The sequence below is a fragment of the Staurois parvus genome, unplaced genomic scaffold (assembly GCF_062004578.1).
Source record: "Staurois parvus isolate SC_StPar_1 unplaced genomic scaffold, SC_StPar_1.0 ptg000018l, whole genome shotgun sequence".
NCBI classification, from domain to species: Eukaryota; Metazoa; Chordata; class Amphibia; order Anura; family Ranidae; genus Staurois; species Staurois parvus.
This window is the reverse complement of record NW_028317814.1, coordinates 21,060,497-21,132,585: the sequence shown is the minus strand read 5'-3', so window position 1 is coordinate 21,132,585 and position 72,089 is coordinate 21,060,497. Positions and strand designations below refer to the sequence as shown.

The following is a 72,089-nucleotide window of genomic DNA, read 5'->3' as shown; positions in this document are numbered from 1 at the left end:
ACAATTCTCTGGCACTCAGTAACAATTCTGTCTGTCCCTGAGTATGAATTCTGTGGCCCTGAGTAACAATTCTGTGTCTGTGCGAGTAACAATTCTGTGTCTGTGCAAGTAACAATTTTGTGTCTGTGCGAGTAACAATTCTCTGGCACTCAGTAACAATTCTGTCTGTCCCTGAGTAACAATTCTCTGGCACTCAGTAACAATTCTGTCTGTCCCTGAGTATGAATTCTGTGGCCCTGAGTAACAATTCTGTGTCTGTGCGAGTAACAATTCTGTGTCTGTGCAAGTAACAATTTTGTGTCTGTGCGAGTAACAATTCTCTGGCACTCAGTAACAATTCTGTCTGTCCCTGAGTAACAATTCTCTGGCACTCAGTAACAATTCTGTCTGTCCCTGAGTAACAATTCTCTGGCACTCAGTAACAATTCTGTCTGTCCCTGAGTAACAATTCTCTGGCACTCAGTAACAATTCTGTGTCTGTGCGAGTAACAATTCTGTGTCTGTGCAAGTAACAATTTTGTGTCTGTGCGAGTAACAATTCTCTGGCACTCAGTAACAATTCTGTCTGTCCCTGAGTAACAATTCTCTGGCACTCAGTAACAATTCTGTCTGTCCCTGAGTAACAATTCTCTGGCACTCAGTAACAATTCTGTGTCTGTGCGAGTAACAATTCTGTGTCTGTGCAAGTAACAATTTTGTGTCTGTGCGAGTAACAATTCTCTGGCACTCAGTAACAATTCTGTCTGTCCCTGAGTAACAATTCTCTGGCACTCAGTAACAATTCTGTCTGTCCCTGAGTAACAATTCTCTGGCACTCAGTAACAATTCTGTCTGTCCCTGAGTATGAATTCTGTGGCCCTGAGTAACAATTCTGTGTCTGTGCGAGTAACAATTCTGTGTCTGTGCAAGTAACAATTTTGTGTCTGTGCGAGTAACAATTCTCTGGCACTCAGTAACAATTCTGTTTGTCCCTGAGTAACAATTCTCTGGCACTCAGTAACAATTCTGTCTGTCCCTGAGTAACAATTCTCTGGCACTCAGTAACAATTCTGTCTGTCCCTGAGTATGAATTCTGTGGCCCTGAGTAACAATTCTGTGTCTGTGCGAGTAACAATTCTGTGTCTGTGCAAGTAACAATTTTGTGTCTGTGCGAGTAACAATTCTCTGGCACTCAGTAACAATTCTGTCTGTCCCTGAGTAACAATTCTCTGGCACTCAGTAACAATTCTGTCTGTCCCTGAGTAACAATTCTCTGGCACTCAGTAACAATTCTGTCTGTCCCTGAGTAACAATTCTCTGGCACTCAGTAACAATTCTGTCTGTCCCTGAGTATGAATTCTGTGGCCCTGAGTAACAATTCTGTCTGTGCGAGTAACAATTCTGTGTCTGTGCAAGTAACAATTTTGTGTCTGTGCGAGTAACAATTCTCTGGCACTCAGTAACAATTCTGTCTGTCCCTGAGTAACAATTCTCTGGCACTCAGTAACAATTCTGTCTGTCCCTGAGTAACAATTCTCTGGCACTCAGTAACAATTCTGTGTCTGTGCGAGTAACAATTCTGTGTCTGTGCAAGTAACAATTTTGTGTCTGTGCGAGTAACAATTCTCTGGCACTCAGTAACAATTCTGTCTGTCCCTGAGTAACAATTCTCTGGCACTCAGTAACAATTCTGTCTGTCCCTGAGTAACAATTCTCTGGCACTCAGTAACAATTCTGTGTCTGTGCGAGTAACAATTCTGTGTCTGTGCAAGTAACAATTTTGTGTCTGTGCGAGTAACAATTCTCTGGCACTCAGTAACAATTCTGTCTGTCCCTGAGTAACAATTCTCTGGCACTCAGTAACAATTCTGTCTGTCCCTGAGTAACAATTCTCTGGCACTCAGTAACAATTCTGTCTGTCCCTGAGTATGAATTCTGTGGCCCTGAGTAACAATTCTGTGTCTGTGCGAGTAACAATTCTGTGTCTGTGCAAGTAACAATTTTGTGTCTGTGCGAGTAACAATTCTCTGGCACTCAGTAACAATTCTGTCTGTCCCTGAGTAACAATTCTCTGGCACTCAGTAACAATTCTGTCTGTCCCTGAGTAACAATTCTCTGGCACTCAGTAACAATTCTGTCTGTCCCTGAGTAACAATTCTCTGGCACTCAGTAACAATTCTGTCTGTCCCTGAGTATGAATTCTGTGGCCCTGAGTAACAATTCTGTCTGTGCGAGTAACAATTCTGTGTCTGTGCAAGTAACAATTTTGTGTCTGTGCGAGTAACAATTCTCTGGCACTCAGTAACAATTCTGGCTGTCCCTGAGTAACAATTCTCTGGCACTCAGTAACAATTCTGTCTGTCCCTGAGTAACAATTCTCTGGCACTCAGTAACAATTCTGTCTGTCCCTGAGTAACAATTCTCTGGCACTCAGTAACAATTCTGTCTGTCCCTGAGTATGAATTCTGTGGCCCTGAGTAACAATTCTGTGTCTGTGCGAGTAACAATTCTGTGTCTGTGCAAGTAACAATTTTGTGTCTGTGCGAGTAACAATTCTCTGGCACTCAGTAACAATTCTGTCTGTCCCTGAGTAACAATTCTCTGGCACTCAGTAACAATTCTGTCTGTCCCTGAGTAACAATTCTCTGGCACTCAGTAACAATTCTGTCTGTCCCTGAGTAACAATTCTCTGGCACTCAGTAACAATTCTGTCTGTCCCTGAGTATGAATTCTGTGGCCCTGAGTAACAATTCTGTCTGTGCGAGTAACAATTCTGTGTCTGTGCAAGTAACAATTTTGTGTCTGTGCGAGTAACAATTCTCTGGCACTCAGTAACAATTCTGTCTGTCCCTGAGTAACAATTCTCTGGCACTCAGTAACAATTCTGTCTGTCCCTGAGTAACAATTCTCTGGCACTCAGTAACAATTCTGTCTGTCCCTGAGTAACAATTCTCTGGCACTCAGTAACAATTCTGTCTGTCCCTGAGTAACAATTCTGTCTGTCCCTGAGTATGAATTCTGTGGCCCTGAGTAAGAATTCTCTGGCACTCAGTAACAATTCTGTCTGTCCCTGAGTAACAATTCTCTGGCACTCAGTAACAATTCTGTCTGTCCCTGAGTAAAAATTCTGTGGCCCTAATAACGTTTCTGTGGCCCTAAGTAACAATTCTCTGGCACTGAGTGAAAATTCTGTCTGTCCCTGAGTATGAATTCTGTGGCCCTAACTAGCGTTTCTTTGTCCCTAAATAACGATTCTGTGGCCCTCATTAACAAGTCTGTGTCCCTGAGTAATGGTTCTCTGTCCCTAAGTAACTTCTCTCTGTCCCCAATTCTCGTTTCTGTGGCCCTAACTCTGTCCCTGTCCCTAGTACAGAGCGGTCTGCCTCTGTTCAATGACTGCAGGCAAATGAAGATTTCCAAAATGGCCGCTATATATACCTCGACCATTACACAGTGCTGGCTGGCTGGCTGCTGATTGGCTGATGCGATCACATGTCGTTGAGGAATGCATTATGGGGCAGCGCGCCTTGTCTGCGCGCCTTCCCCGACATCCCCGCTCCGTCGCCGCACATGTCAGCCGCCATTTTCGGAAAAATTTCGATTCGCGCGTCCGAATTAGGCTGTTTTTCGGATTCGGCACGAATCGAAATTTTTCCGATATTCGACTCGAATTCCACTTCGGATACTTCGATTCGCTCATCTCTAGTTATAATGTGTTATTTTGCTTCAGAACGATTCACACTTCAAATGAATATCTGATAACCCGTCTGCGTTACGGGAGAATAGGCCAGATGTATATACGCGGACTGTGCTCCGTATCTGTATATGACCTGATATGCCTTTTACTTCAATAAATACCTTTTGGAATTAAAAAAAAAAAAAAAAGAGGTTATACTTACCTGCTCTGTGCAATATTGTGGCTTTTATTTTAAGGTTTTATTTAAAAGGTCCCTTACCTCCTCTTTGGCAATTCCCTACTGGCACTGTCTGATCCTCCTGCTCCTCCTCTGGGTGCCTCCCCAGCAAGCCGGATGCTAAGAAGGCACCCATGTGTATGCGCTCCCAAGCCGAGTGGTGTGCATGCATAGATACACACAGCGCTGGTAAGCCATGCCCATGCTCCCTCCTTGCAGGAGTTTGACTGGCAGCAGAAGGAGCTCCCTTCTATCTGACACAAAAAATGTTTGCTTTTAGTTATACTTTAATTCCAGAAATAAAGATTGCAGCACTTCGGTACTTAAGAGTATAGTAACAACTTCTGCTTACACCATGTTATCCTGGAGAAAGGGGCCCTAAAACATTTCCCAGTCCTTAGCTGCATAATGATGTGAGGAAGCATAACTTATCAGATAGAGAAGAGTCTGGGCCTTCTTCAATTTAAATTCTCAGACCACTGAGAACCATACAGAAGAAGTTGGACAGTTCCCCAATAACCCTTGAAGTCTTCATCTGTTATATTTCAGTTTCATACATGCGATATCACCTACAAATAATTTGTATTTATTCATTCTATGCAGGCAAAAACTGAAAGGTTATTTGCCCAGCGTAAACCTTGATTGGTATCATATAAAATAAAAATGGTGAAAAATAAGAAAAAAACTTGTACTCTTCAATGGGCTTTTGGCTACTGGCAACCATTAGAATTCATACACAAAGACCATTTTTATTTGTTAGTTGTATAGTTTTTTTATTTTGAATCTTTAGTAAAATCTGCATGGCGGCACCACGTAAGTTCACACGGTAGGTTCTGGCACTGTTCGCTCAGTTGGGCTACTGATGTCAGTGAATCTTGCTTCATTTTGCCTTTCAGTTCTGTATTGACTTTATATCCATGTACCTATGCTGTAAAAAAAAAAAAAAAAAAAAGAGAGAGAAAGTAAAAATATTCAACAGAGAAATACTATTTGCTATTTGTTTTTGCAGCACTACCTGTATATACCCAAGACAATCCAAACTATTGTGTTAGAAATTGTTAACTAAAGCTGACCGTAGACAGTTCCTCCAACTACACAAACGGGTTGGATGGAGGAATCCATCAACCCCTCCTACCCAACTGGGATATTGTATTCTGACAGTGGGGCCCGGCGCTGTCAGAATACACTAATTAGCAGCTGCAGCCAATTGACTGCAGCAGTTGATCATCAAAAGTTTTCCGGCTTGTTCATTTGACAGTCATCAATCTAAGGGAAGGTCTCACACTAATTGAAATTTGTCCGGTCCTTGCTGAACTGGTCAAATTTTGATCCATCTATGGCAAGCTTTAGTCTCCAGACTAAAAAACCCTGTATGATGACTATATAAAGTCTCCTGAGGAAAAGGACATCATGCTTATAAACTGCACATTCAGACCTATTTATCAGATAGGGACACAAAGGAAGAGGGGATATTTGCCTGCAGCCCAGCCTGGTTCATATCTTCTTACTGACATACATATGTATCTGCATCTTTACTGACCTGGGGCCCATTCTGCTTTGCATAGATCTCAGAGGATCCACATAAACCACCAATAGTCTAATGCATTTTATAAAGAAGATGTATACTATGTATGTATGTGTGGTTATATTGGTGCTGATATCACATTTTTATAGGCATTTTTGCACACTACATAAGCACTATTTAAAAGAGACAAAGGGTCAAATTTATATCCATAGGTTGATTGGATGGCTGCATAGAATTTAACAAAACAATACAGTTTTTAGCACAAACAACACTTTCTTTTGATTATATTGTCTTGCAAAAAAATATTTTATTGTCTTTTAAATCCATAGAATATCTATCTATCCATTCAGTTGTATCCGACCCTTGGCAATTGCATGGACCATCACTCGCAAGCGACTTCTTCCATGAATTCTCTTAGCAATTATTGTACAGGGTAGGTTTCCAGGTCTTTCCCCAACCCCTACCATGCAGGAAATCCCGCATGGCCAGGGATAGAATATAAATAAATAAATATATATATATATATATATATATATATATATATAAACTGTTTTGTTTTCTACTTTGAAAAGTATTTTTTTAAAACAACTAGTGTAGTAGATAAAAATGTCTACATTGTTCTTTGATTTGTCCAATTTATAACAACACTAAACTTACAATAATAGAACAAAGCATTGGTGGACCTACTTATAATCAAAATAAAAGTTTTTTTTTTTTTTCATTTGGAGCATTTTTAATGTGATAATAAAATAATTAGGGAAAAAAATTAATTCAATCATTAGAGAAATAGCTAAGGGGGGGGCGCAAGGGCCCAATCACAAGTGTGACCTTTGCGACCTTGGTAGTTCCGCCACTGGTGTCAGTAGTTTTCTTTATTGTTGTTGTTTTATTTTATTTATTATTCTTTTTACCATTTTTAAATTTTTTAAAATTATTTTTTACAATTTTGTTTTTAGGAGCTCTTTGGCTTTGGTGAGATATCAGGGGTCTAAACAGACCTCTGATGTTCCACCTTTGGGACAGAGAAATGAGATTAAGGAGACAGCCCTCAATCTCATTCTCTGCATCCTCAGCTGCACAGAATGAATGGACAGGAATAGGTCTGTACAGATTTCCCTGCCCATTCAAAAACTGAAGCATAGTAAACACAGTTTACTGTGTTTCAGTTATGAATAGATAGAGTCAGTGATTGGTACTGATCACTAACTGTCTGTTGATAAAATGAAGGGGCCGCTAAATGACAAAGCAGAAAGAAGCTGGATAGGAGGAGATAAGGGGGAAGCTGCATATAGAGGAAATGATCTCTCGATTTTCCTCCTGTAACCACTGAATTCCTGCGGTCGAAGCTGCCCTGCCTCTCCTCCTATCCAGGCGTACAATTGACCACATGGGCTCCCTGAAGCATGGGGCCAGGTCTCAGTTGCGACCCCTGTAGGTACACCTCTGGATACAGGCATGCCATAGAGTATAAAAGAGTGCCTGCCTCCCTGCATGTCTGTAGATAGATGGGCATTCCATTATACTCCACAGCAGAGAGTGCAATATTGCAGGAATGCATGCCACATTCAAGGTCCCATTCACAGTGCTGTGTCACATTTGTCACCCATGTTTTTCTGTGCTTTTTCCGCAACAGAATATGGCAGTTTATTCATTTGAATGGGCTGCCCTATGGGGGACAAACGTGCCAAAAGAAGCTCTCGGACGTTTTCGGGCATTAAGTTTCGCACACGTTTTACCATGCCGCAAAACACGTGTTTGCTAGCCATATTTGGGGTACCATTAACAATTAATGGCAAAACAAGTGTGATGTGCATTTTTAACACATTTTTTGAGCATTTCAAGAATGCACATGGAGAGTTTCCGGAATGTGCGCCTTAAAGTGAATGTGCCGCTATAATAAAAAATTCCTGAAATTGGATTCAGTGCCCACTGGATAGGTAAGTACCGTGTTTCCCCGAAAATAAGACATACCCATAAAATAAGCCATAGCAGGATTTCTAAGCATTTGCGCAATATAAGCCATACCCCGAAAATAAGACAGTGATAGGCGTGGCTATGCAGTGTACGGGCGCGGAGCCGGGCAGCCCTTCTCATCTCCCCCATTTTGACAGCTGCTATCTCGGAGGTGAATGGAGAGGTTGCGGGCAGCCCCATGAACAAGGTCGGCTCCCAGTCATTCTGTGCGTGCTGCAAGCCAATTCATAGAGGGAGATGGTGAAGAGGTAGAAAGTGAAAGTAAAAGTCTTCTCAGTGAAGTGAGGATCAGGACGCTCTGCTTTAGGTACCATATTGTGTGGCCTCGGGGAAGAAGTAAAGCTGTGCCTGCTGTTTTACTCGGCACTGTGGGTCTCTCTCCCCCAGCACCAACCAGCAACAGTCTGTGGGTCTCTCTCACCCCCACAAACACCAGTAAAGCTGCTGCTCCCCAGCACTGACCAGCAACAGTCTGTGGGTCTCTCTCACCCCCACAAACACCAGTAAAGCTGCTGCTCCCCAGCACTGACCAGCAACAGTCTGTGGGTCTCTCTCACCCCCACAAACACCAGTAAAGCTGCTGCTCCCCAGCACTGACCAACAACAGTCTGTGGGTCTCTCTCACCTCCCACAAACACCAGTAAAGCTGCTTCTCCCCAGCACCGACCAGCAACAGTGTCGGTCTCTCTCACCCCCACAAACAACAGTAAAGCTGCTGCTCCCCAGCACCGACCAGCAACAGTCTGTGGGTGTCTCTCACCCCCCACAAACCAGTAAAGCTGCTGCTTCCCAGCACCGACCAGCAACAGTCTGTGGGTCTCTCTCACCCCCCACAAACACCAGTAAAGCTGCTGCTCCCCAGCACCGACCAACAGTTTGTGGGTCTCTCTCACCTCCACAAACACCAGTAAAGCTGCTGCTCCCCAGCACCAACCAGCAAAAGTCTGTGGGTCTCTCTCACCCCCCACAAACACCAGTAAAGCTGCTGCTCCCCAGCACCGACCAACAGTTTGTGGGTCTCTCTCACCTCCACAAACACCAGTAAAGCTGTTGCTCCCCAGCACCGACCAGCAACAGTCTGTGGGTCTCTCTCAGCCCCCACAAACACCAGTAAAGCTGCTGCTCCCCAGCACCGACCAGCAACAGTCTGTGGGTCTCTCTCACCTCCACAAACACCAGTAAAGCTGCTGCTCCCCAGCACTGACCAGCAACAGTCTGTGGGTCTCTCTCACCCTCACAAACACCAGTAAAGCTGCTGCTCCCCAGCACCGACCAGCAACAGTCTGTGGGTCTCTCTCAACCCCACAAACACCAGTAAAGCTGCTGCTCCCCAGCACTGACCAGCAACAGTCTGTGGGTCTCTCTCACCCCCACAAACACCAGTAAAGCTGCTGCTCCCCAGCACCGACCAGCAACAGTCTGTGGGTCTCTCTCACCCCCCACAAACACCAGTAAAGCTGCTGCTCCCCAGCACCAACTAGCAACAGTCTGTGGGTCTCTCTCACCCCCCACAAACACCAGGGGATAGGGGAAAAGCTTCAGCTTAAGACAACTTAACTATATTTGAATAAATGTAGATTGCTGTACGATACTTAATAAAAATAAGACATCCCCTTAAAATAAGCCATAGTGTGTCTTCTTGAGGAAAAATAACTATAAGTCGGTGTCTTATTTTCGGGGAAACACAGTATTTAGCTTCTCAGTGTTCTTTCTCTTCCAGAGCTAGTGGCATCACTGTTTTTCAACACTTCCGGGTTTGTAGGTTAGTGTTTTCCCTGCCGTGTTCTGCAGTATCACCTACCTGCTCCTACACTACTTTAAGGTGCTGGAGTGACATAGTGACCAGCAGATGGAACCACAGAGTGCAGTGAGTACACACTATCTGACACACCCAGAAGTGTCAGATAGCAGCAGCACCCTTTAGCTCTGGAATAAAACAAATACTGGACTCTCTGCCCACCGGACAGGAAAGTATTCAGCTCCTTCTTTTACAGAGTACTTTGGGTTTATATCCTGGTATTACAACAGGGTCACTTTAAAGCTTGGAATTGCATTTGCTCTGCAACATATCATATGCACAATATTCTATCATCAGTAAGGGCAGATATGGCTCACAATTATGCCCTTTTGTGGGACATTGTTCTATATCACCAAAGAATACATGGGCAATGAATACACTTACACAGCTGGTTCCTGTTGCTTCTGGCATTCCCTACAGGTGCGCACACAGGACAGTCACGCCGTGTGCAATTCTTCCAATGAGAGATTATCTGCCTGGAGGAAGCGCAGTGGGGAACTAAGGGATGAAAAGGCACAATATTCTGTAAGTGCATACTGTAGGGTAAGATATAAATAAAAACTTTATTTCATTTAATGTGGCCCACCCACTACACGCTGCCTGCAAAATGCAATAGGGGCAGATACAAGACTAGTCACCCTGCACAGGGAGAGAGATTAGCAGTGACCAGTCTTTATTAGGTCTTTATTCATAGCCATGGCTATGAATAATGTTTTTTTACCAAAATGCGTAAGCTGCTGTAACTTGCACACTGTACCCTTTATTAACCATTTCCCGTCCTGCTGTTGTATATAAACGGCTGGACGGTGGCAGTGCAGGGTGGAGTGGCCGTTTATAAACGGCCTCCCCGCACCCTGCTTGTGCGCGCTCCCTGGGAGCACGCAGCACCACGATCTGGAGCCCGCTGTGTCCTCCGGACACAGTGGAACACCGATCGTCAGATGGGACTGTCACGATCGCGGCGTCAGACCCCAGGCCTTCTCACCAAACTTGTGACCGAAGGACTAGCTGATCTAAAACCGCGATGTCACGTGCGTAACAATGCCACACCCAACTGCACCCTGCACAATGATTTTCCAGCTAATTGGACCACAATCGATGTACCGGCAGCCTGAGCGATTGTTACTGGGTCAGGTTAATTACGCAATTAACCCTTCACACTGCCACTACCTCCTTTTTGTACAGAGAAAGAGGAACCTCGGAAATCTCAGCAATAACACTATAATGGTTGAGGTAATCGTCTGCATAACACAGTTATACAGAGGGTTAAACAAACAGCAGCATTTTCTTTAGAGGCAGGAATTCGTAAATTACAATAAAAGCGCTATAGAAACAGTTCAACACTTTCAGAAGGAAAGATTTATTACTAAAAGGTCAAACGGGTGCAATAAAAATATTTACAGAAAAGAGGTAACTAAGATATATATATAAACATACAGAGACCAACAGCACAGCAAAGAGATATCAGAGAGAGGTGAAAGGGTTAAGGTACTTGCCAAAATCCTGGGTTAGCAGATCCAAGTTTCAGAGCAAAAGGGCACGGGTCTCCCCAGGTGGCATTGATGTTAAAATGGGAGACGTCTTCAACTCCCACTCTTAGGCCTGACAGCCTATTTTGTAGTCCCCAGCAGGGGGTGTCTCTGAAGTCAAGGACCAATACCCCGTGTAGGGCGTGGAGGTATGGGTGGATACCTCAACTAGAGCCAAAATCTCCCGTTACTCATATTTTGGCCCTTAACTTTCCATCTGCACAAGTGACATTCCACCCGCAGGTAGATTATTATGCAGACACGTCTGAGGATTGATTAGAGGTGAAATATGTAATTCTATACTGAACGGTTCACGAGATCTACTTTTCTGCTTTCCTGTGTATTCGAGACAAGGCAAGTAATCCAACAAACTGTTCGCCTTTTTGTAGCCAATCTGACGATATGTCAGGTTTTTATGTAAGTCTCTCATATTCCAAGATATGAGACATAGGGGGAAAATGGATTTTAACAATGGTTATCTGATTCTGTCACATACGCTGAGTTAGGTTTATTAGGTCGGAATCTCTTTCAACTCCTGGGAAAGCTTACCTTATCTCTTCTGAGGTGTTACAATTTTCAGGATCTTTGGACAGGGAGGCCCCGGCTCCCTTGGGGGGCTTTATAGCTCCTATGACCCTTCTGTGACACACATACACACTGGCCAAATGTCGCTGGGACTCTCAGAAAGGGAGGGGGGAAGAATGAGGGAGAAATATATTTGTCAGGATGGTTAATCCCTTTGCCAAGATGGAGGTTGAAGCCAAAATGGTTGAACTGCGTCCATTTCTGGGTATACGCTGTTACAGGGACCTCTGTGCGAGGTCCCGATCATGTGATCACTGATTGGCAAGAGTAGTAGGGAAGATGTCACTTCTGACATCACTGCTTGCTACGTGTGAAATCTGTGAATGATCACAGAGGTCACATGGTACAAGGCTATTTACAACAGCTGTGACCAATCACAGCTCACACAGTAGTTCTCAATGGCTGCAAGAATGCAGCTACAGAGACAGAGAAATTATTGCTTTTACAGCCTTTATGGGTGTAAAAGCAATCAGTGTAAAAAAAAAAAAAATCTTCATCACCCCCCACAAGTAGTACAATGTCACCATGGTGACACTGTACTGCTAAGGTGACAGTATGTAAAAAAAACCCATAAAAAAGAATATAAAAAAATAAAAAAAATGTTTAAAAATTATAATTTTGGGTTATAAACTAATTTGGGTTATTTTTATTTTTTTACTAAAAAGATAACGGAATAAATTTTGGCCAAGATTTATGATGAAATACTATTTATTTGCAAAATTTTATAAGAAAAACACTTTTTTTCAAAATTTTTGGACATTTTCATTTACATAGCAAAAAAAAATAAAAATCCCAGTGGTGAATAAATACCACCAAAATAAAGCTTTATCTGTCTCAAAAATATGCTAAAAAATTCATATGGGTAAAGTGTTGCATGACCGCGCAATTGTTATTCAAAGTGTGACAGCACTGAAAGCTGAAAATTGGCCTGGACAGGAAGGGGGTAAAAGTGTGCGGACTGGAAGTGGTTAATAAAGTAGTTTTATCTGGAGAGCGATTGCTGGCTCTTCACCTTATACTCTCATGCTATTTAAAGTGCCAAGAAGACACTGTCCTTTGGAGCACCGTCGGTCTACCTCAAAGGGAGAATTCACTTAGACCTACATCTTCGTTTGTGAATCCCACAGGTTTATTTCAAAAGTTGAAGAAGAAGCCTACAATTCTTTAGACAAAGCTCTGTTATAAAATAAAACACTCTTAAAACATTCAGTTTTAGCCTACCTAAAAGCTTAAAATTGTTTCATCTCAAACGGGCAACCAAATCATAAGCAAGGTGGGCTATTTAATGTAGAATTGAAGAGTCAAATTTGGTTTCCAGCAGCAATTTTATGGAACCAAGAAATATACAGTAAAGACATCGAAAATGATTTAATAGCTGGCTCCTGAACGCTAAGATTTACATATTGGAATCCTATTCACATTCTGCATCTTTTTTCTTTTAATTTCATATTTTACAGGCACTATGATGTCACATTCAGAAGCTACAATGACTGAGCAGCCTGACAGTTTTTGCACTGAAGGCAATGGAAAAAAATATCTAAAAGTAGGGAGTCAAAGGTTGGGAATAGAGATGAGCGAATCGAACCAGGCGAACCGGAATTCGATACGAAAATACGAAAAATTCGATTCGCGGCGAATCCGAATATTTGCCTACTTCGGGTGCGCGAATCGGATTTTTCCCGATCAGCCGGCAAAAGTGTCCCTGCAGAGAGCTCCGCTATTTCTGACATTTCTCTGACAGTTCCTTCACATGTACAGCGGTTGAAACATTGTATCTATTAGTTTCCATTTAGGATACAGATGTTTTTATTCGGAAACAGATGTTTCAACCGCTGTACATGTGAAGGAGCTGTCAGAGAACTGTCAGAAATAGAGGAACTCTGCAGATACACTTTTTGCCGGTTTGGAATTCTTATTTTCATCCTACTTCTTCTTCTTCTTCTTCTTCTTCATCCTCATCCTCAGAAGAAGAAGAAGAGGATGAGGATGAGGATGAAGAAGAAGAAGAAGAAGTAGGATGAAAATAAGAATAATTCCAAGCCGGCAAAAAGTGTATCTGCAGAGCTCCTCTATTCTGCAGATACACTTAGAGGAGCTCTGCAGATACACTTTTTGCCGGCTTGGAATTAATCTTATTTTCATCCTACTTCTTCTTCTTCTTCTTCTTCATCCTCATCCTCAGAAGAAGAAGAAGAGGATGAGGATGAGGATGAAGAAGAAGAAGAAGTAGGATGAAAATAAGAATAATTCCAAGCCGGCAAAAAGTGTATCTGCAGAGCTCTTCTAAGTATATCTGCAGAATAGAGGAGCTCTGCAGATACACGTTTTGCCGGCTTGGAATTCTTCTTATTTTCATCCTACTTCTTCTTCTTCCTCTTCATCCTCATCCTCATCCTCTTCTTCTTCTTCTGAGGATGAGGATGAAGAAGAAGAAGAAGTAGGATGAAAATAAGAATAATTCCAAGCCGGCAAAAAGTGTATCTGCAGAGCTCCTCTATTCTGCAGATACACTTAGAGGAGCTCTGCAGATACACTTTTTGCCGGCTTGGAATTATTCTTATTTTCATCCTACTTCTTCTTCTTCTTCTTCTTCATCCTCAGAAGAAGAAGAAGAGGATGAGGGTGAGGATGAAGAAGAAGAAGAAGAAGTAGGATGAAAATAAGAATAATTCCAAGCCGGCAAAAAGTGTATCTGCAGAGCTCCTCTATTCTGCAGATACACTTAGAGGAGCTCTGCAGATACACTTTTTGCCGGCTTGAAATTAATCTTATTTTCATCCTACTTCTTCTTCTTCTTCATCCTCATCCTCAGAAGAAGAAGAGGATGAGGATGAAGAAGAAGAAGAAGAAGTAGGATGAAAATAAGAATAATTCCAAGCCGGCAAAAAGTGTATCTGCAGAGCTCCTCTAAGTGTATCTGCAGAATGTCATTTATGGAAACAAATAGATACAATGTTTCAACCGCTGTATGGAGTGAATGTCCCAGAACTGTCAGAAATAGGCTATTTCTGACAGTTCTGGGACATTCACTCCATACAGCGGTTGAAACATTGTATCTATTTGTTTCCATAAATGGATTCATTTATGGAAACAAATAGATACAATGTTTCAACCGCTGTATGGAGTGAATGTCCCAGAACTGTCAGAAATAGACAGAAACTGTCACAGAACTGTCCTTCTTCTCATCCTTCTCCTTCTTCTCATCCTTCTTCTCATCCTTCTTCTCATCCTTCTCCTTCTTCTCATCCTTCTCCTTCTTCTCATCCTTCTCCTTCTCCTTCTTCTCATCCTTCTCCTTCTTCTCATCCTTCTTCTCATCCTTCTCCTTCTCATCCTTCTTCTCATCCTTCTTCTCATCCTTCTTCTCATCCTTCTCCTTCTTCTCATCCTTCTCCTTCTTCTCATCCTTCTCCTTCTTCTCATCCTTCTCCTTCTTCTCATCCTTCTCCTTCTCCTTCTTCTCATCCTTCTCCTTCTCCATCTTCTCATCCTTCTCCTTCTCCTTCTTCTCATCCTTCTCCTTCTCCTTCTTCTCATCCTTCTCCTTCTTCTCATCCTTCTCCTTCTCCTTCTTCTCATCCTTCTCCTTCTCCTTCTTCTCATCCTTCTCCTTCTCCTTCTCCTTCCTCATCTCCAAGGGCATTTAAATTAAAGGTACAGTGTTCTGCACTAATTTAAAGGCTCTCTGAAGCCTAGAAACCCTTTTTATAAGTTAACTTCATAGCGAATAAATTCGCATCGAATCGAATTTCTTCCTGAAATTCGCCGAATCAGCCGAATCAAATTTTTGAATAATTCGCTCATCTCTAGTTGGGAACATGGTACAGTGAATACGGAGCAGCAGTAAAGGTTATTTTAACAACTTGGTACATTTGATAACAGCTTACCCTGGCAGGTTCTCCCAGCTTTACAATGTGGCATGTGATTCAGAACATTCTTCATGGTAAGACAATGGGGAAGACTGCATACATGCATGACACCACTGCCTTTCTGCTGTCGTTGACACTTGTGTGCATGTAGCAATAACACCAACTGCTGCTGGATAAGCTTGCGACGTTCTAGGCCAGTAAAGGTTCTGGTTCCCATTGAGGAAAGTGTACCTGTGCTGGTTTCAGTGGTAGGAGTTGTGGCTACCGGGTGAACCCAAGCCTGTAAAGGGGACTGGAGAATGGAAAGAAGACATCCAAACACTGTAAAGTACATACGCTAAAAATAAAGCATACTTTATTCAATCAATAAAGTGTATAAGCAATAAAGACATGGGGCAGACATAGAGAGAGCTGACAAAAACTTACCCACTTCAATCAAAAATTAATAAGTGCAGTCAGAAAAAACAAAAAACCTACAACAAAGTGTTAGCTTTATGCTCCAAGCATTGCCTTGAATCTGTTGGGGAAGGCTCTTGATTTAACTTAAATACAAAACAGTCTTCAATCATATCAAAGCAAACCAAGCCCTAGCAACCTGAAGGTTGCAGACTGATAGTGCTAAGCCACTATCTTCCAATTGACAGTGGCATTGTCAGTCTGCTGTGCAAGTTGCCTTAGTTGTCCATTTGGCTGCCTCTCTGACAAATCTGATAGGCAGCCCTATGGCCAACTGAACGAATTCACTCATCAGACTGGAAATGGTAACTGGAAACACAAGGGAAATGTGAAAAATATTCTGAGAATTACATGGGACGAAAGTGATCAAAAGGTGAAGATTAGGTGGCCAAAGGAATATTGTACAAGTAGGAAAGATGACAAGGTGAGTTATATGGGGTCATTGAAGGTTTATGAGGAGTTACCTGGAAATAGTGAGTGAGGTGTGGTCAGGCAACAAAGGGTTCATGAAATGGTGTTGGTCAATGTGATTTAGGTGTGGACAGCCAGCACAGGTTTCATGGAGAAGTTCTGTATCAGAAATAGAGGAGTGATGTGTAGTAAGGTAGTAAAGGGTTCATGGAAAGGTGTAGGACAGAGGTAAGCAAGGTGTGGTTGGGCAACAAAGGATTCCTGGAATAGAAACGGAGAGGTGAGTGACGTGGGGACACGAATCAGAGGGTTCACAAAGAGGTGTCGGGAAGAGGAGAGTAAGTTGTAGGCAGGCAGCGGAATGTTCACAGAGAACAGACAGGTAGAGATGAGTGAGGTGAGTGATGTGTGGACACAAAAATAAGAGTTCATGAAGAGGTGTCAGGTTGAGGTAAGCAAGGTGTGGGCAGGTAGGAAGAGGGCTCCTGAGAAATGTGAACGAGAAGTGGGCAAGCAATAGATTGAGATTAGAGAAGGAGAGTGGATGGCAAAAATGGAAACATGAGCAGAATGCTCTTAAAGTAAAAAATATAGGACATATAGGAAATTAATAAGGTGTAGTCAGGCAGCAGGGGTTCATGGAGAGGTGTTAGGGAGAAGTGGGTCAGTTGTGGTCAGGCAGCAGAGGGTTTATGGAGAAATGCAAGTGAGATGTGGACAAGGCATAAAATAGCTAGTATTGGGAGGTGTGGACAAGCAGCAAAGGGTTCATAGAAAGGAAACAAAGAGATGTGAGTGAGGTGTAGATGGCAAGCAAAGGGTTCATGAAGAGGTGTCAGGCAGAGGTAAGTAAGGTGTGGGCAGGCAGAGGGTTCATGGAGAGGAAACAGGGAGAGGTGAATGAAGTGTGGGCAGGAAGAAAGCGGGTGGGAGAGGTGAGAGGTGGGAACAAGTTGGAGAGGGTTCATAGGGAGATGTTGAGAAGAGGTGAGCGAGGTGGGGACAGGTAGCAGAGCACTGATTGAGATTACAGAAGGAGAGTGGAGGGCAAAAATGGAAACACAGGCAGAATACCCTTATGACAAATATATACAGAACAGAATTGGTAGCAGGGGTTCATGGAGAGGTGTTGGGCATTGGTAGATTACGTGTGGTCAGGGAGCAGAGGGTGTATGGAGAAGGGTTGTGTAGAGATGAACAAGTTGTGGACAGGAAACAGAGAATTCATGGATAGATGCAGGTGAGTTGCGAACAAGGTGTGGTATGCCAGAAATACAATCTAAGAAACAACAAGAAGCTATTTAAATTGGCCAGTGAGCTCCTAAATCACCAGCCTGGCATGTCCTCTTCATACATTGTGGGGGACATTTAACAATTTTATTGCACAGCAAGGTAGTGCTAAATAGGGATGAACTCTGGTGTGTTTGGATCCTAGTCTAAACTCTACTACTTACTCCGCATTATATTCACATCATCCTCTGCCTCGGAGCCTCTATACTGGAACACAAGACTAAGATTCCAATACTAGAATCTACTTATCTGAGACCAGGGTTCAGAATGAGAGCCCTGCTTAAAGTGGTTGTGGGGTTGCTAAAGCTGGAGAAACACTCCCTGAGCACAAAAGACAATAAAGACTTCCATGTGATCTCATACCAACAGACTTAAGGATACAAACACGGGAACAGAAAATGAAATAGAATACATACATGATACCCCGGTTTTCTCCTGTTCTCTCTGCATTGATCTGAAGTATTCCACTATATTACGTAGCTTCCTGTTCTTCTTCAGACAAGTCCTCTTTGGGTACTTTCCTCTGCATTCAGGACAGGTATAAGATCTACCCCCTTCCTGGGTGTCTAGTGCCTTCACTATGCAGTCATGGCAGAAGTAGTGACCACATCTCAATGATACGGGATCCATGTAAATTTCCAGACAGATACCACAAGTCAGTTCTTCTCTCATAGCAGCAGATGCCATACTAAACAGAGCAAAATGAAAGTGAAAGAAATCTCAGGAATAGGTGACTTCTCAAGGACTCCAGATGGTGTCAATACTGAGCCACTGGCCTGAAATAAGCAGAGAGGTAGAAAAAATGACAGCACCTGATCCGCATTCTTGTCTTGGGTTGGTGATTCTTTACTTCTGACCTTCAGCCAGCAGTAAACTTGTACAAATACGGGTAGATAAGCGTTGCCTTATTGGATATTCAAACGCATAAGTGCAACACAACGTGTAAACAAATATCACTATAAAAAGTCCATCATATCAAAAGTACATTAATATCAGTGCCAGTGTGCTGTTCTCCATACAATTAGTGGCAAATTCACATGCTGTGCTCCCCACCAATGATCCCACTCACTCACCGACTTCAGCGGACTCTTAGACTTGGACTCTAAAGCACTTAGTGGGAAATTCTGGCTCTGCTGGGGCTTGTAGTGCTCCTTGATTCAGACGATATCTTAGAATGTAAGCTCCAAGGAGCAGGGCCCCCCTAACCCTCTTGTATTGAACTGTATTGTTGCTGTATTGTCTCCCGTTATATTGTAAAGCGCTGAGCAAACTGTTGGCTATATAATAATAATAATATAATCTCCACATATTTATTTATTTCAGGTACTTATACAGCACCATCAATTTACACAGCACTTTACATATATATTGTACATTCACATCAGTCGCTAACCCTCAAGGGGCGTACAATCTAAGGTCCCTAACTCACATTCATACATACACACACTAGGGCCAATTTAGACAGGAACCAATTAACCTACCAGCATGAGTGGCGGACCAATGGACTGTAGAGCCTGTGCAAGAGTTTGGAGTGGAGAACTAAGAGAGGAGAAGGAATAAGGAGTTTGCCAGGAGGGATATACCACTGAGGTGGAAACAGCTCTGCGGCCCTGTGAGGGTCAAGGAGGGGAGGTGAGCAGGCATTGCTGCCATTTGGAGGATTCATTTTACACCTAGAAGTGGAGAACACGAGTGGTTTTAAAAGCACAGAGTCACATGCATGGACATTTCATCACCTATGATGTATATATAATGTGTGTAAATTAGGCACGATATTTTAGTGGTTAATTGATATATTATATGAGTTTTTATTCACTTGTATATTCACTCTTAATTTGATTTGTGGAGTCCTTTTGATTATATGCCCTGCAAAATAGTATCTTTCACAGTGTGTGTTAATTCACCAATTTAATAAGTTTGGTTGCACCATTTTTCTTCCTCCACTAGAGGGAGATATTAGCGTATATTATAAAGAGTTGTCACATATTATTATATTTATTATCATTTTTGAAGGCACTTTTTATTTTATATTAATTTTTATGTAATGTAAGCGCTTCACTATTTTTCTTTATTTATTGTTGCTGTATTGTCTCCCGTTATATTGTAAAGCGCTGAGCAAACTGTTGGCGCTATATAAATCCTGTATAATAATAATAATATAATCTCCACATATTTATTTATTCCAGGTATTTATATAGTGCCATCAATTTACACAGCGCTTTACATATATATTGTACATTCACATCAGTCGCTAACCCTCAAGGGGCGTACAATCTAAGGTCCCTAACTCACATTCATACATACACATACTAGGGACAATTTAGTCAGGAGCCAATTAACCTACCAGCATGTCTTTGGAGTGTGGGAGGAAACCGGAGTACCCGGAGGAAACCCAAGCAGGCACAGGGAGAACATGCAAACTAGAGGCAAGTGGTGCTGTGGTTTGGATTTGAACCAACGACCCTGTACTGCCAGGTGGAAGTGCTAACATTTTAGCCACTGTGCTGCCCAACATATACCAGGATGTCCCGGTTTGCACAATCACAGGTAATGGATGCTCATGTATGGAAAATAAAGGATGGGGGCCATGTAGTGTAATTTATGAAAAGCGACATGTTTACTTACTTTCCCTCACCCCACCCACCTTGCTTAAAGTGGAACTCCACTTTCTCAACATTGATTATTTTAATTTTTTTGCTGCCAGCAAATGAGGTCATACATCCCAGGAGTCTTCGGGAGGGGAGGAGGGGTTTTCTCAGCTAAGCACACCTTCCTGCCTGTATTCCTGAGCTAAGGGCAGATAAATTCCAGGAAGTGAATGTTACATGAATCATCTGCCCTTACTCAAGATGGCAGCAGCCAGAAACGCTAGGGAGTTGTTTTTCAAAGTGATTTATAAAAGGACAATAAACCATGGAGACATGGCTTGATGGGGGAGTTTGCTTTGCATATTAAAAATGAATTAAATAGCGATCTTGGTTTGTGGTGCTCAAATGCAGTGTAGTTCCACTTTAACTTAAAGGAATATTTTACTGAAATGAAACAGAATATAGACAGATAGCTAACACTTTGTCTGAGCCTACCTTGAAGAAGAATTTCATTAAAGTGCTTCTAAACGCAAAACCTTTTTTACCATTAAAGTTAAAAAAGTACTGCAATACCTGTCCTAGCCCCCCTGCCCCTAAACATCTAGCTGGCTCATCTCACCAATCCCGTGCTGTCTTGGCTGCAGCACTGCCCCTCCACTTCCTGGGTTCAAAGGCTCCTACTGCTGTCATCAAACTTCTGAGGAGGGAGCACAGATGTGGCTTACCAGTGCTGTGTGTGTCTATGGATGCATACAGCCTTGCTCGGAACCGCTGCTGCACGGGTGCCCCCTTAGCACACGGCTTACTGAAGGGGCACCCAGAGGAAAGGGGAGCAGACAGCACTGGCAGGGGACCCCAAAAGAGGAGTTAAGGAGCCGCTCTGTGCAATATCACAGAATATCCTTCTACAGAGCAGGGAAGTATAACATCTTTTTTTATTTTAAAGCAAAAAAAGTATCCTTTAGTATTGGTTTAAAATAGTTACAAACTACACAGCAATGAGCAACTTTTGAGAAAATAAACACTTTATGCATAATTACTGTATGTAAAACATAACATAGCATATCAGGTCTATGTGACGCTCTAAACCAGTGGTTCTCAACCTGTGGGTCGCGCCCCCTTTGGGGGTCAAACGACCCTTTCACAGGGGTCCCCTAAGACCATCAGAAAACACATATTTCCGATGTGTAAAGAGCAGCTACTGTGTAGAAAGCAGCTGCTGTGTTGAAAGCAGCAGTATTGGAGGTAAAACGACACTCATGAATTATAATTACTGGATAAATAATTTTATGGTTGGGGGTCAACACAACATGAGGAACTGTATTAAAGGGTCACGGCATTAGGAAGGTTGAGAACCACTGCTCTAAACCGTATATAGAGCATAGCGGTCAGGACTATGCAATGTACATAGCAGTGCTGGAGAATGTACTTACATTTCTGGTCAATGGCAGAACAAATACCCCAGCATCAGTGGAAGGAAGAAGCCTCAGCAGCAGTGGTCAGTAGGGGAAAATGCCTTAGCTTCAGTGGTTAGAAACAAATACTTGTGGTTAGTGGGAGGCTGAATATCTGGCATCATTGTCTGGTGGAAGAAGAATGCCCTGACTTTGGTGGTCAGTAGGAAGAAGATTGCCCTGGCGAACATGAGCAAATTAGTTTTTTTTTCAAAGTGTAAAATCTTCAGATCCCCCTTTACATTGGTGGTCAGTATGAGGGCTTTCTACCCCGACCACCAATGTAATCTGAGCATTACAATGACCACCAATATAATGGAACATTTACATTAACCACCAATGTAATGGAGCAATTACGCTGACCACAGAAAAAAAATGGAGAGTTCTACATTGACTTAAAATTTAAAGACGATCCTACACTGCCCCGACCTCCTTTCATCCACTGATCACCTCTGCACCCCCTCCACCTGCTGGTCAATTCTTCCCCCACCTCCATCCTCTGGTTACCTCTCCACCTCTTTCCTTAATCCACTGGTCACCTCTTTACCCACCTCCCATCATCTACTGGTCACCTCTGCACCCCCTCCATCCACTGGTCATCTCTGCACCCTCTCCATCCGCTGGTCACTGCTGTACCTCCTTCCTTCTCTGCTTACCTTTGCACCCCTTTTCCATCCATTGGTCACCTCTACCCCCACCTCCATTCACCAGCAATCTCTGCATCCCTTACCTTCATACGTTGGTCATCTCTGCAACCCCCCCCCCCTCTTCTATCCACTGGTCACCTCTGCATCCTTCCTCTATTGGTCATTTCTGTACCACCCTCCATCCACTGGTCACCACTGCACCCCCCATATCACCTCCATTGCTCACCTCTGCAGCCACTCCCTTCCTCTGTTCACCTCTACACCCCTCCCTCCATACACACTATATTGCCAAAAGTATTGAGACACCCCTCCAAATCATTGGATTTAGCTGTTCCAATAATTTCCATGGCCATAGGTGTATAAAATCAAGCACCTAGGCATGCAGACTGCTTCTACAAACATTTGTGAAAGAATGGGTCGCTCTCAGGAACTCAGTGAATTCAAGTGTGGTACCGTGATAGGTTGCCACCCGTGCAATAAGTCCATCCGTGACATTTCCTTGCTACTAAATATTCCACGGTCAACTGTTAGTGGTATTGTAACAAAGTGGTAACAACAGCAATTAAGCCATGTAAAATCACAGAGCGGGGTCAGTGCATGCTGAAGCGCACAGTGCGCAAAGTCACCAACTGTCTGCAGAGTCAATAGCTAAAGGCTGCCTTCATATTAGTTCAACAACAGTGTGTAGAGAGCTTCATGGAATGGGTTTCCATGGCTGAGCAGCTGCATCCAAGCTTTACATCACTAAGCGCAATGCAAAGCATCGGATACAGTGGTGTAAAGCATGCCGCCACTGAACTCTAGAGAAGTGAAGATGTGTTCTCTGGAGTGACCAATCACGCTTCTCTGTCTGGCAATCCGATGGGTTTGGCGGTTGCCATGAGACTGGTATTTGGCAAACTGCATTGTGCCAAGTGTAAAGTTTGGTGGAGGGGGGATTATGGTGTGAGGTTGTTTTTCACGGGTTTGGCTTGGCCCCTTAATTCCAGTGAAGGGAACTCTTAAGGCGTCAGCATACCAAGACATTTTGGACAATTTCCTGCTCCCAACTTTGTGGGAACAGTTTGTGGATGACCCCTTCCTGTTCCAACATGACTGCGCACCAGTGCACAAAGCAAGGTCCATAAAGACATGGATGAGTGAGTTTGGGGTGGAAGGTATTGACTGGCCTGCACAGAGTCCTGACCTTAACCCGGTAGAACACCTTTGGGATGAATTAGAGCGGAGACTGTGAGCCAGGCCTTCTCGTTCGACATCAGTGCCTGATCTCACAAATGTGCTTCTGGAAGAATGGTCAAACATTCCCATAGACACCCTCCTAAATCTCGTGGACAGCAGAAGAGTTGAAGCTGTAAAGGTCGGGGCCAACTAAATATTGAACCCTATGGACTAAGACTGGGATGCCATTAAAGTTCATGTGCGTGTAAAGGCAGGCCGAACAATACTTTTGACAATATAGTGTATATGGGAGTGGCCTCATAATTATTTTGAGGGGTATTTTATGTGGTGGAGGGGAGGGAGGAGAGTGGACACACGTCCACTCTCCTCCCCTTCTTGCTGTGACCCAGAAAACTATGTGTATGACATCTTTTCCAGGTCACTTGTCACTTTCGTTGGCTAGCAGAGTCGGGAAGGAATGTATTGCAGTGCGATTTGCATTGCAGTACACTCAGTGAAGTACAGAGGAGACATCTTTTAGACTGAGAACCTGTCACCTAAAAATCATCAGCAGGTAAGTAACTTCAGTGCAGAAGAGACAAAGCATGTCTTTTCTGCATTAAACTTCCTGCCTGTTTGCCCATTTTTATTATTTTAGCTAAAGTACCACTTTATTGACTGTAGGCATGTGGCCCTTTCATATATGATGTGTGGCCCTCAGACCTTAGTGGTCTATAGTGGAAACATCGATTGGGGCAATAGAATTGATGTTTACTAGTTTCATGTAACGTGTTCCCTGTTTTCTATTGTCTTCAAAAGCACACCCCCAGCCCAAAATGTGGCACGTCTACACTCTCTAGCCCTCATTTTCATCTATTAAAGTCTGAAGTCTCCGACAGTCCACTCAAGCATTATATATATTGAACAGTATGTGTGGTCCTTTGGTAATGTCAGGGGCCACATTTGATGCCCCCTTTATCTCATACGTTGACAACCACTGATCTAAAGTGACTATAGATCTTTCCATAGGGTGCGAATGAGCCAGTCATTAAAACACACAGGCACATTTTCCTTACTGCAATGATTGGAAACATATTTTTATTATAAATACTTTACTGCCAAATAACAGTACAAAAGCACCAGTGATTATGTACTAGGAATTTAAGTCCAATACCAGTTCTGGATTGGTTGAGGTCATGAACAGCCAGATGCGTCGTGACAAATCAGGACCAATGCGCCTCTCTCTTGTCTGGTCTTGGTCATTAGACTGTGTGACATCTTCATCTGGATACTCCATATCGTCTGTGGCACCTCCAGCACGTGGTACCCTCAGGTTACTGAGGAGAGATAGTCTCTCTTTATCAGTATTACATGCCACGTATGCCTGGATAGAGAGAAAAGATACAGAATTTACTTTCTTTGAATAACATCAGCTTTATACACCGACTACTAGAATTAATACGGAACAGATGAAATGCGTACATGTGAGCTTATTTACCTGCTAAAGGATTTGTGTTTCTGTCCATCCGGTCTTACCATTTACACAGCTCTGCCTCACAGCACATCCCTGCCTGGAAGGGGAGGGGACTTGATTTGTCTCTGCTGTGGATTCATTTTTACTTACAGATCTATTTTCCACCCCACCCTGTGTCAGGGCAATGAAAGGAGAAGCAGCACACTGCGCTCATCCCTTCATCACTGCTCTTTTATCAGCATGCTCCTTTTGCACTGCAGCAACACCTGGCTGATTGTGCTTCCTCCTTTCTGAGCTCTGCTGTACAGGGGAATGCAGGCTGATACCAAGCCAAACATGGTGCTTACACTGCTGACACTGAAAAAAATACATTAATATGATGTAATAATGATTACAGAACAGCATCAATGTATGTTTCTATTAAACTAGTAAGGTAAAGTCTAAGAAATACTTGAAGCACTTACCTTTTAATACCTTCCAGACTAATATGGTAAAGTCTAAGAAATACTTGAAGCACTTACCTTTTAATACCTTCCAGACTAGTATGGTAAAGTCTAAGAAATACTTGAAGCACTTACCTTTTAATACCTTCCAGACTAGTATGGTAAAGTCTAAGAAATACTTGAAGCACTTTCCTTTTAATACCTTCCAGATCCACCAGAGATCCCCATATTCTGGGGTGCTCGAATATGCAAATATTGCCTTAAAAGAGTAATGGTGAGGGTTGACACCCCCTCCCCCTCTCCTGGCTCCTGTGCCTCCCTATTGGCCACTGAGCTTACCTGTCAGTGGGGAATAGTAGATGAGAGGGGCTTTGGGAAAGATTGTAAAATTTCAAAACCATCTTATACAAGCAATTAAAAAACAAGGTCTATTTTTATATATACTGTACATCAGCTTGATGTAGCTAAGTAAATGTCTTACTTCCAGTCAATTTCAGATATGTGCTTTTCTACGGCATGCCTTAGAACAGTGGTCTCCAAACTGTGGCCCGGGGACCAGATGCGGCCCTTTACTTGCTTTTATCTGGCCCTTGGGGAACTATTTCATCCAATGATACCAACAATGGGGCATAATTACCCTCACTGACACCAATGATGGGGCACTATTCCTGCCAATGACACCAAGGATGGGACACAATTTCTCCCAATGACACTAACAATAGGGCCATATGACATTAATGATGGGGTACAATTCATCTCAATGACACCAACGATGAGGCACAATTCCTCCCAATGACACCAAAGATGGGACAGAATTTATCTCACTGATACCAATGATGAGGCAAATTTCCTCCCAATGACACCAAAGATGGCGTCAATGACTTTTCCCCACTAACATCAGGGACTTTTTTTACTCCTAATCCAGCCCCCAGAAAGTCTAAAGGACATTACCCCTTGGCACCGGCGCCTCCTGGCCCTTTAAGGGTTTCAGAAGTCGGGAGGCGGGGCAGGGTTTAGCGTCATGTGACCGCCGTGACACACTGTCACATGATCGGGAAAGGTCGCGATCGAAAGAGGAGATTGGGACCTTTCCATGAGTACTGGACATGTGTGCTGGGAGTGCGCAGGCGTGTGCTCTCAGCACATATGTTTTTTTAATAGAACGCAAATGTGCGGCCGCTCAGCGTCTAGGCCCAGACACCGGGAGGCCGCACATTTGCATGTGTCAAGAGGTTAAACTGGCCCTTTGTTTGGAAAGTTTGGAGACCCTGCCTTAGAAGATGGTCCATTGTTTTGATAGGAGTGACCAATGATCCCTATGGCTATACACTCCTCTGTCTAATATCTGCAGATGCTCAAGCTTTCCCTTTAGTGTGAAAAATAGTGGGGGAGATTTGCTAAAACTGGTGCACACAGAATCTGGTGCAGTTGTGCATGGTAGCCAATCAGCTTCTAGGTTTTATTGTCAAAGGATAACTGAACAAGCTGAAGATTGAAACTGATTGGTTACTATGCACAGCTGCACCAGCTTTAGTAAATCTCCCCCATTGCATGTGGATCCTGGGCAGAAAACACATTACACAAAGACACTGACCTGCATAAGGAGTTGTGGAGAAGGATAGGCCTCTGTTATAGTTGCAGCCATTGCTGGACTGACTCTATTAAACTGCTGAATCTGTCTCTTCCAGGCCAATGGTAAGCCAGTGAGCGATCCTTTGGGTCCCCACCCTCGCCAGGTGCCTGCTGAGGTGCAGAAGGAGTAGCTCTGAGCCTCCCAGTGCAACCTGCAGACAGAGAGAGAACGTTGTTTACCACGGTCCACCTTGCTGCACCATCACTTATAGGTCATCTGACCTCAATGTTTGCTGCAAAGAAAAGAAAAATTTGGGGCATGCATGCGTGTGCCCACTGCCGACCCCCACTGAGACTGGACACTGTGCAATTTTGTCAGCAGGTTTCATCCAATGATTTATGGCTGACACCTGCTGATTGGCTGTATCCATTCACAGCACACAGCCCTGTGTTTACAAACACACAGGACTCTGTACACAGAACAGCGATCTGTCTGTTTCTTCTCCCTGAAAAGCAGGGAAAAAAAACAGCCAGATCTCTTGGGCCCCTTTCACATAGACGTTCTGATCGGGTCCATCTGCCCGTTTTTCAGGTGGACCCATTGAAACCTCTATTCTCCTCTATGGAGCGGCGGGTGTAAATGGACATGTGTCTGTTTACACCCAACGACATCCAATCCGATTTGATCCGTCGAAAAGAGATGGATGGGGATCCATTCCCCTTCTGTCCACCGGATCGGATGGGATGGCAGTTGGATGGAAACACACAGGCGGTTGTTTTCCATTCGACCGCTCATAGAAGACAGTTGATCCGCTGACTGGTCCACCCCGTCTGAAAGGGGCCTTAGTAAAAGCAGCACATATTACACATACAACACTTGTTAGGCACACAGTTAACCCCTTGACTGCCCCTTGATGTGAACCCTTTCCAAGCCAGTGTAATTAGTACAGGGACAGTGTAAAGTATTATATCTGATCACTGTATTAGTGATGTCAGTGTCATTTAATTTACCTCCCAGTGACGGTCTGTTAGCACTAGATTGCCCACCACACTATCACAGTCCAACTGTAAGTCACTGATCACCAGCACAGCGTTAAAGCTGCGTAAATTCCAGTATATATACACCATAGTTTTTAGATGCTATAACTTTCAAACAAACCAATTATTATACACTTAGTGGGATTTTTCCTTTACCAAAGACATGTAGCAGCATTTTGGCCTAAATTTATGAAGAAATTAGATTTTTTACATTTCTTTATTTTTTGTAACAGAAAGTAGAAAATATTGTGTTTTATTTCCCCAAACTTTTTTGGGGTTTTTTTTTGTTTATATAATAAAAAATAACACCAAAAGAAGACTCAAATTTCACTTGGGTACAGTGTTGTATGACTGAGCAATTGCCAGTTAAAGTAGCACAGTGGTGAATATAAAAAAAATTCCCTGGTCATGAAGGGGGTAAAACCTTCGAGAGGTCAAATGATTAAACAGAGGCTAAGAAAATAGCTTCCTTGGCTGTAAAGGGCAAGAGGGTTTAGCTCTGCTCTAAGTGTATGTTATTTCAAGATGTTGCAGTTTGGTTATTGGCGTACACCTAAAACGGAAATAATTTAGTAGGCATTCAGTGGATTCAAAATAGACAATTCATTTTAAATGTAAATTCTTTTTCCTTTATACCACCTGAAAATGCTGATTTGCTGAAAAACAGAAATCTAAATAATCCATTAAAGCAGGGCAATGATTATAAGGCTGCTCATGTCACTTGTATAACCTTTCACTCACAAGGAATTTACATTGTCCAGTCACTTTTTTGTGAACTCACCGGAACGGGCGCTGAGCTATACTCTTGGTCACAGCACACACATGTTGCCCCAGTTCTCTCCATGTATCCAAGAATAAGACTTCGGTCTCATGGTACAGCTGTAGAAAGATAAGTGCCTACCTCCACAGAGGAGGATAACAGTTATCAAAGAAGGTGACATCACAGAGAAAACTTTATTAGAATATACATAATGCTTTCACATTAAAATTTAGATTTGACAGCATGCCTAACAGTGATAATAAACTAGAGAAAAATCAGAGTTAAAGGGCAACTCCATCTTTTTGCACCATGTTACGCCCATATTTAGGTGCTGCCCCAATCTAAAAGGATCTTGTAAAGAGATGCAAAGGTCGCTCCTTTTCTTACAAAATAATTTTACATTCATGACTACAAAAAGTAAAAAAAAAAACAAAAGAAAAAAAAACACCTAAGCCGGGGCCACTGATGCAGAGAAGGTCTGAGATTCTTATTACAGCTCTGAAACTGATCAGAAAGAGGGCTGATCTTGCCACTTGGCAGTCAGTTTGCAAAAAGTTTTGACAATAACTCAGTTTCTACTGTAAATTACACAGGAAGGTTAAATAAAGTGACAAATCTTTAGTAAATTCTCCCCAGAAGCTAGTTTGAAAAATATATTATGGCTTCAACATAAAAGCCTCATTGCTCACTGGGTGTTTAGCCCCCCGTGCCTGAAATCCTGGCATTTTGGTGCAAATGAAAAGTTCACCATCCAGCCCCACTGCTGACAGTCTGAAAAAATCTATGAGAGGCTGAAAGCTGCTGCGGATGGATGGGACTGGATGGTGCGCAGAGTGGTACTAACATTTAGGGCACTATGTTCCCAGGAACGAATACCCAGAATACATGCAGTGTGCACTCCCAGCATTCATCCTTGGCCACATACTGCCCAGGGGCGGACTGACCATTTGGAAACTCGGGCACTGCCTGAGGGCCCGGGGTCAGTAGGGGGCCCCATGAGATGCCCCTGGTACCTTTTTCATAGGCTTTTTTGAGTTTGGACAAGGACACAGGGGCCCCATAATCCCCTATTGCCCGGGGGCCCCATGAGTTGTCAGTCCACCCCTGATACTGCCACAAACATTAGGAACACTCAGTGCAACATCCAGGCCTGTCCAGCCGCAGCAGCTTTCAGCCTCTCATAGAGTTTTACAAGTTGCCGACAGTGAGGCTGGATGGTGCAACCTTTGCCTTCCGCCCGCATCAAGATGCTGGGATCTCATGCTTCGTTGCTAAATGTCTAGTGTGCATGGGACCTGAGGTGTCTGGAACATGTAAACTTAAAGTGGAACTAAATGTAAAATAGAAACATTTGTGAACAGGCAGTCTTTTTATTGCAGAAAAAAAATGCAATGTTACACTTTCCTGCCTATTTGCAGTCCTCTGTAGAATGTACACTGAACTGCACAAACTGGCAAACTCCCAGCGTGCCCGGATGACTGCACTCCTGCACATGTATGGGAGTGATGTCATCCCACATCAGCCAATCAAAACAAACAAAAACCAGGGTCCAAAAGAACCCAGGGAGAAGAGAACAGCGCCGAGCAGGGACTTTATGGGTGTCAGATTGTTGGAACTAGAACTAAGGTAAGTACGTGTGCCTTTAGTTCCACTTTAAGACAAAAATGTATTGCATAAGCTCACTGGGCCACATAGTCCCCCCCCCCCCTTTAGGACACAATGCAGCAAAGTAAAAGAACTATGTAGCAAAACAAAATTCATTTTAGGCTCTTGCTTAAAACAAAAAATTGTATTCAAAATTTAGTTTCCAAAACTAATCCTAGAAGATGATACTAAAGATGATGTATGGAGAAGTCTTTAACCGAGGACTGGTATTTAAATGTAGATTAGCTACCAACCTCATCTATATGTCGCCTGGTCACTTGGCTTTCTGGCTGTTCATCATAGCAAAGGCTTGGCTCTAGAGAGTGTCTCTCCATCTTACGCGACAGTCTTTGACATCTGGTGGTCAAAAAAACATTTACTATTAAAGCTCAGTCAGTTCACTTATACCATCTCAGTGTTTTCCGTCTTCAAGCATAAAAAGAGAACCCCAAATAAATAAATAAAAAAGTGAGTGCTTTCAACGTCAGCAGCTATGCACTAAAGGTAACCAAATAAAACTTCAGTCAAAACAGTAAGTAAAGTGCAGCGCTATAAATAATTAAATAAATGATAATAATGTCCGTATAAATGAATATTCTTATGGTGACAATCCGTGTGTAGAGTGTCCACTATGGCGGTACTTCAGTGCTTGTGTTTTTAAAAGTGGGGTAAGAATACGCACTCACCAGATGTGTAAAGAAATTACGCATTTAAATCAATCATCAGAGGTCCCCTTTAAGGAAGCGGATTAAGCCATGTATAGAGATATCCTCCCTCTGTATGGGTGGTATGTCAGGCACTTCTGGGTGGTATATGGATCCAGTAAACCAGAGGTCCCCTTTAAGGGATGAGTGGTTGTAGCAACCTGTGTAGCAGGAACTCCCTCCTCTGTGTAATAAGGTAGATCTTGATTCAGGGGTGAGCTCTAGGAAATCAATGACTCCACTTCATTAAAGGGGACCTCCGATCATTGATCTATATGCGTAATTTCTTTACGCATCTGGTGAGTGCGTATTCTTACCCCACTTTTAAAAGCACAAGCACTGAAGTACCGCCATAGTGGGTACTCTACACACGGATTGTCACCATAAGAATATTCATTTATACGGACATTATTATAATTTATTTACTTATTTATAGTGCTGCACTTTACTTACTATAAAAAGAGAACCCACCTCTTTGTTACGTTAGCTTTTGGAACCAGAAGTCTGGTGTTGTTAGTGCACGGTTTTTAGCAAAAAACTGAGGACTTGGGGTAAATAATGCAGGTGCCTGTGAACTACACCCACTATGCACTGATTACACTTGCAATGCTCTGCAGGACTGAATGCATATATTTAAAAGAGAAGCATTGCCAATCGTCTCCTATGGATCATAGGTGTGCAGCTTGTTCTGCACTCCTGTGATCCATTTTCTGACCTCACAGAGCCAGTCCAGGCTCCGAAAGATCCTAACCACATGGTTGGAATCCACCCAGAATCCTGGACCGGCAACTGACTCAGCTTCTCAGCAATCCACTGATATCCTGAGCCAGCCACTCCCACCCCCGCCTATCACTCCAGTGAGTGCTGGAGGGGCAGAGCAGAGAGCCAGTCACTGACAATCACTGCTCCCTTCTCAGAGTGGAGGGGAGAACTGAGCGATCAGCAGTGTCTGATCACTTAATTCTCAGTGGATAGCCGGTGGGGGACAGATGCAGCATCAGATTGATGCTGCATCAACCTAGGTGAGTAGAAGATTTTCTCTTTGTATAGCCCATACTTCTCTTTTAATAAATGCACATTTTTGATTTTATTAATGTGTGTGCAACCTCACCTTCAACACTTAACCTTTAAGCAGAAATCGGGGCAAAATGTTTTTTGAACCATTCAGTGGTGCTGTGCCCATACTGCACGGGCCATCTGCTCGTTTTTGTCTAGGGGTCATAAGAGTGAAAATATACTTACCGAATCAGATGATCCTCAGAGCGCAACACTGGTCCTTGCCGCTTCCCCCCCCCCCCCGCATACTAGCGGTCTTGTCAATGGACTGTTCCTGACGTCATCATGCCAACAGACCGTCTCAGAGCCTGAGGATGGCAGGAACAGTCCACCGCTGGACTTGGGGGAGCGTGGTTTTCCGGAGGATCGGAGGACGGGATATATATAGCTTTTCCACTAAACCCCTGGACAAAACGAGCAGTTTTCCCATGCAACGCACAGCCCCACTGCATGGGAAAGTAAAATTTTACATGGAGTTCTGCTTTAAATTTCAATCTGTAAACCAGACTTGCATCTTAAAATCAGACTGACTATTGAACACTGTAGCTTTGAACAGAAAGTTTTTTGGACAAAAAAATGTAAATAAAAATGTTTAACTTGAATCAGACTAATGGTATTATTTCAAAAGTGAAAGGTCCTCTTTAATGAAAGTTGCAGTCTGTAATCCAACTTACCTTCTATAATCATGTAGCCCCAAAACAGCCAAGGTGATCTTCTTTCCAGAACACTTCCTATCTATTCCAAACACAGAGGTCGGAGTCATGGCGTTTTCAGGAGCCAGGAATGGAGAGGGATCAGCTACTTTAGATCTTACAAGGCTGTTATTAACTTTTTCACTGCTGGGCCCGATGTCCATTTTTTCACCTCACATACCCAGACCACTTTGGCAATGTTTTCACTGGTTATGATCGGCAGCTGCTGATTGTGGCCCTTCATGAATTAGGAGAGTCTCAGGTACCACTCTGCCATAAGTTCATGATCAGCGTAGTGGCTATTAGCTTATAGACTAAGGCAGTGGTCTCCAAACTGTGTCCCGGGGGCCAGATGCAGGCCTTTGCTTGTTTTTTCCAGCCCTTAGGGCACTATTTCTTCCACTGATACCAACCATACCTCCCCCCATCACTGATCCCAATGAAGGGACACAACTCCCTTTAATGACATCAACAATTGACACCAATGATGGAGCACAATTCCTCCCACTGACACCAAAAATGGGGCATTGCGTTTTCCCACTCATGTTAGGACCTTTCTACTCCCAAGGGCCACAATCCGGCTCCCCAAAAGTCTGAAGCACAGTAATGGCTCTTTGTTTAGGAAGTTTGGAGACCCTTGGCTTAAGGGAATGCAACTGCAAAAAGGATTACTGACATGGCCTACTGCAAGCAGTTCTGCCCTTACGTCAGTGCCAGTGAAAGGATTAAACACAACCTCCACCCCGATCATGCCATGCTTTTAATACCAATGAAAGCGGATCTATCATTACAAATTAGAAAGCACATGAATCAATATGGGAACATTTTACCATGACATTCTTTTGAGTAAAAAAAGTACCTTTTTGTTGTTATTAAAAAAAATGGCTGCTCAGGTGATCTAAAGCCTGAGTGGAAGAAAATGTGGGTTCAGTTCGCATCACTCCCTTGTTTTCCCCTTTGTTCTATCTGTATACTTCATATCTTTTCTATATCCATCTACAGTACATGCCTTTTCTTACATATTCCTTTGTAATTAAACTACTTCCACGTATAATCTCCCAAAATGAAAACAACTGAAATATACATAGACATTTAGCAACATTTTACTACTTCAAGTCTCTCTAAGGTAAGATTCACACTACTGTTGGCTGTGAACAAAATTGTGCGCTTTCCTGACGCAAAACATCCTGTACAACAAACACTTTACTCCTGCGCTAGGAAAGGACTCAGTAGACCTAATAAGAATGTTCTGGAATTTTCTGGAATATGCACTGCTTGCTGCCCTCAACAGACCGGGGTGGTCCGAATACACTGGATACAAATGGAGAAACAGAAAAAGGGCGCACCGACCTAGTGCATTATCGTTTAAAATAATGTATTAAAGAAACAAAAATAGGTATCATACTCACAATGGACATAATAACACAGGTATGTCAAACTGAACAAGGTGTATGATCCAAACAACATCTGAGTCCATACGATGGAACCCTGGATGACCAACTGGCTAACGCGTTTCGAGGACACAACCTCTTCTTCAGAGCCAACACTACAGGAGTCTGTACTTCTCTTTATATAAGTTACTAAATGGTAACAAAAGGGCTGTCCTTTGGCAGACACGTGGCAGTGCCAATATTTCTGAATTAATTAATTATTATTATTAGTAGTAGTAGTATTTATCAACTCCTAATGGCACTCCCATGCGTCTGTTTTCACACATACTGAAATGCAGGGTACGTTTTGATGCGGCATAATTTTTAACAGGGGTCAGGGGCTTCTTTACCATGATTCCTACATGTAGGGAAGCCCACTGAAATTAATAAACTGATCCACACATAACTCACAGGAACTTGATAAAAACGCAGTTAAACGCACAGATGTAAACTGAGCCTTAAGGCGGAGCTCCTCCCAAAAGGTGAAGTTCCGCTTTAAGGACTGCTCCCCCGCTCCCCATTAAGGACTGGCACCTTTGGGTGCCCAAATTTGACAGGTACCTGCTCCCATTTCCGGTCTGATTGCCTAGGCGATTGGAAACAGAAGTTGTCCTCCCTCCCTCTCTGTAGTCTTTTGGGACACGTGACAGGTCCCAGAAGACTACAGGACCATTCAGGAAGTGCAGCACTACTCGCGCATGTGCAGTGGGTACCCGGCTGTGAAGCCGCAAGCTATCACAGCTGGGTGCCCACACTGAAGATGCCGGCCTCCTGGAATACATGACGGCCTGCTGGCCTCCTGGAATCCAGGACGGCCGGTGAAACGGGCTGCGGGAGACACACCACAGGACCGAGGGACAGGTAAATGGCTGTTTTTTAAAAGTCAGCAGTTTTTTTAGCTAATGAGTTATTTTTTGACAAGTGAGTAGAACTCCACTTTAAAGTGTTACTAAACCCTGGACCCTGCATTAACTATATCTGGCCTCCCACAGTACATAGAACATGGAAATATAATTATTTTAGTAAATATAAACTGCTAAGTACCTTTTATTTTATCAGCGGGTAGAGCAGTCTTGAGACTTCTATCAATGTCCAGCAGAGTACTGGATAAAGATGGTAGGAGGAGTTTTCATTCTCCCGACTGACTTATGAGGCTGCATGACCCCTAAACCTCTGTCTGGACAGTGCTTATTGACCCTGTGCTGGATATATGCACTCTCCCAAGAAAATAAAAAGAGGTCTCTAGCAATACACACCAAACTGTGCATGTGCAGCTTGTCTCCAAGGCTCTGTTCTATCAGCAGATGGATTGGGGACAGCAGTAGAAGGGGAGGATCAGAGAAGTCTGGATCAAACATAATTTTTACACAGTGCAGAGGATTAACCCCTTAGGTTCCACAGTGAGTATAACAAGCATGATTTACTGCATATACAGACTGATTTTACTGTTGTGGGTTTAGTAACACTTTAAGCACAAAAAAATAAAAAATCTAGGACACATACTGTAAACCTTTTTTTACATCTATTATAATTGACCTCAGCAAATGCAATTATTGTACATATGGCACATGGATATTGAGCTATATGCCCCATGGGTCCCTATATTATTATTAGTATATTATTATACAGGATTTATATAGCGCCAACAGTTTGCTCAGCGTTTTACAATATAACGGGAGACAATACAGCAACAATACAAGAGGGATAGGAGGGCCTTGCTCCTTGGAGCTTACAATCTAAGAGGGAGGGGCTAGTGGTTCAAAAGTTAGTAACTGTGGGGGATGGACTGGTAGGAGGAGTAGAAGATTCCATTATTAGCTGAGGGCAGGATAGGCTTTCCTGAAGAGATAGGTTTTCAGAGATCACCTAAAAGTGAGCAGAGTAGGCGATATTCTGATAAATTGGGGTAGAGAGTTCCAGAGCATGGGGGAAGCTCTGGAGAAGTCCTGGAGATGAGCATGGGAGGAGGAGACAAGGGAGCTAGAGAGTAGAAGGTCGTGCAAGGAGCGGAGAGTACGGTTTGGATGATATTTGGAGACAAGATTGGTGATGTAATTTGGGGCAGAGTTATAAATGGCTTTATATGTTATTGTTAATGTTTTGAATTTTATCCGTTGGGCAATGGGAAGCCAGTGGAGGGATTGGCAGAGAGGGGTGGCAGATACAGAATATATATAAATCTGCATGTTCTTCACCTTTCCAAATTTTACCTGAATGTAATAGAAGACACTCTTGAGAAATTCTCTAGGCTCCACCAGAATCAGCATTTGCTCTTCTTTCCCTTTACATAGATCCAGACCATCCTGGAATATAAAAACAGCGATTGGAAAATCCAGAAATATTTTTGTGTTAGCTGAATGAAAAGAGTTCGGAACTTAATTTCTGTGTTTCTCGTGTGTAGAGCAGTCCATGGAAATGAACAGGCTGCCATTCATGCCACACATGGAAATGCACCTGCATTTGGTTGCATCTGCAGGTGTGAACCAAATCTAAGAGGAAGAGAGGACACCCCAAGATAGCAGCTCTCAATAGCTGGCATTATATCACCATTCTGAGTAAATATTTGTAGTAGGTCTTATGTGCACTCCTTATCCCCCCCCCCCCACACACACACACACATACTTCTTTTTGCCTCATAACATATTATTATTACAGTGCTAGTGTTACTGTTTGTGTTCTTGTTGTATAATTTTGCTGTTGTTTTGGTAAAAATTCTCTTCTTTGGTCCCGGTAGAGTAACAATTTTCTTACTTAATCCCCCAATACCAGAGTGGATTTGATTTAAATCAAACTGATTTAAATTACGATTTAAATCACTAGTCAGTAAGGCTTGATTTAAATCAGAGTTTTCTACATAAAGACTAATTCTTGCTGGTATAACTTTAATATGCAAGTAGATGAAGATTTTTAGAATAACAACTTTTCATATTAGTTTTTTTATCCCCAGTTTAATAGGTTAATCATTCATATTTGGACAACTTTTCTGTTGTACTTAGGAAGGAGAAAAATAATCATTACCTTAATAATAACAATTTAAATAGATTTATTCAACTGAAACAATAACATTCCAGCATATGTTATTTGCTTAAACAAACATCCATGTTTATTTACTAATTTGGCTAAACAAAATATATATATTTTAAGAAACTTAGACTGTCAGCCCCTTCCTCCTCACACTTAGTTTCACTTTTTTCTTGTGCAGATCTATTCCACTCCAAACAATCAGAAAAATATTGTTTCTATTCTATTCACTGAACTTCTTGAAACTTAGCAGTGAAGGGGTTGATTCTGTATTCATAGGTTTGTAGAAGTTAGGATGAAGGTCTTTTTCTTAACTCTGTTCATGTTAAAACATTTTTGCTGTGAAGAAGAGGCATGTGATCTCCGCTGAGTCAAATTCAGTTTTGAGAACTGCAAAAGTAAACCAAGCATCTGTGATAATATCTTGTAGGCAGAGAAACTGCCCAATAATCTTACAAAAACCTCTGGAAGAGCATGACATTGTGAATGGATTCATGGAATTTATTTACCCAAAAAATTAAACATATACAGCCTTATTCTACATAATTAAAAAACTAATCTTTATTTCATGATGGAATAACCTTTGGATGGTAATATATTTTCCTCAAAAAGCATTTTATTAAAAAAAAATCCGATTTAAATAAAAAAATCAGATTTTTTAAAAAAAGCATTGATTTTTATCCACCCTGCCCAATACTGATGATCTCATCCCTCTGATTCCCACCCTTGGAGGCTGCTCCCAGTGTTAGCCATGATAAGCTCAGAATACCTCTCTCAGTCTTAGTGCCCCCTGTGCAGGCTGATATCAAGTCAGAGGATTTTCAAAGTCCCCCCAAAAAATTAAAAGTCAGCAGCTACAAATACTGTAGCTACTGACTTTCATTATAAGGATATTTAGATATCCATGGATCAAGTGCCGCCCTCACCTGGGCTGGTTACTCACTGGTCTTTGGCAGCCCGGTGCAAGCATGTTTATTAATTGAAGTGCGCAGTGAGCCCTAACAGCTTCACAGCCAGCTACCTACTGCGCATGCACAAGTTGAGCTGCACTTTGTGAATAGTCTTGCAGCTTTCTGGGACTTGTGATGTGTCCCAAAATGTTGCGGGTTAAGAGGGGGGTGGGGGTGAAGTTTCTCTTGGATCGCCTGGGCGAAGTTTCACTCGGATTGCCTAAGCGATCCAAGTGGAAGTGGGAGCAGATACCTGTCAAAACTAGATACCCGCTCGACCCCCCCCCCCCCCAGTATGACCGTAACGTAACAACGTATGACCAAACATGTTGGGGGGTGAGTTGGCGGCAAAAAAAAAGAACTCCCTCTTTTGTGTGAAATTCCACTTTAACACTGTATGCTAGTTTTATGATACATTGATTATAGTTTACTGAATACTTACCAGATTACATGATGACATTATATACATGCTTAGCATTTGGCATTCAGGTTTAAAAAATGTATTCTGCATATAGGTAAAAGGAATTACAGAAAACAGTGTGTGAGAATTACATTGTGTGCAGTGGCTTGCTGTTTGTGCACAAAGGTGGTGCCATAAAAAGAATACAATGGAAACCTTTTCTCATAAAATATGAATTATTAGAATGTATTATTCTCTTTTTAACATAATAACATAAAGGAAACCAGTACTGACACAGCCTGGATGCCTTCATTACTGACCTTCCCCTGAAAATGTTTGTTGTTTGGCTATTTTTGGCATCAATAAATTCAGAGCTTCCAACTAGAGATGAGCGAATTATTCAAAAATTCAATTCGGCTGATTCGCCGAATTTGCGGGAGAAATTTGATTCAATGCGAATTTATTCGCTGCGAATTTAACTTATTAAAAGGGTTTCTAGGCTTCAGAGAGCCTTTATATTAGTGCAGAACACTGTACCTTTAATTTAAATGCCCTTGGAGTCTGCTGGGGAAGAGAAATAATACTGTCAGTCAGTATGACATGCAGATGAGTGCCGTCGATCTTAGAATCACCGCACACTTCACTCATTTGGGCAGTCACAGGGCACAACGAAGAAGAAGAAGAATGAAAAGAAGAAGAATGAAAAGAAGAAGAAGAAGAATGAAAAGAAGAATGAAAAGAAGAATGAGAAGAATGAAAAGAAGAAGAAGAAGAATGAAAAGAAGAATGAAAAGAAGAAGAAGAAGAATGAAAAGAAGAAGAAGAAGAATGAAAAGAAGAATGAAAAGAAGAAGAAGAAGAATGAAAAGAAGAAGAAGAAGAATGAAAAGAAGAATGAAAAGAAGAAGAAGAAGAATGAAAAGAAGAAGAACAAGAATGAAAAGAAGAAGAAGAAGAAGAATGAAAAGAAGAAGAAGAAGAATGAAAAGAAGAAGAAGAAGAATGAAAAGAAGAATGAAAAGAAGAATGAGAAGAATGAAAAGAAGAAGAAGAAGAATGAAAAGAAGAAGAATGAAAAGAAGAAGAAGAAGAAGAATGAAAAGAAGAATGAAAAGAAGAATGAGAAGAATGAAAAGAAGAATGAAAAGAAGAAGAATGAAAAGAAGAATGAGAAGAAGAATGAAAAGAAGAATGAAAAGAAGAATGAGAAGAATGAAAAGAAGAATGAAAAGAAGAAGTATTCCAGTACAGCAAAAAGTGTATCTGCAGAGAGCTCCGCTATTTCTGACAGTTCTCTGACAGTTCCTTCACATTTACAGCGGTTGAAACATTGTATCTGTTTCCGAATAAAAACATCTGTATCCTAAATGGAAACAAATAGATACAATGTTTCAACCGCTGTAAATGTGAAGGAACTGTCAGAGAACTGTCAGAAATAGTGGAGCTCTCTGCAGGGACACTTTTTGCCGGCTGATCGGGAAAAATTCGATTTGTGCATCCGAAGTTGGCTAATATTCGGATTCGGCACGAATCGAATTTTTCCTGAAATTCGAAACGAATTCCACTTCGCCTGGTTCGATTCGCTCATCTCTACTTCCAACCTAGGGCAAGAATTTAGCTAATGAACCCAGAGAAAAATCAGAACGGCTCATCTAATCTGAGTTATTGACTCAAAGTACTGAAAGCCTTTGGGTTAGCATAATAGTCCAGCAGCTAGAATTTCCAAAAGAGACTTTAGTACTGACAGCTCCTATTTGCTCTTACCAATTGTTCAGTGTCTGCCACCCCTCTCTGCCAATCCCTCCACTGGCCTCCATTCAGTGTCCTCCACCCCTCTCTGCCAATCCCTCTACTGGCCTCCATTCAGTGTCCTCCACCCCTCTCTGCCAATCCCTCCACTGGCTTCCATTCAGTGTCCTCCACCCCTCTCTGCCAATCCCTCCACTGGCCTCCATTCAGTGTCCTCCACCCCTCTCTGCCAATCCCTCTACTGGCCTCCATTCAGTGTCCTCCACCCCTCTCTGCCAATCCCTCCACTGGCTTCCATTCAGTGTCCTCCACCCCTCTCTGCCAATCCCTCCACTGGCTTCCATTCAGTGTCCTCCACCCCTCTCTGCCAATCCCTCCACTGGCATCCATTCAGTGTTCTCCATCCCTCTCTGCCAATCCCTCCACTGGCTTCCATTCAGTGTTCTCCACCCCTCTCTGCCAATCCCTCCACTGGCTTCCATTCAGTGTCCTCCACCCCTCTCTGCCAATCCCTCCACTGACTTCCATTCAGTGTCCTCCACCGCTCTCTGCCAATCCCTCCACTGGCCCCCATTCAGTGTCCTCCACCCCTCTCTGCCAATCCCTCCACTGGCTTCCATTCAGTGTCCTCCACCCCTCTCTGCCAATCCCTCCACTGGCTTCCATTCAGTGTCCTCCACCCCTCTCTGACAATCCCTCTACTGGCTTCCATTCAGTGTCCTCCACCCCTCTCTGACAATACCTCCACTGGCTTCCGCTTACTCAACTAATTAAATTCAAGGTACTTACAACAACTTCTAAAGCCATCCACAACTCAGCCCCCAGCTACATCACTAACCTAGTCTCAAAATTCCAGTCTTCCAGTTCTTTTCCTTCCTCCCAAGACGTCCTGCTCTCCAGCTCCTTTGTTACCTCCTCTTATTCTTGCCTTCAGTACTTTTCCAAAGGTACTCCCATCCTCTGAAACTCCCTTCCCCAATGTGTCCGACTATCTCCTACCCTGTCCACTTTTAGACAATCCCTAAAAACCTCATCTCTTAAGAGAGGCTTATCCTGCCCCCTCCTAGCAACGGTACATGTATTTTTCTCTATCAGCCCATCCCCCGCAGTTATTACTTTTTGTATCAATTGACCCTCCCTCTTAGATTGTAAGCTCTACTGAGCAGGGCCCTCTGATCCCTCCTGTATTAATTTGTATTGTAACTGTACTGTCATCCTTTGTGCAAACTGCTGGCGCTATATAAATCCTGCATGATAATAATAGTACAGATTTCCTCAAATAGGACTAACCCTCTCAGATGGATATTTTATTGCAGGTGACGTCTGGCAGACTGAGACTGCCCCAGGTTTCTTTCTTAGATCTTGATTGCTCTTACAGGGAGATCTTCCTGCTATAATCCATGACTGTTCCTGGCCACCTTTGCTCTGGCTATGTTTTCCGCAGTCTAGAATAAATATGAAAACCCAATAGAGAGAATGGGACATCTCATAATGGCCACATCAGTTGTGAAAACCTGTGATGCTCAACAAAGATCTCAATAAGAGAATCCCCAGGAGATATAAAGAACTAACAGGCATTTTATCTCAGCAGCACCTACAAAGAACTAAAATATCAGTTTGGAGTTGACTGATCCTTCCACTTTAAATATAAGCGGCTCTAATACAAAAACGTGTTGTCTGTTCCAATCACAACTTACTACACATGTCCAGTCAGCAGGCATCTCTCTTCTCCAGGTAATGCTCCATGGCACAGAGTGTGGCTCTAAGGAGTAAGTATACCCAGCTGAACTCAGAGCTTCCAGCATACCTTCTGACCCTGCATCTTGGAGAAGACCTGCGCAATAAGAGATCAATCAACAACGCAATGTAGACATATATGTGTGATTTGCAATGATGCAAAAAGTTGATCTGTAATGTTAGCAAGCACCAAAAGACAATTTATATAGTGCCAACTCTCAATGAGTCAAATTTGCTTGTAAACTCTACATGTAAGAACACAAGGCCTAACCTTGCAGATACCCTCTTCTGGTCCTCCAAAAAAGCTGCCAAACACTAATCTGAAATGGTAGCTTGCGCCAAAAGACTATATATATATATATATATATATATATATATATATATATATATATATATATATAGCCAGTTCTCAATGTGCCCCATTTGTTTGTAAACCCTGCATGTAAGAACATAGAGGTGACCAAGAAGTCCTGGCTGGAGCAATTCGATGAGCCTTGCTACTGGAATATTACTAAGGTCAAAGTGGATTACAGAGCTGAGGTGAGGGAGAGTTCAGAAGATCATGACCGCCGTCCTGCAAAATTGAGAGGGTAGAAAGTGGCGCTGACAATCTTAGCCAGAATACACACCATGGTATTTAAGCTCATCAGACTCTAAGGACTGATTCACACTTCATACTTTTGTACCATGCAATGTGGTGTGGGCCAATGCACTGTGTTTACTGTGTCAGTAATATTGCACTGACACCCACTGCAGGTCGCAAGGGCAGCGCATTCAGAATGCGGTGCACGAAACCCGCGCAGCATTCTAGTGTGAATCAGCCCTTAAGGATACTGCACACATGGACATGGTAGACAAGACAGCACACTTGCTTGCCTGCCTCTTACGTCTTCTGCATGTTGTGTTCATTTTTGTGGGCTAGAAGCCAAGGTGGGGTCATGTGTAATATGGGGCTGTGGTGATGCCATGGGAACCTCATTTCATTTTTTTTTCCCTCCTGGTGCATCAAGGGAGGGAGGCCTTGGGGTACTTTACAATGCCACGTCATCAGGGGGCTTGCTGAGGCTCTGGTTCTTGCAGCCAGCCCCCTGATGAAGTGAAACATGCATGCCATCATGAGGCCAGCTACAAGAACCCAAAATAGATAGTTCCCCCCTGATGTTGTAAGTAAATGAGATGGTGGAGCAAGACCTGGAATGCTGCAGTGGATCGGTGGTTTGACCCAGGACAACACTATATCAGCTGGATGTGTAAGTATGTATTTTGAAGGTAACCCTGCTAACAAGATAGGAGGGGAACAAAAATAGAACACAGGGATGGTAAAGGGTCATTGAGGTTGCTCTTTTAATAATACATAGAACCTTCCTAGATCTATTGCCATAATTTTCCCTACAGTTCTACATATCACTATTCTTATAGTAAATTATTTATTGTATGGTGACATAGGTTCAGATGTAACAAATACTCCAGTACAGGGTGGATTTGATTTAAATCAAACTGAGTTAAATCACAATTTAAATCACTAGTCAGTAAGGCTTGATTTAAATCCTAGTTTTCTACATAAAGACTGATTCTTGCTGGTATATCTTTAATATGCAAGTAGATGAAGATTTTTAGAATAACAACTTTTCATATTAGTTTTTTTATCCCCAGTTTAATAGGTTAATCATTCATATTTGGACAACTTTTCTGTTGTACTTAGGAAGGAGAAAAATAATCATTACCTTAATAATAACAATTTAAATAGATTTATTCAACTGAAACAATAACATTCCAGCATATGTGATTTCCTTAAACAAACATCCATGTTTGGTAACTAATTTGGCTAAACAAAATATATATATTTTAAGAAACTTAGACTGTCAGCCCCTTCCTCCTCACACTTAGTTTCACTTTCTTCTTGTGCAGATCTATTCCACTCCAAACAATCAGAAAAATATTGTTTCTATTCTATTCACTGAACTTCTTGAAACTTAGCAGTGAAGGGGTTGATTCTGTATTCATAGGTTTGTAGAAGTTAGGATTAAGGTCTTTTTCTTAACTCTGTTCATGTTATAACATTTTTGCTGTGAAGAAGAGGCATGTGATCTCCGCTGAGTAAAATTCAGTTTTGAGAACTGCAAAAGTAAACCAAGCATCTGTGATAATATCTTGTAGGCAGAGAAACTGCCCAATAATCTTACAAAAACCTCTGGAAGAGCATGACATTGTGAATGTAGTCATGGAATTTATTTACCAAAAAAAATTAAACATATACAGCCTTATTCTACATAATTAAAAAACTAATCTTTATTTCATGATGGAATAACCTTTGGATGGTAATATATTTTTCTCAAAAAGCATTTTATTCAAAAAAATCCGATTTTAAATAAAAAAAATCAGATTTAAATAAAAACAAATCAGATTTTTTTTTAAAAAATCATTGATTTTTATCCACCCTGCTCCAGTATATACACTATATTGCCAAAAGTATTGGGACACCCCTCTAAATCATTGGATTCAGGGGTTCCAATCATTTTCATGGCCACAGGTGTATAAAATCATCACCTAGGCATGCAGACTCCTTCTACAAACATTTGTGAAAGAATGGGTCACTCTCAGGAGCTCAGTGTATTGAAGTGTGGTCCTGTGATAGGTTGCCACCTGTGCAGTAAGTCCATCCGTGACATTTCCTTACTACTAAATATTCCATGGTCAACTGTTAGTGGTATTATAACAAACTGGGAAGAACAGCAACTCAGCCACAAAGTGGTAGGCCACGTAAAATGACAGAGTGGGGTCAGCGAATGCTGAATCGCACAGTGTACAGATGTCGCCAACTGTCTGCAGAGTAAGTAGCTAAAGGCCTCCATACTTTGTGTGGCCTTTAGATTAGCACAACAACAGTGTGTAGAGAGCTTCATGGAATGGGTTTCCATGGCCAAGCAGCTGCATCCGGGCATTACATCACCAAGTACAATCCAAAGCATTGAATGCAGTAGTGTAAAGCATGCCACCACTGGACTCTAGAGCAGTGGAGATGTTTCTCTGTCTGGTAATCCAGTGGATGTGTCTGGGTTTGGCGGTTGCCAGTAAAACGGTACTTGCCTGACTGCATTGTGCCAAGTGTAAAGTTTGGTGGAGGGGGGATTACGGTGTGGGGTTGTTTTTCAGGGGTTGGGCTTGGCTCCTTAGTTCCAGTGAAGGGAACTCTTAAGGCATCAGCATACCAAGATATTTTGGACAATTTCATGCTCCCAACTTTGTGGGAACAGTTTGGGTATGTTCCCTTCTTGTTCCAACATGATTGTGCACCAGTGCACAAAAGAAGGTCCATAAAGACATGGATGATTGAGTTTGGGGTGGAGGAACTTGACTGGCCTGCACAGAGTCCTGACCTCAACCCCATAGAACACCTTTGGGATGAACTAGAGCGGAGACTGTGAGCCAGGCCTTCTCATCCAACATTCGTGCCTGACCTGACAAATGTGCTTCTGGAAGAATGATCAAACCTTCCCATAGACATCCTCCTAAACCTTGTGGACGGCCTTCCCAGAAGAGTTGAAGCTGTTATAGCTGCAAAGGGCGGGGCCAACTCAATATTGAACCCTACGGACTAAGACTGAGATGCTATTAAAGTTCATGTGTGTGTAAAGGCAGGTGTCCCAATACTTTTGGCAATATAGTGTATGTTTAGATAGCACAAACTGAGAGCTGTTGATTTCATGATAGATGTACCAGCTACATCTTGCAGAACTTTAGTTAAACCTCCAGTGTATACTTATGATAGGGACAGATTATAATTTAGAGTTGTTATTGAAAGACTGTCAGCTAAGAGCACGCACACATAAAGAGGTTTAAGGGGTGTTTTCTTTGATGTACTCCAGTGAAGATAGCTGCAGGATTCTAGAATACCACTGAAGAACTCTGAAGACCTAAGGTGACCGAAGGAGGATGGATAAATTTGAAAGGTTATGTTTGCCAACTTGCTTGATTTTCCTAAATAATATATGAAACTAGCTAGGTTTTGTTAACAGTGTGCTCATTCTTTAATCTTAATTTACATATTTTAACTTGTGTTTGTGTCTTCCAGAACATGGACCATGGGCAAGCCTGGGGTTATTTAACATATCGCGGTAGGTCCTGGTACATTAAATGTCATTACAAATTTAAAAAAAAAGCAACAGACCAAAAACATACTGTAAAAAGTTTAATAGAAATCCATGTTAATATTTTAGTTCAACGAAATTATTAAGGGAAAGTTAATGTGTATTAAGGTAAAAAAAAACCTTCTGCATGTAGCTTCCCCTTGTACTCACCTGAGCCCAATCTCAATCCAGCAGTGTGCACAGGAGCAGCCGTTCTCTTGGCTCTCTCCCTCCTCATTGGTTCCCACTGCTGTCAATCAGAGCCAGGGAGGAGCCGCGCTCTGTGCGTCTATGGACACACAGAGCCAGCTCGGAAGCAAGCATGCTTGCTATGAGGGCACTCGGTGGGGGCAAAGAGCCAGGAGTGCCAGCAGGGGAACTCACGGAGAGGAGAATTGGGGCTGCTCTGTGCAAAACCATTGCACACAGCAGTTAAGTATAACATGTTTGTTATTTAACCACTTCAAGTCCGGACACTTTTACCCCCTTCCTGTCCAGGCCAATTTTCAGCTTTCAGTGCTATCACACTTTGAATGACAATTGCGCGGTCATGCATCACTGTACCCATATGAATTTTTTAGCATTTTTTTTAAACAGATAAAGCTTTATTTTGGTGGTATTTATTCACCACTGAGATTTTTTTTTGCTATGTAAATGAAAAAGTCCCAAAATTTTGAAAAAAAGTGTTTTTCTTACAAAAGTTTGCAAATAATATTTCATCGTAAATCTTGGCCAAAATTTATTCCGTTTATCTTTTTAGTAAAAAAAATAAATAAATAACCCAAATTAGTTTATAACCAAAATTATAATTTTTAAACATTTGTTTGTACATTTTTATTTTATTTTTTTATTATTTTTATTATTATTATGTTAACATACTGTCGCCCTAGCAGTACAGTGTCACCATGGTGACACTACTACTTGTGGGGGGTGATGAAGATTTTTTTTTTTTTTTTTACACTGATTGCTTTTACACCCATAAAGGCTATAAAAGCAATCATTGCTCCTTCTCTCTGGCTGCATTCTTGTAGCCATTGAGAACTACTGTGTGAGCTGTGATTGGTCACAGCTTGTCACATGGTACAAGGCTGTTGTGAATAGCTTTGTACCATGTGACCTCTGTGATCATTCACAGATTTCACACGTAGTAAGCAATGATGTCAGAAGTAACATCTTGCTTAATACTCTGCATGTGATCACTGATTGGCCAATCAGTGATTACATGATCGGTACCTTGCACAGAGGTCCCATACGACGATCGGTGTTCCACTGTGTCCGGAGGACACAGCGGGCACTAGATCACAGTGCTCCCAGGGAGTGCGCACAAGCAGGGGGCGGGGAGGCTGTTTATAAATGTTTACCCGACCCTGTACTGCCACCGTCTGGCCGTTTATATACAACAGCTGGACAGGAAGTGGTTAAAAAAAAATAAAAAGCAATCCTTTACAATTAGTTTAATAATTAAGGTTGGTGGTAAAAATGTCTGGATGACATCTAAAATACTGTTTTCTATAAAGGAAGGGGTGTGGGAGTTTGCTTAAAACCGTGTGTACATGCTCTCTGATGATCCCGTCCAGCTAGTCTTGAGGGAACATATCAACGTAGAGGAATCTTGTGGATGCATTTTGTTATATAATTCTGTTTTCATAGATCCTGTTGTCTGCAGATGACTTTATTGAAGAAAAAAAAAAAAAGCAAGTCTTTCTGGCAGGACTGCTTAGAACCCAGTGCAGCCTTCAAATGATAGCATCTGAAAGGGAGTATGCCATAAAATTTGATTGCAACATCCGACCTTTTACTCATAGGCAAGCAACACAAACTGAAGCCACAGCAAATGAGGGGTTATGAAATGTGAAAAAAAAAAATAATTGGCCAAACTAACTCATTATATTAATTTTCCAAATTCTAGTATAAATTCTTACACATATACATAGGAATAGATTTACTAAAACTGGAGCGTTCAGGATCTGGTGCAGCTGTGCATGGTAGCCAATCAGCTTCTAACTTCAGCTTGTTCAATTAAGCTTTGACAAAACCTGGAAGCTGATTGGTTTCTATGCAGAGCTGCACCAGCTTTTGCACCCTCCAGTTTAAGTAGATAACCCCTATTGTTTCCTTTTAATTCTTTGTAGAGTTTGCAGTGAATAGTTTGGTAAACAGTGTAGAAAAGTAATTGATGAACTAAGCTGTTTAACCACTTGCCTACCAGGCACTTATACCCCCTTATTTACCAGGCCAATTTTCAGCTTTCAGCGCTGCCGCACTTTGATTGACAATTGCACGGTCATGCAACATTGAACCCATATGAAATTTTGATAATTTTTTTCTCACAAATAGAGCTTTCTTTTGGTGGTATTTAATCGCCACTGGGCGCTTTACTTTTTGCGCTATAAATAAAAAAGTGCAAAAAATTTGAAAAAAAAAAAAGTTTCTTTGTTTCTATTATAACATTTTTCAAACAGGCATTTTTTTCTCCTTCACTGATGTGCGTTAATGAGGCAGCACTGATGGGCACTGATAGGCGGCCCTGATGGGCACTGATAGGCAGCACTAAAGGGCACTGATAGGCAGTACTAATGAGGTGGCACGGATAGGCGGCACTGATAGACAGCACTAATGAGGTGTCACGGATAGGCGGCACTAATATGCAGCACTGATAGGTGGCACTGATAGGTGACACTGATGATGGGTACTGATAGACGGCACTGACTGGCATCACTGCTGGGCACTGACTGGCAGCACTGACTGGCACAACCCCTGGGCACTGACTGGTGGCACTGACTGGCAGCACTGCTGGGCTGCACTGGTGGGTGGCACTGGTGGGCAGCACTGGTGGGTGGGCACAGGTGGGTGGCACTGGTGGGCACAGGTGGGTGGGCACAGGTGGGTGGCACTGTTGGGCACATGTAGGTGGCACTTCTGGGCACAGGTAGGTGGCACTGCAGAGTGGCACAGGTGGATGCACTGCTGGGCACAGGTGGGTGATCTGCTGGGCACAGGTGGGCGGAGCTAGTGGGCGCACTGCTGGGCACAGGTGGGCGGAACTTGCGGGTGGCACTGCTGGGCACCGATCATCAGGGCACTGATCATCAGTGCCCTGATGATCGGTGCCGATCCCCGCTCTGACAACTGCAGGTTCTTGGCAGTACTTTCCTCACGATCTGACAGCGTGAGGAAAGTGCAGCCGAGAACCGGCACTTGCATTTCCCTCTGATCAGCGTGTCATTGGACACCGCTGATCAGGTGGTAAAAGGCGCTGTGATTGGCCTTTTACCACATCACGTGATCAGCTGTGTCTGTAGGACACAGCGATCACGGAGATCGCCGGGTGCGCGCCCCCTGGGGCGCGCAGGAGAGCGCGTTCTGGGGGGACGTCATATGACGTCCACTCAGAACTGGCCGGCCACAGTGAAGCCGTCATTCGGCTATCTGTGGTCGGCAGGTAGTTAAGAAAGAGAGTGAAGTACACTATATGGTTAACGATTTGCGGACATTTATTGACCATCAAACCCATATGAGTTTGTTGGACATCTCAGGTTAATTAAGGGTATTCGTATTGAACAATTGCCACCAGATTGTAATTGTCTGAATGTCTTTAGGAACAATCGAGTATTGTCCATGATACTTTTTTTATTTGCACTAAAGCCTGGTACACACTGAATGAGAAAAAAAACGGACAGCTCAGGAGGAGCCACTGTACTAATTATTATTGTTATATAGGATTTTTATAGCGCCAATGGTTTGCTCAGCGCTTTACATTATAGTGGGAGACAATACAGTAACAATACAGTTCAATACAAGAGGGAATTGAGGGCCCTGATCCTTGGAGCTTACAATCTAGGAGGGAGGGGTGAGTGGTACAATAGGTAAAACTGTGGGGGATGGAGTGGTTGGAAGCATAGAGGATTCCAGTATTAGCAGAGGGCGGGATAGGCTTCCCTGAAGAGAGAGATTTTAATGATCGCCTAAAGGTAAGTAGAGTAGGTGATAGTCTGATAGATTTGGGTAGGGAGTTCCAGAGAATGGGTGATGCCTTGGAGAAGTCTTGGAGATGAGCATGGGAGGAGGAGATAAGGGAGCTAGAGAGTAGGAGGTCTTGCGAGGAGCAAAGAGTACGGTTTGGGTGATAGAGATAAGATCAGATATGTAAATTGGGGCAGTGTTGTGGATGGCTTTGTATGTCATAGTATACTAATGATCCGATATTGGTACAGCGAGCTCCCCTGCTGTGCTATTGGGTTCTGACAGGGATGCCCCCCATCAGAACACTTCGGTCAACACTGTCAGCCATTGGCTGAGAGCACTGATCAGGAGCTGATCAGCAGACCTTCTTCAATCATGCCTCTTTGACAGAAGCCGACCGAACGTCTGGCTTCTGACAGACCGGCTACCACATCGGGCCAAATATCCAATAAAAATTGGAAGATGCCAAAATACCGCTCGACATTTGGCCCGTGTGTAGTAGGCTTGACATCCAAATCTAAATGTCTTTGTATGCTAGAGAATTGTAGAATGAACAGTACCCTTCACTAAAACACATTCACTCAATTATTTGGAGTGGGGTCCTTGTAGCTTTGGCCATATAGCGTATTTCTCATCCAGGATCATAAGCAGAGCCTATCTTAGGTAGAGTGACTTGATGATCTTATATTGATGGTCATCTTCTTCATTCACCCAGGTAAAACCGTGCCTGAAGAGCAGGAGATCAGCAAAGTCATGTACCATGACTGGCGTCTTATACCACGGCATGAAGAAGAGAACTTCAAGCAATTTATCCCTCTGCCGGAGCCAGAACCTGTCCGCTATGTGCCATACCCACCACTACTGAGGGCTATTGCTCTGGCTCAGTTGCAGAAAGAAGGAAAGCCTTTAACAGAGCCCATGCTGGACATTGGGAGATTACGGGAATCTGATCATGAGCTCCAAAAGGAGCTTAAAGTGAGGAGAGCCAAAACAGGGACACCAGTGTGATAAGGCCATGGACTTCTGCTACTTCCTAGAAACATGGATTCATGTACAGTTTATTGTCAGCAGCGTGACCTTCAAACCAAAATGGCAACAAAGTGCCATGGTAATTGGGGTTGTGGGCTCTGCTCTTTGTTGAGGGTTGTTTTCAGTTATAGACCATACTGAGTAAAGACTACACAACACCTTCCGTAATTGAAAATTGTCATTTTTACTCAATGACACCATAAGTAACTGTTGGACTTTCCTATTTGATGTTTACTGGGCTGTAATAAAACTGTAATAAAACTTTATATAAAATCACACCATTATGTGCTACTGAGAATTTAAAGGCATTCCATATATGCAGTGCTCAGCATAAATGAGTACACCCCTTTTGAAAAGTAAGATTTTATTCAACATCTCAACACAAGAACAATTTCCAAAATGTTGGCAAAACTGAGTTTTATGTAACATTTGTTTTGCTCATTACATGAAAGTAAGGTTAATAGTATAACGTAGATTACAAAATCTTCAGTTTTACTCCAATTAGTTGATGCAAAAATGAATACACCCCACAACAAAAACTACTATATCTAGTATTTTGTATGACCTCCATGATTTGTAAGGACAGCACCAAGTCTTCTAAGCTTGGAATGAACAAGTTGGCAACATTGCAACATCTACATTTTTCCATTCTTCAAGAACAACCTCTTAGAGCCTGGATGCTGGATGGAAAGTGATGCTCAACTTGTCTTTTAAGATTTCCCCATAGGTGTTCGATTGGGTTCAGATCAGGAGACATACTTGGCCACTGAATCACTTTCACCTTGTTCTTCAGAAATGCAACAGTGGCCTTAGATGTGTGTTTTGGATCATTGTCATGTTGGAAAAGTGCACAACTTCTCTTTCAATACAGAGCAGTACATCAGTGAATTCATGATACCATGAATTAAATTCAGCTCCCCGACACCAGCAGCACTCATGCGGCAGCACAGAAGGACATTGCCACCACTATGTTTCACTGTAGGCACCATGCATTTTTCTTTGTACTCCTCACCTTTGCAACACCGTACAGTTTTGAAGCCATCAGTTCCAAAAACATTTATCTTGGTCTCATCACTCCAGAGTACAGAGTCCCAGTAGTCTTCTTTTTGAGTATGCTCCCTGGCAAATTCTAGGCAGGATTTTTTGTGCATGGGAGAGGTTTCCTATGTGGATGACACCCATGCATGCCATTCCTATGCATGCCATTGCAGTATACGCCATATTGCGTCATAGGAAACAATTGCCCCAGTTTTTGCTTTCTATTTTAGACAACTGCAATGAACTTGCATGGAGATTTTCTTTAACCCCTCTCATCAGAAGACGCTCTTGTCGAGGTGTCAACTTCCGTGGACAGCCTGGAAGTCTCTGTGAGATGGTTGCAGTTCCATATTTTTTAAATTTTTGTATCACTTTTGATACAGAATTCTGACTGATAAGTAAAGTGTTGCTGATCTTCTTGTAGCCTTCACCTTTCTTGTGTAAAGAAATTATTTTCTTTCTCAGGCCTTGTGACATTTCTCTTCCATGTGGTGCCATTGCTGACAGCATGAAATGGGAGGGGTTTTCTTTGTTAAGTAATGCCCTTTTATAATCAACTGCTGTACACCTGTTTAATGAATATTTAGACTCACCTGTAGTTGAATTCTTGTTAATTAGGATTTTATTGTCTAAAACTTAGCTTTGCGTCTAAGACTTTCATTGAGGTGTATTCATTTTTGCAATATGGTCTTGAATGAATTTGTTAGGAAAAATATTTTCTTGAATATTACTGAATAAGTTTAAACTAGGTGGAAACTGAACCCACATCAGAGGGAAGCAACTCTGCCCATGGTATCGCAGGACACTAGCACATCGAGGGGAGGGGATATATGAGCCGTGGCATATAGTGTGGCCCCTCTCGGAAGCCACGTAGGCCGTGAACCTCCAGCTCTACGGATGGGGGTCAAACAGAACCCGATTCCCCGCTCCAGGCAGCGGAGCAGGTCTACAGGGATCCCCAATGTCGGCAGGATCCCATTATCCCCAGGATGGAGACAGATGCTGTAAGGTGCTTTTTATGGTGGTATTTATTCACCACTGAGTTTTTTTTGCTAAATAAACAAAAAAACACAAACTTTTGAAAAAAAAACCACGCATTTTTCTTTGTTTCTGTTATAAAATGTTTTAAATAAATAACCTTTTTTCACAAATTCAGGTCAAAATGTATTCTGCTACATTTCTTTAGTGAAAATAACCCAAATTATTGTATATTATTAGTCTGTAGGAAAGTTATAGAGTCCACAAACCATGGTATATACAGTGGGGATCGAAAGTTTGGGCACCCCAGCTAAATATTTGTATTAATGTGCATAAAGAAGCCAAGGAAAGATGGAAAAATCTCCAAAAGGCATCAAATTACAGATTAGACATTCTTATAATATGTCAACAAAAGTTAGATTTTATTTCCATCATTTACACTTTCAAAATAACAGAAAACAAAAAAATGGCATCTGCAAAAGTTTGGGCACCCTGCAGAGTTAATATCTTGTACTGCCCCCTTTGGCAAGTATCACAGCTTGTAAACGCTTTTTGTAGCTGAAAGGAATTGACTCTCGTTCCTCTCGAGCCACTGACCCCCGTCAGTCCCTGGCCTTGATCAGTGTCTGTCCTCAGGCCCGGAGCCCCCTCTGAGACACAGGAAATGCACACAGACACAAGGTGGTATCTCAGAAGGAACTGAATTTATTCTTCCGTGTTTAAACTTATATATGAAACTTAAAACAATGCATGGAAATAGAAGAACCAATCAATTGTCAGATATGCATAAACCAATCAGAATATTACATACGTCAGTCATGCCCAATCATTTGGCATTTATGTAAATTATTATTAAGTGCGTCAAACATGAAATTTTGCTCAGTATAGAAAGTAGACAATTTCCCTATTTAACATTGGCTATAATTATTAATAATCTTGCAACAGGATATATCCAACCGCAGACTTTCAGTCTTGTGCTAGCTAAAAGAAAAAGGGAAGTTACACCTGAAGGGAAAAGAGGAACCTTAGGCTCTTATCGAAAGTAAAAAACAGTCTTAAAACACAAATTCATCTTTAAGTACTGACTAAGTTTTAAAATGGATACTTATCTTAAAATGGCAGAGCTTAGGCTAAGAGACAAAATGGCGGTATGGTAATGCTGAGAGGCTGATTCCTTCAAACCCCCTCTTAGGTCACGCACGTGACCTTACACCTTTTTTACAGGTTGGTACCTGGGGCCCTTAGTAGGTCCTTTATCAAGATACTGATTCCACATGGTTCTAGTAATGGTGGCGTCAATAAGTTTCTGCATTAAACCTCGGATGCAGGGGATACAATAGCAACCACACAGAGTTAATACTGCAGCAGCCATTACTATGGAAATCAGCATAGTTTTCATCAGGGTTCCCCATTTACCAAACCAATTTTCAAATAAACCAGCTAGTGGATTTTCTACTCCTGAGTTTTCAGCCAATTCTTCAGACAACATTTGGAGGCCTTGAAGGGCTCTAGTAATGCTTCCATCAGGAGCGGTGTTATTGGGGATAAAAGTACAGCAGTAGGAACCAAACATTTTACATACCCCTCCTTTCTCAGCTAATAACATATCAAGAGCAATGCGGTTTTGCCAAGCAGTAAGGGATGTTGCATCAAGTTGGGCAGAGACCCCCTTTAGAGCATCTCTAGTATAGTTAACAAACCTTTGTTGATTATAATAAATGTAAATAATCCAATCCACATTTTTGTTAGGCTGTACCCATATAGCAATAGAGGCAAACCCTGCAGCAATCTGGTCCTGAGCTTTAAATTCATCAGGGACTCCTCTTGGTACACCTATAGCATCTATGTAAACTCTATTGTCAAAGGAACCACTGGGTGCATTTCTTTTATACCTTCTAGATCTGGATTTTTCCAAGATGGGCAAGCTTCTTATCCCATCTTCTACTTTGATCATAAAGAAAGGCATGAGAAGATGGGTCAGAGCGCAGCTTCCCTTCCATCTGCTGGGGAGTCTGGCTCTGAGTCTCATATCTCCACACAGCCACCACACATCTGACAGTTGCTGCCGGTGGTCCTGAAACCATTCCTTCCGGTAGCCTTCTGCGGAGGTGCGGTTGGTCTTAATACAGTAATTAGGTGGAAATGTACCTAAATCTTTACCCTTAGCATCATCATGTTCAAAGCAGGTGAAATTTCCTGGTACCGGTTTAGAGGCCAAAGGTAAATTTCGTAATCCGGTAACAGGGAACTTCTTAACAAAATCAGAACATTCCTTCTCAGTGATGTTATCTTTATACATTCTAATTAGGCAGGACATATTAGTTTCTTCTTCTAACAAAGGAACTGTGGCAAGTAGGGGGCGGGGATTGGCACATGAAACACAGTCTCCCTGTCCCTTGCTCTTAGTGGTCCATCTCACCCATTCAATCCATTCATTTTTGTCAGAGTAACCAGTTTCAATGCTTAATCTGTCTTCTGATTGCATCACTACTCCTGTCACCTCATTATCCAGTCGATCCCTAACTTTGGGGAATGAATTGTCTATGGTATTGACATGGACTCTTGGGGAGGGTTTTACCTGTAATATGAGGTTGGCCCAGGGGTCTGTTCCTGACACAGTTATTCCCAACCTATATTCCCCACTATCTCTGACCTGTGGGTTCCTTATTGTGAAAATGATATTCCCTTGGCCTTTTGCTATAGAGATTCTTTGATAGGTGCCTATGTCCTCTAGGGGAATTCTAGCTGATTGGGTCTCCCATTTATGAGGGTCTGTTGTCCACCATATATTCTCCCAGTAACCACAGGGCTTATTCCTCCCACACATGTACACATTATAAGGTCCAATATCATAAGTAACTTTAGTCGGGTCAAACACCTGGTTTTTAGTCAGAGTAAACACTATGGTCTGATTTACATCCTCAGTAGTCAAGACTGGTGTTTCCTGTAACCCCCATCCCTTATCTTGTATTGACATTCTTCTCATCCTTCTCTTAGTGCGGGTTAGACCTCGTTTCTTTCTGACACTAGAATGTTGTGTACTATGGTTTTGTGTGTGCACTGGTTCTGCATTATCTGGGTCATTAGCTTGGATGGGGGTATTACATATACTCTTAATCACTCCATAATCATCTGGGTGATAAATACAGTTAGTTATTGTCCATACTGGGAGGAACACAGTCAGGGTTGCTAGTATGAGGAAGCAAAATGTCTGCCCAGAGTTCTGTGAGAGCATCAGAAAGGTCATCTTCTTCAAAGACTTTTACACCGGCTTCACTTCCTTTTTCTTCTTCTCTATCTGTGTCTTTGTCTTGCTTCTTAGGGGCTTGGTTCACCCTTTTTACACGACTGGCATGGATCCAGGCCTTGGAATCCTCAGTCAGGACAGCGGTCCTGGTGACAGCGATCACAGAAGTAGGGGGCCCAAAGGGATACTCTTGCTTCCGATTCCTATGGAGGGCTTGTATCACCACACGGTCCCCGACTTGGAAAGAGTGAGTTGGTTCCTGTGAAGAAAGAGGAAAGGTGCGAGCAACATTTCTTTCAACCTTGTCCAAAGTTTCAATACGTTTTCTCACATATTCCTCCTGAATCAATTCCAAATCCCCTCTTTCTACCATGAGTGGCTGTCTGGCCCAGGGAGTGGGACATTCCTGACATACCTTGGCCACAAATGCTGGACCGTTGTCAGAATTAATCTGGAGTGGACATCCCCACCTGGGAATAATTTCCCGTGTGAGGATCCTCACTACAGTTTGGGCATCTTCTTTTGTGGTTACAAAGTTTTCTACCCAGCGGCTAAACATGTCCACAATTACCAAAAGATATTCTTGTCTTTTTTGCTACCTTTGGCATGTGTGTAAAGTCTACTTGTAGGTGGGTAAAAGGTGTTGATGGGTATGTCAGGTGTTCATGTCTTGCCTTGTGACTTGTGAGGATTGTTTGGGTTATTCCTTATGCATGTAATGCATCTAGACACATAAGATTTTACCAAAGAGGGAAGTTTACATGTAACCTGCCATCCCTTGTGACCTACTCCATGATACTGTGAGATGAACAGAGGTGCACTAGCCTTTGGAATGCATGGTCTCCCCTCTGTGACACAAAGTCCAGTTTATGGATCTTTGGTCACACCAGCTGCATTCCACTGCTTAATATCTTCTGAGGTAGCATATGTCTGTAAATCCTGCAATGTTTGATCCAACAGTGGCATTTCAGGGGTGAGCATTGGCATCTGGATCATGGCAGGCTGGGTAAGGGCCGCCTCTTTTGCTACTTTGTCAGCTAGAGCATTTCCCTTTGCAATATCAGTTTGTTCATTTGTGTGTGCCCTACAGTGTAGGATAGCAAGGGATCTTGGCAGTTGTATGGCTTTGAGTAAAGCCTTCACCAGAGATGAATGTGAGATGGATTTTCCTCTCTTTTCCCAAATTATTCCAAAATCGTGGCACACGCCAAACGCATATCTGGAATCTGTGTAAATATTTACATCCTGTCCCTCAAAAAGCTGACATGCTCTTGTAAGGGCTATCAGCTCAGCGGCCTGAGCTGACTGGTATGGGATGGGTTTTGCTTCAAGTACTTTATCTGGCAACTGCGCCACCGCATATCCTGCATGGTAAACAGTATCAGTGGGTCTCGAGCAAGAGCCATCTACAAAAACATTCTGTGCCTCTGGAAGAGCCACAGAAGACATATCCTGTCTTGGGGAGGTGTCCTGATGAATCAATTCCAGGCAATCATGCTGTGGAACAACTTCATCCTGCTCTCCCTTTAAGCCTAATAAGGCATTCAAAATTGGAGCTGGACCTGAAGTGGGAGAGGTATATTTTATTCTCAACTTAGGGTTTGACAACAGTATAACCTCATATCCACTAAGTCTCTGGGCTGACATGTGTTGGGTATGTATATTCTTGAGTAGAATAGACACATTGTGGGTGGTATGTAAGGTGGTCTCATGTCCCAGAGTGAGTGACGTAGCCATTTGGACCACCATAGCGCATGATGCTAGTGCTCTGAGACACGCAGGCATGCCTTGGACCTGTACTGGAACCATTTTTGAGAAAAAAGCAACAGGGCGGAGTTTTCCTCCATGCTCCTGGGCCAGGATCCCTGCCATAGTTTTACAATTTTCCCTAGCATACAGATGAAACATTTGATCATATGCGGGCAGACCAAGACCAGGGGCTATTACCATAGCATTTTTCAGATACACAAAAGCATTGCACATATCATCTGACCATTTCACAAGATCTGACATTTCTGAACCTGTGGCTTGTCTCAAAATGTTGTCATAGTAGGAACAGTCAGGTATCCATTGGCGGCAGTAACCAATCATACCAAGAAAGGTGAGCATGTCTTTCTTGGTCAATGGGCGGGGCAGACCCATAAGAGCCGCAGCTCTTTTGTGGCTGACTTTCCTTTCACCTTTTGTGAGAACAAAACCAAGGTATTCAACAGTTTTCTGACACCATTGTAGCTTTTTCTTAGACACTTTATGACCACATTCATATAACCAGTTCATGAGATCTACACTATCCCCCTGGCTGGCTGCCCGATTAACACTACAGAGAAGCAAATCATCTGCGTATTGAACCAAAACTGAACCATGGCGAGGAGTCCATGGCTTTAAGGTAGCCTGGAGGACGACAGAGTAGACCACAGGCAAATCTACATACCCTTGCGGTAACTTACACCAAGCAAGGGTCTTTCTCCTGTAATGAAACGCAAAAATTGGGCGTGTCTCCTTGGCAACAGGGATTGAAAAAAATGCATTTGTCAGATCAATCACTGTGAAAAACTCAGCATCAGCTGGGATGGAGGAAATGAGTGTTGGTACATCAGGCACTATTGGGGCAATGGGAATCACAAGATCATTAATGGCCCTCAGGTCCTGCACAAATCTGTAAGAGCCGTCCGGCTTCTTAACTGGATTTATTGGGCTGTTGTATGGTGAAATCACCTCTTCAAGAACTCCTTCCTTGAGAAAGTGTTCCACCATGGGCGTTATTCCTTCCTCCTTTTCTTTTGACAAAGGGTATTGTTTGTGAAACACAGGTTGAGCCCATGGTTTCAGTGTGGCCTTATATGGAGTGCAGGAAATGGATCCCACATCCAAGGCACTTTTTGCCCAAACTTTGTCATTAATTATTCCAGCAGGAAATGAGGGGTCTTCTTTAGTAATCATTGTCATGGCAGGGATGATTGGCATTTTGGCAGAGTGAGCCACAATACCACCTCTCTTTGTGGATTTCAAGCTGATGTTCAACTCTCCCAGGAGGTCTCTCCCTAACAAATTAACTGTACAATTGGGTATGATTCTGAATGAGTGATCTAGCAGAGTGATTCCCTGTATGGGGTCAAAAATTGGAAGAGGCGGTGTTTTATAAGTCTTGGTCAGTATCCCATTTATTCCCATGGAAGGTTCAGCATTCATTACCTCTCCCTTATAATAATCCTCACTCAGACTCGAACGAGTGGCCCCGGAGTCCAACAAAAATGGGATTAATTTGCCCTGTATATGTAAGGATACAAGGGGTTGTTCCTTATAAGAATGAGAGGCAAGCGGGAATGCTGGGATACCACCTTCTGGGCACCTTCATTTATTTTGTGATTGTGTCTGCCAAGAGATAGGAAACCTCACATTCTGCTGTGGGAGGTCCCTTTGTGGTTGGCCTGGGGAGGGGCTATGCTGGGCGTGGTCCTGAGTTTCATATGGACATTGATTTCTCCAATGATCCTCAGCCCCACAGTTGAAACAACCCGTGTCCCGTCCCCTATTATTCCTCCCTCTTCCCCTAAACCGGCCTCTGCCTCGGTTATTGAAACCCCCCCTTCTCTTGTACGGCGGGTTTGTGTGGGGAAAAGGATCTTCCTGAAAATGAGTGGCCACCGCCTTGGGTATCTCTAGACATCCGGCAGCATCTTTCTCAGTCAATTTTAATTGAAATTGTTCTCTGGTACAAGTGGGCCATTCAGAAATCATCTGTTTTACAGTTAACATGACACTGGGTTTTAGATTGGACAGGAAAGTCTGAATCAGTAGACTATGCATGGTGTCTTGCAATGTCAATCCTGCCTCTTGTGTCCATGTCTCATTAAATCTTTTCCAAAAATCTAACACAGTTTCTCCTGACTTTTGCTTGCAGGCTACTGCGGTAGGGAGGGAGGATCTAGATTGGAAAGCTCATTCCATTTCTTCTGAGACCTCTCTCCACATATTGTCCCTATCATCTTCTGTGTTTAATTTATAATTTGTGGCAGTAATGTTGCCTGCTTCTAAGATGGATATGGTCCCAACATTACCCCAATTCCAAGGGGATGTTTGTCCCAATATTCCATCGAGGATAAGGCGCATATCCTCTTGTGTGTAATTTCTACCTTTACATGCTTTCTTCAAATAGCTCACAGTAGCCATTGAAGAAACAGTGGGTCTTGGACAATGTTTGACAATCCTATTTATGTCTTCTATCTCAATGGATCTTTAATAGATTGTCTCCTATTGTCATGAAGGGCATCTGTTGTGTATTGGAATCAATACCATATTGGGTATTATGGCGTGTGTGTGATGGACTTAGCATGTCCACTATACCTAGACTATTAGCTGCTCTGAACAGCAGAGAGCCTGAACTAGCGGAATCATCAACAAGTGAGTCAACTGCTTCAGTAGTTGAAGAAACAGCTATTACCCCTGTCACTCCCTGTGTGGTAGGAATTTGAACCACACCCTGGGAGTGCGCGGGAGTTTGAACTGTACTAGGCTGTGTGGTACAAATGTAAACAGCACTAGGTATTTGAGGGGTCTGTGGAAGTGTTGGTGCTGGAGGTGCAGTGGGGTGCTGGACTGCATAATGTCTGGCTAAAAAATCAATATCTTCTTAGAGATGGATAAAGTTTTGTGGGCTGTGGGACAGGTGGGACATATGGGGGAGGGAATGGCATGAGAGGGTGTGTGGGTCTGTCTATTTCTGACTCTAATGCATGTCTTTTAGTGGCATCTACATTTCTAGCTTTGGCTTTATTTTGTTTCCCAGTTTGTCTATGAAACCAGAGAGGGGCAAATTCTAACCAATTTTGTCCTCCTCTGGCCATATATTTCTGATCCCACGCAGGATCTCCCTCATACCATGGAAAAGCCTGTTTATCCCCCAGACAGAGACCCCTAATCATATCCATATGAAAAGTATCATTACTCCCATCACGGGGAAACGGGTCAACACTTCCCATGAATTCACTCCAGTCTGCTAATTTATCCACCCAGGGGTTAACTAGATAGTAATCTGTCCCACAGATACGGGCTACATAATCTTTACATATCTCACCAACATTTGGGGGGGGGAGTTTATCCTTACTTCGACCACTTCCCATTTTTTACACTTACAAAGGTCTGTGTTACAAATCTGTCCTATAGGCTGTCCCAAAAGACAGGGGTCAACTTCCAAATGGCAATTTACTTTATAAAAATGTCTGGACTTAAGATATTGATTGGGTCTTTCTCTAGTGGTTGACCAAAAGTGGAGATTATAACCTGGATATACAATACTTCTAATAATATCCTGACTCTGACTACCTCCCACTTTTTCTAACAATAAGCCTACAACACAATTTGAACAAGACATATACATAGGCACCCAACTCAGTGTTGCCACGCAATCACCCCATCCAGATCATCAACCAATAAGGTTTAGCTGAAGGGGTGGGGCATGTCACACTGAAATTGACAATACCTTCAGTAACCGCTGGTCCATACACTTACCACCTGGACACTTGTGTCACACAAACAAATTATCTTATACTTCTATGCGATAGGAAGAAAAGCAAAGAGTTGCAGGACAGAACTGATCAACCCCGGACTTTTTCTGGTTTCTTCTCAAAGAAACTCTTTTCAGTCCCTTCTCTTAAGAGACTTGCAGTTCCCAAAACTGCTCCGGTCTTTCCAGAGTGCTTCCCACAGCACTCTGCGCCTGGCCACTGGCGTCTTATGACGTGAGGTCCAGTGCTACAATAGGGCATGAAATTTTTATCAGAGCCTTAACGGCAAGAGACTTATTTGGCAGAATGACAAAAAATCTTACTTACCGAAGGGTGATTATCTCATCCCGGACACGAGCCCCCAATTGAAAGGAATTGACTGTCGTTCCTCTCGAGCCACTGACCCCCATCAGTCCCTGGCCTTGATCAGTGTCTGTCCTCAGGCCTGGAGCCCCCTCTGAGACACAGGAAATGCACACAGACACAAGGTGGTATCTCAGAAGGAACTGAATTTATTCTTCCGTGTTTAAACTTATATATGAAACTTAAAACAATGCATGGAAATAGAAGAACCAATCAATTGTCAGATATGCATAAACCAATCAGAATATTACATACGTCAGTCATGCCCAATCATTTGGCATTTATGTAAATTATTATTAAGTGCGTCAAACATGACCTTTTGTTCAGTATAGAAAGTAGACAATTTCCCTATTTAACATTGGCTATAATTATTAATAATCTTGCAACAGGATATATCCAACCGCAGACTTTCAGTCTTGTGCTAGCTAAAAGAAAAAGGGAAGTTATACCTGAAGGGAAAAGAGGAACCTTAGGCTCTTATCGAAAGTAAAAAACAGTCTTAAAACACAAATTCATCTTTAAGTACTAAGTTTTAAAATGGATACTTATCTTAAAATGGCAGAGCTTAGGCTAAGAGACAAAATGGCGGTATGGTAATGCTGAAAGGCTGATTCCTTCAGTAGCCAGCCAAGAGTCTTTCAATTCTTGTTTGAGGTATCTTTGCCCATTCTTCCTTACAAAAGTCTTCCAGTTCTTTGAGATTTCTGGGCTGTCTGTCACGCACTGCTCTTTTAAGGTCTATCCATAGATTTTCAATTATGTTGAGGTCAGGAGATTGTGAAGGCCATGGCAAAACCTTCCGTTTACGCCTCTTGATGTAATCCCCCATGGATTTTGAGGTGTGTTTAGGATCATTATCCATTTGTAGAAGCCATCCTCTCTTTAACTTCAGCTTTTTCACAGATGGCATCAAGTTACCATCCAAAATTTGCTGAAATTTTATTGAATCCATTTTTCCTTCTACTCGTGAGATGTTCCCTGTGCCACTGGCTGCAACACAACCCCAAAGCATGATTGATCCAACCCCATGCTTAACAGTTGGACAGAGGTTCTTTTCATTAAATTCTGTGCCCCTTCTTCTCCAAACGTACCTTTGCTCATTCCGGCCAAAAAGTTCAATTTTAACCTCATCGGTCCACAGAACTTGTTTCCAAAATGCATCAGGCTTGTCTATATGTTCATTTGCAAAGTTCAAACGATGATTTTTGTGGTGAGGACGTAGAAGAGGTTTTCTTCTGATGACTCTTCCATGAAGACCATATTTGTACAAGTATCTCTTTATAGTGGAATAGTGTACCACAGCTCCAGTGTCTGCCAGATCTTTCTGGAGGGATTGTGCAGTCAAACGTGGGTTTTGAATTGTTTTTCTCACAATCCTGTGAGCTGTTCTGTCTGATATTTTTCTTGGTCTTCCAGATGTTGCTTTAACTTCCACTGTTCCTGATGATTGCCATTTCTTAATTACATTTCGAACAGAGGATATTGACATCTGAAAATGCTTTGCTATCTTCTTATAGCTTTCTCCAGCTTTGTGAGCGTCAACGATTTTCAGTTTCAGTTTTCTAGACAACTGCTTAGAAGAACCCATGGTGCTGATTGTTGGGGCAAGGTCAGATGAGTCTGGGCATTTAAAACCTTTGAGCTTGACATCACCTGGTCTTCCCAGACGATGATTGAGAACAATCCATGACAATGGCAGGTCTCAGATTTGCAAAGGGGGCAGTGCATGCTATAAATTCTGCAGGGTGCCCAAACTTTTGCAGATGCCATTTTTTTGTTTTCTGTTATTTTGAAAGTGTAAATGATGGAAATAAAATCTAACTTTTGTTGACATATTATAATAATGTCTAATCTGTAATTTGATGCCTTTTGGAGATTTTTCCATCTTTCCTTGGCTTCTTTATGCACATTAATACAAATTTTTAGCTGGGGTGCCCAAACTTTTGATCCCCACTGTATATCTACCAATCAATCAATTCTAATGTACTGATGGCCAATCTCAATTCTTGAGGCCCAAAAATGCCAGGACAGTACCAATACCCCCCAAATGACCCATTTTTGGAAAATAGACAGCCAAAGTTATTTAGTAAGAGGCACGGCAAGTTTTTTGAAGTTGTAAATAAATATATATATATATATTTTTTTTATTTTAACATATTGTCACCAGTCCAGTCCAGTATTATCATATAAGTGGTGTGGTGGTGATTAGGGACACTGACCTGGTGACAGTATGTAAAAATAAATAATAATTTAATTATTTTTTTCAGTTTTTTTATTACTTTTTTATTTTATTACCATTTTCAACACATGGTGCCCAAAGCAATACAATGTTACCATAGTAATATTGTACTACTCTGGGCAAGGATTTTTTTTTTTTTTTGCATTTCATTGGTTTTAGCAACCATTGTTACTGAATGAAACTGAAATAGTCTGGGGGAAGGGTTCGATTTTTGTCTTTTTCTTTTTTTCTATTGGTGTCCCCATCTGGGGAGATTCACCCTTCACCCTCTCTATGCATCCTGCAGACCACTGCCACTGGGACAGAAAGTGCGACAAAATGCAGAATGTTAGCATTTCCACTAGAGCAAGAAGTGAAATGAAATGGCGTAGTGTAGAGACCTGTTCCTGTGAAAAAAATGAATTAAAAAAATTGTTTTAAGCCGCCACCCCCACGCATATTTAAAAGTAAACACGTATGTAGCATGTGCCCAGGATTTTTATATTATTGTGGATCATGTGTTTCCTACTCTAGGTGGGAGGAGGATACATTGTATCTTTCTCTTCTTGCACGAGAGGAAGAAGTAAATAAACAAATGTGTGTAAAGAAAATATATTAGAAAAAATGAAAACAAAGAAAAAATTAGCTATACCATGGTACGATCTAAATCAATGCCAGGGTCAGCATTAGGGTTAAGGTAAAGGTAAAAGGTCAAGGACAGTATATTTTAAGTAGGATTTAAAAAATAAATTTTTTTTTTAAATTATTAATTAGTACTGTTTAGGTAGGATAAAAAAAGCAAAATACACACTGTTGTCTATGGGCTGTACTACGGGTACAAACAAATAATGTACACATATGTGGTATCGCTGCGATCATCAGGAGTAGGAGATATTATTTTGGGTTGTTTCTTGGTGGTAAAGCATGGTAATAGCAAAAAATACAAAAGCTAAATTTTTAAAAATAAGTTTTTGCTTTTCTTTTTAAATAATTTGAATCAGTTTCCCTTTGATAATAAAAATAAAAATCAGGAGCTATCCATTACCATTTACCACTATAAGAAAGCCCCATTTGTCCTGAAATACACCATGGTATAATGGACCTGGATACAATAAGTAGTCGCACCGATATGTACAGTTGTACTAACACTTGCCAAAGTTGCAAAATGGTGTTCAGGCATTAACATTTGTTTTACCTTTGGTCACCAAGGGGTAATGCCCCCCACCGTCTACATAAGTGCATGCACATACAAATGTAAACACGTATGTAGAGTGTGCCAAAGAAAAACTGATTGTATCACACATATTAAATATGAATGAGAGAACAATTCTAGGGCCATCATTCATGGTTAACTGTGAACTGAAGAACACCAAAACTACTGCTCCAGGCTGGTCCACCCTTGTCTGCCAGGACTATCAAGTGCTAGTCTAGCTTAGATCTAAGGATGGAGGAATGACTGCCATCCGATAAAACCATTTCTTTATTAGGACAGATCTAAAAAGACAAAACTGATGACCTGCAAAGAGCCCTTTAAAGCATCACCTATGGATAATTTGGGGTATCAAAGTTTGTTGCCATTTCAATTTTATGGCTTGACATGTTGGGTTTGTACTTGGCTCAACCTTATCTTTTATATTTCATCAAACAATGAGAATTTTTTAGTGTTTGTATACATCAAAACTAACTTATATACATTTTTTTACTAACAATAGGGGGTTTATTAAACCGCTGTGCTAGTATGCTGTAAGATAAAAATTTGAAACTAGCATCAATGTGTTCTCCAGAGTCTCTGCTTTCGGAAAATATATAATTTATTAGGAATATAAAGTCATTGTGAGCCACAAATCGTGCAGTTTAGCCGGAGTGCAAGAAAATGAAGAAAGTCCCCAGTGATTGGTCGGTCAGGGTCAGGTGACCTCCACCTGTCACTTCTGACACTAACAGCTCACTCTGCTTTGAGAGATTGGAGAGGAGGGAAGCAGGGAGACTTTGGTAATTTCTAGTCACATCCACAGCGATTTTACAGTGATTTCGTTTCAGAGAAGACCGGAGATGACGTCTGAACGCCCAGAGACAATAAGTGAGTGTTATTAAATAAATTTTTTAAACCGTTGCTATGGTTACCGTTTCTCTGTTTTGATGGGCCTGTCCCTAGCAGTGTCCCTAGGAATCTGAATGGCCCACCAGTAATCCCAATTACAGTGCTAGCCCCACCTACAAGGCCTACCCCTCCTCTAGAGGACTAGTTATTCTCCCTGTGGGTGGGGTTTGGTGTGGTAGGCCTGCCCTGTGGTTTCCAGGCCCCTCCCATATGCCATGATATAGGATGTAGTGATGAGCCTGAGGCTGGAGTCTGTGCAGACTACAAGTCCCAGCATCCCTTTGGGTATCAGGGCTGTGTGTTATGCACAGCCTGCCATCATCCCTATGCAGCAATCACTGAAAGCCCTGTCTGGGGATGATGTAGGAGAAGTGTGCTGTGACAGAAATCTCTTGTTGCCCCTAGCAACCAGTCAGCCTCTAGCTGTCAGTGCTGCACCAGGCTGTGAAATGAATTCTGACTGGTTGCTAATAGCAACAATAGATTTTTCCTTATAATACACTTGTCATACAATGCATTTTTAATCCCCTAATTATGTAGAATTTGTAGAATTCATTCACTAGATCAGATTTTGGTGGATGGGGTTGTTTACATTTTGCTAGAATGTTATTGAAGTGTCCCAAGTGACATGTCATTCAGTTCTCTTCATCATTGGGGCCTTGTGATGTGGAGGCTTGAGTCCCTAATGCTGAACAGAAAACATGTCCATGTGTGAGATAGATAGATATATATATATACACAGGGCTTTCCTTCTGGCTGAACTAGGGTCTGACACCCCCACTGATGTACGCGGGGAACGAGTGGGACTTTCTCAGCTCTCTGCAGCTGTGCCGGCCACAGAGTAAGCAGGCGGATGCATTTGCCAACGCTGCCTCTATAGTGCTGGCCGGCGGCTGCAGCAGTTCTGACAGTCTCCAGCAGAGATCTATGTGAAGCTGCCCTCTCCCTGTATAGGGTAAGGGATATGCCTTGACAGGGGAGCCAGGAACAGGCTGCAGGGACTGAGAGAGATCTGCTGCCTGTAGGTTTGCTGCCTGTGCCCACTCCTAGTGTCCTCGCTCCTCCTGGCTGAGTGCACAGTTTCCCCATAACTAATTGTTCATGTTACATAGAGAATGTGGATCTATTGTTGCTGCTAAGAGGCACATTATTGCTGCTGGGGTATCTATTGTTACTGCTGGGCTATCTTTTCTTGATGCTTGGCTAATTATTGTTGCTGCTGGGGTAACTATTCTTGCTATCTATTGTTGCTCATACACCTACTGTTGTTGTTGGGGTATATATTCTTGCTGCTGGGGTAACTATTATTGCTATCTATTGTTGCTCATACATCTACTGTTGTTGTTGGGGTATAAATTCTTGCTGCTGGGGTAACTATTATTGCTATCTATTGTTGCTCATACATCTACTGTTGTTGTTGGGGTATATATTCTTGCTGCTGGGGTAACTATTCTTGCTATCTATTGTTGCTCATACATCTACTGTTGTTGTTGGGGTATATATTCTTGCTGCTGGGGTAACTATTCTTGCTATCTATTGTTGCTCATACATCTACTGTTGTTGTTGGGGTATATATTCTTGCTGCTGGGGTAACTATTCTTGCTATCTATTGTTGCTCATACATCTACTGTTGTTGTTGGGGTATATATTCTTGCTGCTGGGGTAACTATTGTTGCTATCTATTGTTGCTCATACATCTACTGTTGTTGTTGGGGTATATATTCTTGCTGCTGGGGTAACTATTACTGCTATCTATTGTTGCTCATACATCTACTGTTGTTGTTGGGGTATATATTCTTCCTGCTGGGGTAACTATTCTTGCTATTTATTGTTGCTCATACATCTACTGTTGTTATTGGGGTATATATTCTTCCTGCTGGGGTAACTATTGTTGCTAGAAGGGGCCTATAATTCCCGTAGTCAGTGGGGGTTATCGTTCATGCAAAGATGTGTTCTAATGGCTCATGCACATGGGAACTGAGAGCTGTACTGTATAAAAACTGGGCATGTTCCTGTGCTAGCAAATAACAGGTCTTGCATTCAGCTAGTAGAAATCAATGCCAAGGTGCAACACACAGCAGCAGTTCCCATTTATTAATGCCCATCCCCCGTGGTACTGGAGTTTTGTGATTGATGTGTATAGGGACATATGCTCTGCATCCCTGTAGGTATTTGTCCCTGTATGGAATTACTGCTGGGATGTGTAAATATGAATACAGCTGCTGCGTATATCATTCTGGTATTGATTTCTACAGGCTGTTGGCAGCCAACTATACATAAGACCTATGGCAAAGATATGCCTGGTATTACACTATATGGCTCAGAGGGCCTATGTGCATGAGCCCTCAACTTCTCTGTCACCCACCAGGCACGGAGTAGTTGAGCGCAACAATATGAAGCGCATCCATGCCAAATATCACAATTAAAGCCTCATTCAGATGGGCATTGGACCCCGTCCTGTGTGCAGGCTGCCTTTGCCTGCATGCAGCTCAGGGTGGATGCAGAAACAAACTACAGAAGCGGATGCAGATGCAGCAGCTGCAATGACACAGCCACATGTCAAAATGTGATAGCTGCGCAGCCCCAAATGCAGATTGTGTGCACACAGGGCCGTGCAGATGATCCAGATTGTAACATGCATCTACTTCTATAGGCTGTTTGCATGTAGCTCAGGCAGATGTAGAGCAATGCTAGAAGGAGGGGGCGGCTCAGACAAGGGGTTGTGCTAGGAGTGGGTAGGAGGTGGAGAACAGCCTGACCTAGAGGCAGGGGGGTGAGTAGTTCTTCCACCTATACTTTGAGGAACTTTAGACAGATTTTATATATATATTGCTGTCAATAAGGAATGCTTTCAGAAATAGAAGTGTTAATCATTTATTTTTATTAATGAACAAAATGGAAAGTAATTGAACAGAAGAGGAATCCAAATCAAATCAATATTTGGTGTGACCACCCTCTGCCTTCAAAACAGCATAAATTCTTCCAGGTACACCTGCATACAGTTTCTGAAGGAACCCGGCAGGTAGGTTGTTCCAAACATCTTGGAGAACTAACCAAAGATCTTCTATGGCTGTAGGCTGCCGCAACTCTTTCTGTTTTTTCATGTAGTCACAGACAGACATGATAATGTTGAGATCAGGGCTCTATGGGGGCCAAACCATCACTACCAAGACTCTCGTTCTTGTTTACACTGGAGATAGTTCTTAATGACATTGGCTGTATGTTTGGGGTCATTCTCCTGCTGAGGAATACATTTGGGCCAATCACACGCCTCTCTGATGGTATGGCATGATGGATAATTATCTGCCTGTATCTCTCAGCATTGAGGACTCCATTGATCTTAAGCAAATCTCCAACTCCACTTCCAGAAATGCAGCCCCAAACTTGCATGGAATCTCCACTATGCTTCATTATTGCCTGCAGACACTCATTATTGTACCGCACTCCAGCCCTTTGGCAAACTACCTGCCTTTTGCCACAGCCAAATATTTCATATTTTGACTCATTGGACCACAGCATCTGCTGTCATTTTTTTGCACGCCAGTTTTCATGCATAGTTGAGTCGCCTAGGCCTTGTTTCCATATCTTATGCATGAAAACATAGGAACCGGGGTGCAGAAAAATGGCAGCAGGTGTTCTGGGCCGATGAGTCAAAATTTGAACTATTTGGTTGTAGTAGAAGGCAGTTTGTTTGCAAAGGGCTTGGGAGCAGTACAATAATGAGTGTCTGCAGGTAACAGAAGCATGGTGGAGGTTCCTTGCAAGTTTGGGGCTGTATTTCTGCAAATGGAGCTGAAGATTTGGAGTTGGAGATTTGGTCAGGATCAATGATGTTCTCAAAGCTGAGAAATACAGGCAGATACTTATCCATCATGCCATACCATCATTGTGGTGTGTGATTGGCCCCTAATTTATTCCGCAGCAGAACAACGACACTCAAACATGCAGCCAATGTCATTAAGAACTATCTTCAGTGTACACAAGAAAAAGGAGTCCAGAAAATAATGGCTTGGCCCCCACAGAGCCCTGATTTCAACATCATCCAGTCTGTATGTGATTACATAAGGAGAAAGAAGGATTTGAGGCAGCCTACATCTAAAGATCTGTTGTTATTTCCAAGATGTTTAGGAACAACTTACCTGTCAAGTGCCTTCAAAACTGTGTGCAAGTGTACCTAGAAGATTTAAAGAATTCATGCTGTTTTGAAGGCACAGGGTGGTCACACCAAATATTGATTTGATTTGGGATTCTCTGCTGTTTATTTTTATGAGCAAAATGGAAATTACATAAACTATTAACACGTCTATTTTTGAAAGCTCTAATTTTTTTAGTGTGCTACTAGCAAATGAACCCAGCCGCTGCTTTCAGATGTACCCGCTAGGCAGCTCTACCTATAAGTCTGTGAATTATCACTCAACTTTAGAATATAGTTTCCTAGAATAAAGAACAAGCCATATACAGTATATATATATATATATGTGTGTGTGTAGGTGACCCTAATATGCAAACAAAAATAGTGAAGAAAACACAACTGGGGAATAATTCTAGAAAGAAAACCCAGGGGATTTACAAATTGGAAGCCCTGAGCCCACAGGATTTGAAGATAGAGAAAGATCTCAATTGTTTTATCTCCAGTATCAAGGAGGAGATATTTCATACTTCTGAGATTTTATCATTCAAACTAAGCTAGATAGGTGTTGATAGCGATTTTATAAATGGGGAGCACACATTTTTTCATTTTTATTTTCATTTTACTATTTTTCATAAATGGCCACTAGATGACATTAGATTGTATATGCATTTTTGATGATGATGGTTATGTATTACAACATCACTAAATGGCAATTTTCTTAGATAACGGTTTATGGATTTTTATTATTACTGGGTACAAATTGGTTGATCTTATTGGTTCTTAATTGTAATCCTGCTCTTCCACATGATATTTGTAAAAAAATAATTGCTTATAATATTATATATCATGGCCCAGCTGGCTAACTTACATGCAGATGGTTCATTGTAAAATAGTTCTTAGCGAGTGGAGGATGTCGCAGCCGTACCTCTGCTTGATGATGTTCGGATGTTGCAAAATGTGTAGGTTGTGACCAGGGGCGGACTGACAACTCATGGGTCCCCCGGGCAATAGGAGATCATGGGGCCCCTGTGTCCTTGCCCAAACTCAGAAAAGTCTATGAAAAAGGTACCGGGGGCATCTCATGGGGCCCCCTACTGACCCCGGGCCCTTGGGCAGTGCCCGAGTTTCCAAAGGGTCAGTCCGCCCCTGGTTGTGACTTCAGTTGGTGACCTCACCTCTGCTTAAGTTGTGACACACTCTGGCTCCAGGTGAGTAGTGGAGCAGCGGGGTTCCCTTACAGCTTATGCAGGCTTGTCATTCCGGGTGCAGGATCAGGCACAGGGCAACGTCAATACATATGCTTATGTTTTTATATGTGTGTTAAAAATAATAGAGATGGAAAATGATGAGGGTTCTTTCTGGTCTGTGTCATCACATGAGCTTTATGAAGTGACAGTTTGGTGACCGACTCTGGGAGTCTGATGGTTAAAGGAAAGGAGCTAACTGGCGGTACAGATATTTTTACCTTCCAAGGTTGGAGAAGAGCAAGGTGGAGTATAACAGCAGGAGAGTGTGGAGATTACATCCAACATGCATTCAGAC

General features: G+C 42.4%; 2 protein-coding genes across 2 annotated transcripts; one reads left to right on the top strand and one right to left on the bottom strand.

Annotated features, from left to right (window-relative positions):
- Positions 1 to 24,330: 24,330 nt before the first annotated feature.
- On the bottom strand, positions 24,331 to 42,289 carry LOC149473164 (structure-specific endonuclease subunit EME2-like). Its single transcript, XM_089681747.1, has 8 exons — positions 42,283 to 42,289; positions 41,808 to 41,944; positions 36,202 to 36,293; positions 32,543 to 32,647; positions 30,363 to 30,465; positions 28,486 to 28,601; positions 26,689 to 26,878; positions 24,331 to 24,561 (listed from the first exon to the last, which is right to left on the bottom strand). Exons 1-8 carry the CDS (start codon positions 42,287 to 42,289, stop codon positions 24,331 to 24,333), a joined length of 981 nt encoding a protein of 326 aa, XP_089537873.1.
- On the top strand, positions 42,289 to 50,945 carry LOC149473163 (small ribosomal subunit protein mS34-like; the record flags this gene model as incomplete). Its single annotated transcript, XM_089681746.1, has 3 exons — positions 42,289 to 42,387; positions 45,920 to 45,962; positions 50,653 to 50,945. Coding segments are annotated over 3 exons (435 nt in total), but the record flags the coding sequence as incomplete, so codon positions are not given.
- Positions 50,946 to 72,089: the final 21,144 nt, after the last annotated feature.

Bases quoted from the DNA above. Each gene is read 5' to 3' on its own strand.
- LOC149473164 (XM_089681747.1), bottom strand. The intron at 36,294-41,807 runs GTAAGTTGTGAT...TTTATATTCCAG, and splicing joins CTGCTGACTGGACATGTGTA to GATGGTCTGGATCTATGTAA. The intron at 26,879-28,485 runs GTGAGTTCACAA...CTCTGTCTGCAG, and splicing joins ATAGCTCAGCGCCCGTTCCG to GTTGCACTGGGAGGCTCAGA.